Source organism: Hyperolius riggenbachi, chromosome 5 (genome assembly GCF_040937935.1).
Source record: "Hyperolius riggenbachi isolate aHypRig1 chromosome 5, aHypRig1.pri, whole genome shotgun sequence".
In the NCBI taxonomy this organism is placed as follows: domain Eukaryota; kingdom Metazoa; phylum Chordata; class Amphibia; order Anura; family Hyperoliidae; genus Hyperolius; species Hyperolius riggenbachi.
Genome location: NC_090650.1, coordinates 435,618,867 through 435,690,955, shown reverse-complemented (window position 1 = coordinate 435,690,955; position 72,089 = coordinate 435,618,867). Strand labels below are relative to the sequence as shown.

The 72,089-nt window shown below is 47.5% G+C and overlaps 3 protein-coding genes across 3 annotated transcripts in view; all 3 read right to left on the bottom strand.

Annotated features, from left to right (window-relative positions):
• Positions 1 to 6,439, bottom strand: part of LOC137519232 (E3 ubiquitin/ISG15 ligase TRIM25-like) — an 8,318-nt gene extending 1,879 nt beyond the window's left edge. Inside the window, exon 1 of the mRNA XM_068238101.1 lies at positions 5,190 to 6,439. Coding sequence (XP_068094202.1) covers positions 5,190 to 6,439 — 1,250 coding nt within the window. The remainder of the gene's footprint in view (positions 1 to 5,189) is intronic.
• A 25,760-nt stretch (positions 6,440 to 32,199) lies between these two features.
• On the bottom strand, positions 32,200 to 33,015 carry LOC137519476 (tripartite motif-containing protein 14-like). Its single transcript, XM_068238431.1, has 2 exons — positions 32,991 to 33,015; positions 32,200 to 32,771 (listed from the first exon to the last, which is right to left on the bottom strand). Exons 1-2 carry the CDS (start codon positions 33,013 to 33,015, stop codon positions 32,200 to 32,202), a joined length of 597 nt encoding a protein of 198 aa, XP_068094532.1.
• Positions 33,016 to 49,216: 16,201 nt separating this feature from the next.
• LOC137519229 (E3 ubiquitin/ISG15 ligase TRIM25-like) lies at positions 49,217 to 54,948 on the bottom strand. Its single transcript, XM_068238099.1, has one exon. It carries the CDS (start codon positions 54,943 to 54,945, stop codon positions 53,359 to 53,361), a length of 1,587 nt encoding a protein of 528 aa, XP_068094200.1. The 5' UTR covers positions 54,946 to 54,948; the 3' UTR covers positions 49,217 to 53,358.
• Between the last annotated feature and the right edge of the window lie 17,141 nt (positions 54,949 to 72,089).

Genomic DNA, 72,089 nt, shown 5'->3' with positions numbered 1-72,089 from the left:
GGACAAGAGAGCGATTAGCTCTCATAGGCAGAAGCCTAGGGCCCGTTTCCACTATCGCGAATCCGCATGCGGGCAACGCATGCGGATCCGCACAGTCAGTAGAAGTGGATGGGACTGTTTCCACTTGTGCGTTTCCCCGCACGTTTTTCTGTGCAGAAAAAATCTGCAGGGTAGGGGCCTCAGAATTCGCCTGCGTGTGGAATGCAGGCGAATCGCACACAATGTATTTAATAGGGAAATCGCATGCGTTTTCCCCATGCGTTTTTTGCCGCGATTTCGCATGCGATTTCGCATAGGTACCCATGTTAATTCACACAGGCAGTGACATAGTTAAAATCGCATACAGCCTTACCTATGCGAAATCGCATGCGAAATCGCGGCAAAAAACGCATGCGGAATCGCACCCGCATGCGATTTGCCTGCGGTGATTCGCCGGCGATTTCGTAACGCTACAGTGGAAACGGGCCCTGACAGACAATCGCAGGATTGGCTGGCTGGGGGGGGGGGGAGGGGTTTACAAATATAAACAAAAACGAGGTATAGCAAAAAAAAACAAAAAAACAAAACAAAAAAAAAAACCACTAACAAATATTTATTAAAAAAATAAACACAGGGGGGGGGGGGAGCGATCAGACCCCACCAACAGACAGCTCTGTTGGTGGGGAGAAAATGGGGGGAATCACTTGTGTGCTGTGTTGTGCGGCCCTGCAGCTTGGCCTTAAAGCTGCAGTGGCCAATTAACAATAAAAAGGCCTGGTCTTTAGGGGGGTTGAACACTGCGGTCCTCAAGTGGTTAAAATACTGAGTGTGTTTTGTAAACTGTAAATATGACAGAATGACGCCATGTTGTAGAAAAAAAAAGCTATATAACCGAGAATAAATTTTTTGACTCTTTTCTTTGCTTCTATGTTCTATTAATTATCCATACTACACATACATTTCATCATATGGGTATTTTTCGCTTCAGTGTCACTTTAAGGTGCCCATACACTGATCCTCCCATTGGATTCATACACCATGATTACCTCCCCCAAATTATCATAATTTTGAATGATATTCATCTAACATCAATCATAATTATTGATTGCTTTGGCCGGGAGGAGGGGGGGAGTGTGCATCTAAGTTTGCCTGATGGACCCCACAGGTCTCCCATAAAAAAATAGTGATTCCCGGAACCCTACAGAGTGCGGGGTCACAGAGGACAAGCGGGGTCACAGAGGACAAACGGGGTCACAGAGGACAGGCACCCTGACGGGGTCACAGAGGACAAGTGGGGTCACAGAGGACAGGCGCCCTGACGGGGTCACAGAGGACAGGTTCCCTGCAGGGGACCCCAGGGGATCACTATTAGATGGGGAGACCTGGGGGGTGTCAGCCGGCCCTACTGCGGCGGTACCATAGATTGTGCAGTGTGTGGCAGGGACAGATCCCTTTATGATCAGATCTCTATCAGGGAGGGATCCGTCTGGTGGACACGTCGGGCGGCCATCTGCCAGTGTATGGTCACCTGTAGCAGCTATAAGCGGTGATGAAGTTGTGGCTGAAGCAATAGGGACAGAGCTGAGATGTGACAACTGCTCTGGGCCAGAAGGTGACAGCAGCCTCTAGATGTGACGTGGTGACTCTGCAGCTTCTATACATATCATACAGCATTATCTTATATTATACATAAATCAATGTATAAATGACTTGCTGCAGCAACTCATAGATCCTCATCTCCTCCTCAGTGACCTCCAGCTGCCTGCTCACTCCCAGTCACACTGACACACTCCCCCTTTAGTCACATGGGCATGCAAGGAGGGAGAGTGATTGCTCTGTCAGCTAAAGCCACGCCTCCCTGCTGCCTGATAGCCTATCATGGTTGTCAGTCTCTAGTAGGGAGGTGTGGCGTTAGAGATGGGTGGGAGGAGGGGGGAAGTGAGCAGGCAGCTGTTAGTCACTGAGGAGAGGAGGAGGAGCTATAAACTGGTGTCACAAATACCTTGCCTGTTTCTTTAGCAAAAACTACAGTTTTTATATTACTTTCTTTATCCTGTTATTAAAATAAAGCGATATTACATACATATATGCAATATAAGACATAGGCAGGAGGAGTGGAGAAGTGATCAGGCAGCTTTTGGTCACTGAGAAGCTATAAACTGGTGCAGCAGCATTTTACTTTTATATTTTGTAAAATGTTTATCTACAGAACATTCTATGTAATGCATATAAAATATCTGTGGCTGAACTCGTGTGACGTCCTGTATGAGAGACGTATCTGACAATCTAATCTGCACATCTGTAGGTTGTGTCCTCCTCAGGCCTCCAATGTGTGGCAGTGATTGACTTTCTCCTACAATATATAACATCACAGTTACTGCAGATGTTCTATAGACAATGGGTCTGTAAAGACTTCCTGTGTTGCTGTTATCAGCCAATCACATTGCAGCTGTCATGTACAGGTCAGACAATGGGAGGACAAATCTGGATCCCCCCTTCAGCTTCAGGGCCTATTTACACAACACGCGGATCCCACATGCAAATTTCCGCATCCAAAATGCAGCACGTTAGTGAAGGGAGCGATTTCCATTCAATGCAAATTTTTGTACGTTATGCGGTGCGTAAAAAATCTGGATGGTAAGCTGCATTTTCCACCTGCGGGTGGGATCTGGATGCGAATCGTGTCTAATGTAAGTCAATGTGCCGCATATAATTCACATTACAAATGCTTAAAATTCGCGTTGCGAATGTGAATTTACCCACAATGCACAACACCATTTCCTTTTGCCTGTCGTCTTGTTGCTAGGCAGTTTTCAAATTGCATATGCAAATTTTTGCATGAAAACACATATGGCAATTTAAAAATGCATTAAACCGCATGTGAATCCCAACGCATGCTAGTGGAAATAGGCCCCCACCAATCATCTCTATTACAGGAGCCTCTGTCCCTCTCTCATTATAAATGTTCCCTTACCGGGAAATTCCACTTTCCTTATAAATTACCAAATATAGAAAAGTGCTGCACAAGTCTCTCTGCAATTTAATGTTACTACAAATTATTATTCACTCTGCAGCCGGCTAACAATTTCCAAATACTAATAGCAACTCTATTTACTCCTCTGTGCAACCATGGCAACTGTACTCTGTGTGCTCTGTTTGGAGTACTGTTGCCATGGTAAGATTGTCTAGAAACACCCATCTTGCTGCAGGAATAATTTGCCGCACAGAGGAGGATATGGGGACACGTGTTCCAGTGATATCTGTCTGAGGAGAGATTTCCACCCTTTTCTGGGGAATTTGCTCTCACTTCCTGTTAGGTCTGTGAGACAGGAAGTGGAGAGAAATCCTCTCTATGGTATCACCGACAGCAATATAAACTGGATAAAGGCTTCCCTTCTCTTCACTATTTAGAGCAAAAAAGACAGATGTTCAGATCTCCTGGTTGCTGTACAGTAAGGGCTGGTGCACACTGGGAGTGCTTTTTAAACGCTAGAGATATTATAAGCTCTTGCTAATGCAATGCTGTGGGGGATTTTTACAAAATCACATTGCTCCAGTGTGAACACACACACATAGGATAACATTAGCTAGGGTGACCAGATGGGGTCGGCTAAAAAGGAGGACAGAGACCGCTAGAAAGGAGAACAAATACTGTATGACCAAATAACTCCAACTCCACGGTCACCATCAGAGCAGGATCATTCACCAGGCAACCTAGGCAAGTGCCAGGGGTCTAAGGGCCTGTTTCCACTACACGCAGATTGGATGCAGAAAAAACTGACTCCAATGAATGTCTATGGGAAAATCTGCATCAGAAAAATTGTGTTTAGTGGAAACAGGCTCATAGGAATTCATTGGAGTCCGTTTTTCTGCATCCATTCTGCGTGTAGTGGAAACAGGACCTAAAGGGTGTCAAGAGGCCCACCTGCTTCTTTCTTTGACCTCTCTCCACTTCAGCTTACCAAAGGCACCACAAAGGGGTGGCAAATCTAACCAACTTGCCTAGGGCCCCATTACATCTTAATCCATCTCTGGTTAGTACCAATGCCATACGTGACAGTTTCTTTTCGTCCTGCTTTAGAACATGGACATTTTGTCTTGTGACAATCAGGAAACTTGCAACTTCTCTGTTAGACATTTCTGTTTCTTCTTCATTTGATATTTTACAAAAAGTATTGGTTAGTTGCGCTGTTGGAACTGGAATATAAACAGTGTTGCCACGCTCCCACTTCTTACGGTTATAAATATTGATAACGTGGTAACGGAAGGCGAAGTCTGCACAATCTCACTATATCTCATATGTATCTCATATCTCATGTATATCACATATGTAATAAGTAACATGCAGTCAACTGTTTCTGATTCTGTAAAAGGAAGACATTTTCATGAACTTTTGGAGTGCCTGGAGGACAGAGGAAACCATGCTAAACAAGAGGACATGTCCTCCTTATGGAGGATGTCTGGTCACCCTAACATTAGCAGGAGCTTTTAAAATCACAAAACACTTAGAAAAGCTCTTCCGGCGTGCACCAGCCCTCATAGAGCCTGTTGTAAATGCAGCAGGTATAATACATGAATAAAGGTTATATTAGCTGCCCTACATTATATTATCTCACATCTGCAAAAAAGAAGAAAAAAGTCCATGCACAGGAACATACACAGCTTATGAGTGCAGCTCACCAGTCCACAGGATAATAACTTCAAAAGGAAGAAAAAAGTACTGGTGCACATCCAGCTAAAACATTTATTTATCCATTTAAAATTTTGTTCATCAAAAATAGACACAAACCAGCAGGACAGAGAGAGGTACAGGCAGTGAATAGTCTACAGCCGTTTCGCGCCTCTAAAGCTGTGGTGCATCATCATTATCTCACACCTCCTGGTTGTTTCTCTTCCCGCATATCTTTATAGAACCTCCTCCTACCCATAATATAGCATGGAGGGGCTCAGAGGTGAAGGTAGCAGTGAAGGTGTGGAGGAGTCTGATCGGGACACACAGATCATAAAAGGACAGCCGCCCCGCCTCATAATCCAGATATATCCTGACTCTATTACTGGAGACAATATTGTCAGGTAACCGGATACCTTTACTGTCATGTAGCACATTACACTGATTATTATACCTGTACAGACACCAGGACTTGTTATTATTTCCCATCCATGACTGCTCTCCTCTCCTGTCTATACTGGGGTAACACATTCCTACATACCACCACTCTGATTTACTGACATCCACTTCCCAGTAATGTCGCCCTGAGGAGAAACTCTGCCTGCTTATCACCTGATAGTATAACTGAAATCTCTCTGCTGTTTCTGGGCGATTCTGGCTGATATCTGACCAGGATACAATTTTCATGTCATCTGATATATGTAGATTATTATCAGCTGTGTTTATATCCAGTGATATGTCTGTAGCCTCCTGCATGATGCAGCCTCCAGTTACCCCGGCTATTATATCAGATAACCCTGTGTATAATGTGTGTGAGATGAGAGCCACATCCAGATCCCGCCCATCATGTCTCTCTCTGTCCTCCTTATCCCCCTCCTCAGTGTCACACAAGTCACCTGTGTGTGATTCCTGTAAGACAGTCAGTGGGTCAGTCATGTTACACAGCTCCTCAATGTGACACATCTTCCTGGACAGCTCGGCCTTCTTTATTTCCAGCTGCTGAATGAAATCAGCCAATGCCAGAGAAAGCTGCTCCTCCTGCCTGGAGACCTCTCTCAGGACTCTCTTCTCCAGGTCGTCCAGCTGTCTCCTGAGGTCTCTAAACAGGCCAGTGACTCTCTCTGTTACACCAGATGACTTTTCATGGACTTTTCTTTTCTTCTCCTGCAGACTCTGGACTTCTCTCCCAGTCTCCTCTGTCTTAGTGATCAGTTCCTGCAGATCATTTCTTAGTTTCTGTTTCTTCTTCTCGGAGGCCTCATCCAGCGTCTCCACCTTGTGTCCCTGGTGGTCTCCGGCCAAACTGCAGGACACACAGATACAGGCAGCATCTGCAAGGCAGTAATACTCCAATATCTTCTTATGGACGGAGCATTTCCTGTTCTCCAGGGAAGTGGTGGGGTCACACAAGACATGTTCTGGTGACTTGCTGTGGACTCTCAGGTGATTGTCACACAGAGAAGCTTCACACATCAGACAGGACATAACAGCCGGTACAGGAGAGTGAATACAGTAAGTACAGAAGACTCCAGTCTCTTCCTGATCTGGCTGAGCAGAGTGGAAACTCTCCACAATGTTACACAATGTTATGTTCCTCTGCAGTGCCGGACGTTCCTGAAACTCTTCTCTGCATTCAGGACAGGAATAAACTCCAGCCCCCTCCTGTGTATCCAACACCTGATCTATACAGAGGCGGCAGAAGTTGTGTCCACATCTCAGGGTCACAGGATCTGTATAAATGGTCAGACAGATGGAACAGTCCAGCTCCTTCCTCAGATCAGCAGACGCCATTCCTGACAGCAGGAGAGAAATGAAAGTGAAAGTCTGAGAAGTGCAGAAACTAGAAGGTGACTCATATTTCCTGTACAGGGTGTGGTGGTGAGAACCTCGCAGCTGCTCTGTATGAAAAACATGCACCAAGGAACAGAAAACGTCCTAAAATTCACAGCCCCCTCTCCCCCCAACAAATCTGTATCTAGATATGCCTTTAAAGAGTAACTGTCAGCCCCAAAAATGAAATTTAAATCTCTTTGGCAATGTTTTATTTACATTTTAAGGGAACCAAAAAGGCAATGCGGAAGTTAAAAATCAATCTAATTTTTTTACTATGTAGCCTTTTGCCCAGGACGCAAAGCCGCATATCAGATACTGCTGAGCATGCAGAGCATACCCCTGTCTGCCCGACCCCCCTCTCCCCCCCAGGACCAGGTGCCGATATATTCTCACATCAAACAGCTGACCGCTCTGACACGGAGAGAGAGCGGGAGCACTTCCAGCGCCGCCACCGCAGAGCAGCCGCCGCCGAGTCACATGTGAGAGAATCACGAGCAAGAGAGAGATGCACGGCGGCGGCTGCTCTGCGGTGGCGGCGCTGGAAGTGTGTAGATGTACTCCACTCCCGCTCTCTCTCCGTGTCAGCTGTTTGGGGTGAGAATATATCGGAAAAAAAAGTCCTTTATTAACCTGCTGAGCTCGTCCAACACCGCCAGAGGCTGCCGCTCAGGCCCTGCTGGGCCGATTTCAATGAAATAAAAAGCAGCACACGCAGCGGCACTTTGCCAGCCGCGTGTGCTGCCTGATCGCCGCTGCAGCGCGGCGATCCGCCGCGTGCAGCGGCGAAAGAGGGTCCCCCCAGCCGCCCGAACCCAGCGTAGCCGGAACAAACAGTTCCGGCCAGCGCTAAGGGCTGGATCGGAGGCGGCTGACGTCAGGACGTCGGCTGACGTCCATGACGTCACTCCGCTCTTCGCCATGGCGACGAGGTAAGCGAAACACGGAAGGCCGCTCATTGCGGCCTTCCGTGTTACTTCTGGCCGCCGGAGGCGATCGGAAGAACGCCTCCGGAGCGCCCTCTAGTGGGCTTTCATGCAGCTAACTTTCAGTTGGCTGCATGGAATAGTTTTTTTTTAATTTAAAAAAAACCCTCCCGCAGCCACCCTGGCGATTTAATCAGAACGCCAGGGTGGTCAGGGCCGGGCCGAGGCATAGGCTGGAGAGGCTCCAGCCTCAGGGCGCAGTGTAGGAGGGGGCGCACAATTCATTCAGCTGTAATTCCTAATTGTGTATGAAGCAGAAAGAAATAAGAAAAGGGGATACATAGCAGTGACTGCAAGCCATATAACTAGATATTAAGGTGTTGGGGAGGTTGTGGGCCCTGTGGCCCTCTTAGTCTAATAGCAATCAGTGTGTGACAACTGGGGTGGGAGGGATGGAGGGGCGCACTTTGGTGTCTCAGCCTTGGGTGCTGGAGGACATTGTCCCTGCTCTGAGGGTGGTTAATCTTAATTAACCATAAATACTTACGTGTACCTTTAAAAAATGTTCCCACGCCAATATTCTCAGAAATGTCCCGCCCCAATATCCTCTAATGATCTTCATTGAAGATCTTTGTGCACCCAGTGCCACACACACCACTGCTTGACCACTAAAGTCAGCGGCCATTGATACATTTCCAAATCCTACAGTCAGACTGAGATCGTTAAAATCTATTTTCTCAAAAACTATAAGGTCTTTTTGAAAAATGTTTTTTCCTCTTTTACCCATTGTCCTCCCAATACCCTACAGATTTGGTGTTTCTACACATCAGGGGGCTTTGCTATCAACCGCTAAAGTTGGCAGCCAGTGACTTCAATGTAAAAAAATGCGAATAAATGTTTTTTTTTAACAAAAAAATTTGTGTTAAATATTAGCCGGTAACTGTCTTCCGGCAAACTGTTTTGGCCATCTCTAGTGGAGAACCATAACATCCGTCAGGCCAGGCCTCTTCTCCACCTCCAGGTTACCTTACTATGGATCCCTTTCCGTTTCCCTGAGGGAATATTCCTCACACTTCCCTGATTTATGGCAGATGATGCCCATTGGGCATTGCACAGTTTGTAGGAGGAGTTACATTGGGGGAGATTAGTATAGACATGGGCAGGGCCGGCCCTGAGCAAGACTTGACTTTGGTGCCCCCTCAGTATTTTGACCCCCACACTGTCTGTGACCCAGAAATTAAACAGTACCCAAAAATGAGTGACAGACAAGAACATTAGGGCGTATTCACTAAGCAGAGGTAACATTGCTGTGTGTATGAAGAGCACAGTAAATTCCCAGTGACTTACATGAATTTCACAGCACATGTGACACTAGCAACACGCACATTACTTAGATAATGCGGGCTGTGCTGATACCTAAAAGGCATAAGTAACGCTGCCTTTTGTTTACCCGTAGATGGCATAACAATAGGGGTTGCAGAGGTTGCGACCGCATCGGGGCCCTTGGGCCAGAGGGGCCCAGAAGGGCCCTCCCTCAACTACAGTATTAGCTCTTTATTGGTCCTGTGCTCATAATAATCACTTCTATAAATACTTTGAATAGTGGTAATCATTAACAAGCCACTCCCCATCCCCTTCTTGCACCTCTGACACTGTAGTTGCCATTGGCAGGTTTTGGTGCACTGTATCAATTATGTATAGAGTGCTTGGGGGGGCCCCAATGTAAAGACAAAGACAAACACTTATATAGCGCTTTTCTCCTGGCGGACTCAAAGCGCCAGAGCTGCAGCCACTAGGACACGCTCTATAGGCAGTAGCAGTGTTAGGGAGGCTTGCCTAAGGTCTCCTGCTGAATAGGTGCTGGCTTACTGAACAGGCAGAGCCGAGATTCGAACCCTGGTCTCCCATGTCAGAGGCAGAGCCCTTAACCATTACACTATCCAGCCACAATGTACTACTTGCATCGGGGGCCCACAGCTCCTTAGCTACACCACTGCAGAGATGTGCATGTGTGCAGCTTCATTGAGGGTCTGGGGGAAAATGTTTACATTCTGTAAGGGCTAGCGGACCCGCTGCCAGTATGCATGTGGCAGCGGGCTCCGCTTCCCAGGCTTTCACCTCTGGTGTGCCGCCGAGCGGGGCAGTGCGGACGGCGGAGTCCGCATGCTCGGCGGACTCCGCCGCGCAGTTACTTCCTGTGGGGTCCCCTTCACCGGCCCTCACTCTCCGCATAACGCGCGCGCGCGAGGAGGCAGGATCTTTATGCCTCTAGATGGGGAGTCAGCTGACTCCGGCTGCTCTGGTGATTGGCTGGGGCTCTGGGGCGGTGCTGGGCAGCTCTTTGGCTACATATAGGACTTGCTTGTCAGTAGCAAGTTGTCTGCTGTCGTGAATACATCCGTGTTAGCGCTCAGACCTTAGTTCAGTTCCCTGGTGTTGATGCTAAGGATTTCACACCTTAGTTTAGGATTGTATTTGATATTGTACCTGTGTTTTGTCTCTGGCTATCCCTGACTATTCTCTGTGCTAATCGCTATTGTACCTCTGCCTATCTGATTCTTGTTGTCGATCCTGCCTGCTTACCGACTCTGCTCTTGCCTTCCGTTCCTGTACTGCTGCCGCCTTCTCTGTTGCCGAACCTTTGCTTGTCTGACCTTCCTCCCTTCAGTGGAACGTCTCCCACTGGAGGGTTATCTCTGAGGCTTGCCTCTCCGAGATGCCTGCCCTAGCAGACAATTACTGCTAGTGGCTGAGATTCCTCGTTTCTGCCTTGTTGAGGATCTCACACTCGGTGTTCCCATTCAGAGGTAACCACACCTCTGAGGAATCGCCGGGTGGTGGATATTTCCACGGTCTTGTGAATTATTTACTGTATTTATTGTCTTTACTGTTTAGGTGTCCAGAGGTTAGTCACACTTGTATTATTGGTGATTCTGCAGATCATCAATAATCAGGTTACATCTGTATTCCAGGTGATACTGCAGGTCACCAATAATCAGATTCTCTCTGTTCGCTGACACCGATCCTGACAGAACAGCAGACCACATTATGGATGCATTACGCAGCCAGGTTGAGGCTTTGACCACCTCGGTAAATAACCTCATCGAGGTGGTTAATACGCAACAGACCCAGATCAATCAACTGACTGGGTCTGTGCAGGTCCTTCAAACGACTGTTACCACAATGCAATCCCCTTCGGTCACAGATCTTCGTATGTCAGTACCTGAGAAGTTTTCAGGGCAAAAGTCTGACTTCCAGAATTTCCGCAATCGAGTATTGTCCTATTTTGAGTTAAGGCCAAATTTATCAAGTTCTGAGCCTCAAAGGGTGACGTTTATAAAGACCTTATTAACCGGGGACTCACAAACCTGGGCCTACGGTCAGGGCCGGCCTTTGACCTGAGCGACCAGAGCGATCGCTCAGGGTGCCGGCCTCCAGGGGGCGCTCCTGCCGCCTGGCCGCATGCATTATCTGGCTGCTGCGGGCTCCAGATGGGTCCGTCTTGCTGTGCGTCTTGCTCCACCCCCTGATGCCGCTGGGGGCGAAGACCAGCAAACTGCTGGCGTTTCAGCTGCACATTTGCCACTGAGCCTCCCCTCCCGTTGCCGCCTCTGCACCCGCCGCCTGTCCCCGACAGACCTCAGATCGCGGCGACAGCAGAGTCGCTGGCTGCGCAGGCTATCCATTCCACACTGAAGGTATTCCAAATGCGGAAGTGACGTCATTGACCGCTGACGTCACTTCCACATTTGGAATACATTGAGCGCGGGTAGCGTGCGCGGCCTATGACTCTGCTGTCGCCGCATCTGAGGTCTGGACTGCCAGACAGGTCTGTCGGGGACAGGCTGCGGGGACCGGTCGCCGTGAGATCTGAGGTCTGTAACTTGCCCCAGCCACAACTGCCCACCCAGCCACAACGACCCACCCAAACAGCCCACCAAGCCACAACTGCCCACCCAGCCACAACTACTCACCCAAACTGCCCACCCAGCCACAACTACTCGCCACAACTGCCCACCCAGCCAACAATTGCCCACCCAGCCACAACAACTGCCCACCCAGCCACAACTACTCACCACAACTGCCCACCCAGCCACAACTACCCACCCAGCCACAACTACTCACCCAAACTGCCCACCCAGCCACAACTGCCCACCCAGCCACAACTACTCACCCAAACTGCCCACCCAGCCACAACTACTCGCCACAACTGCCCACCCAGCCAACAATTGCCCACCCAGCCACAACAACTGCCCACCAAGCCACAACTACTCACCACAACTGCCCACCCAGCCACAACTACCCACCCAGCCACAACTACTCACCCAAACTGCCCACCCAGCCACAACTGCCCACCCAGCCACAACTACTCACCCAAACTGCCCACCCAGCCACAACTACTCACCCAAACTGCCCACCCAGCCACAACTGCCCACCCAGCCACAACTACTCACCCAAACTGCCCACCCAGCCACAACTGCCCACCCAGCCACAACTACTCACCCAAACTGCCCACCCAGCCACAACTACTCGCCACAACTGCCCACCCAGCCACAACAACTGCCCACCCAGCCACAACTAATCACCACAACTGCCCACCCAGCCACAACTACCCACCCAGCCACAACTACTCACCCAAACTGCCCACCCAGCCACAACTGCCCACCCAGCCACAACTACTCACCCAAACTGCCCACCCAGCCACAACTGCCCACCCAGCCACAACTACTCACCCAAACTGCCCACCCAGCCACAACTGCCCACCCAGCCACAACTACTCACCCAAACTGCCCACCCAGCCACAACTGCCCACCCAGCCACAACTACTCACCCAAACTGCCCACCCAGCCACAACTGCCCACCCAGCAACAACTACTCACCCAAACTGCCCACCCAGCCACAACTACCCACCCAGCCAACAATTGCCCACCCAGCCGCAACAACTGCCCACCCAGCCACAACTACTCACCACAACTGCCCACCCAGCCACAACTACCCACCCAGCCACAACTACTCACCCAAACTGCCCACCCAGCCACAACTGCCCACCCAGCCACAACTACTCACCCAAACTGCCCACCCAGCCACAACTACTCGCCACAACTGCCCACCCAGCCACAACAACTGCCCACCCAGCCACAACTACTCACCACAACTGCCCACCCAGCCACAACTACCCACCCAGCCACAACTACTCACCCAAACTGCCCACCCAGCCACAACTGCCCACCCAGCCACAACTACTCACCCAAACTGCCCACCCAGCCACAACTGCCCACCCAGCCACAACTACTCACCCAAACTGCCCACCCAGCCACAACTGCCCACCCAGCCACAACTACTCACCCAAACTGCCCACCCAGCCACAACTGCCCACCCAGCCACAACTACTCACCCAAACTGCCCACCCAGCCACAACTGCCCACCCAGCAACAACTACTCACCCAAACTGCCCACCCAGCCACAACTACTCGCCACAACTGCCCACCCAGCCAACAATTGCCCACCCAGCCACAACTGCCCACCCAGCCACAACTACTCACCACAACTGCCCACCCAGCCACAACTACCCACCCAGCCACAACTACTCACCCAAACTGCCCACCCAGCCACAACTGCCCACCCAGCAACAACTACTCACCCAAACTGCCCACCCAGCCACAACAACTGCCCACCCAGCCACAACAACTGCCCACCCAGCCACAACAGCTGCCCACCCAGCCACAACTACTCACCCAAACTGCCCACCCAGCCACAACTACTCACCCAGCCACAACTGCCCACCCACAACTACCCACCCAGCCACAACTACCCACCCAAACTGCCCACCCAGCCACAACTGCCCAAACTGCCTCAGCCACAACTGCCCACCCTGCACCCAGCCACCAGCCTGCACACTGCCCTAACCAGCACCCTGCCCTTGCACCCATCCTGCACACCGCCCTAACCTGCACCCTGCCCCTGCACCCAGCCACCAGCCTGCACACTGCCCCAACCAGCACCCAGCAAATACCCTGCACCCAGCCAGCAATTGGGGGTCCGCTATGGCTACCTAACATCTAGGGGCACATTTTTCTACCTACTGATATGTATGGGCACATAGCTATCTAATGCTTTTATTTTGTGAACATGGCTGTTTAATTTATGTATTCAGGGTGGACTTGGCTACTAAATTGTTTTATCTTGAGGCATCTGTCTATGTAATGTTTTTATTGTGAGGTACCTGGCTACTTACCGTAATTATTTTATCTGGTTGACTGTTGCAACTTTATTTTTATTGGGCAGCATGTGACTACTTGATGAATTATCTGATGGCATGTGACTGCTTGATAAATTATCTGATGGCATGTGACTGCTTGATGAATTATCTGATGGCATGTGACTGCTTGATGAATTATCTGATGGCATGAGACTGCTTGATGAATTATCTGATGGCATGTGATTACTTGATGAATTATCTGATGGCATGAGACTGCTTGATGAGTTATCTGATGGCATAGGATTACTAGATGAATTATCTGATGGCATGTGACTGTGATGTGTTGGGGGGGGCGGAGAAATTTCAGTGTTTGCCATAGGCGCCGTATTACCCAGATACGCCTCTGGCTGCCTCTTGGAGTGCGAGACTCTGCCAGGCCCCGCAATATGTCAGCATGGGCGGAGGCGCCCTGAGGCTCAGGCTGCTGCAGAGAAGCACGCAGTACATGTGCCACCAGCCCTGTGACAGTGTCCTGAGTGACGACAAGTCCTTCTCTCCTGCTCCCAGAATTCCGGCAGCTACACTGGCACTGCTCTGCAGACAGTAAGAATAGAAGACCAGCAAAAAAGTAAGGCTCCCCATCCCCAACCTCCCTACGCGAAAGGGAGAATATGCCTATGCTAGATACACGGGGGGGGGGGGGGGGGGGGGATTGGCTGCCTAAATACACTAAAAGGGGATCTGCAACTGCAAGACTAGTAGCCTAAGCCTATATACACTAAGGGGGGATCTGCCTATATATACATTAAAGGGGGATCTGCCTACATATGCAAGACAAGTAGCCTATATACACTAAGGGGGGGATCTGCCTATTATATGCACGTGAAGAGGATGAATGGGGAGGGGGGGGGCGCCAATATCTGATTACGCTCAGGGCGCTGTGAAACCTAAGGCCGGCCCTGCCTACGGTCTATCGCCGGAAGATACGGCATTAACCTCAGTCCAGGAATTTTTTAAAGCAATGGCTATAATTTATGATGATCCGGACGCTTCCATCACTGCTGAGAGGAAGCTTAAAACTCTTAAACAGGGTCGGGATTCTGTTGAAGTCTATGCGGCAGAATTTCGAAAATGGGTTGTGTCGGCTAGGTGGGGGTCATATGCGTTGTTGGACCGCTTCCTTTCAGGTCTGTCAGACGCGGTCTCCGAGTTAATGTTGGGTCATCCTGAGCCTAAATCTATTGATGACGCTATCTCGTTGGCTGTCCGAGTGGACCGCCGGTTACGCTATCAGCGTCAGTCAAGAGGGAAAAGTGCACTAAGGTCACTCTCCTATGCTTCCTCGTCACTTACCTTACCCACAGATGAACCGATGCAGTTCGGACATTCCCGCTTGACACAAGCAGAGAGGGATCGCCGGAGGTCTGAGAAGCTTTGCCTGTATTGTGCAGAGAAGGGTCACTTTGCAAAAAATTGCCCCAAGAAGTCCGGAAACTCTGCCGCCTAGGAGTAGTTGGAGGTAGCACCCTAGGCGAGCAGACGTTACCTCTGAACAATAATCATTTGCTCTTACCTTGTTCTATTTCTTGGGAAGGCCGGGCCGCGTGCACTGAGGCCTTCGTGGACTCTGGCTCGGTGGCCAATTTTATTGACTACGAGTTTGTAAAAGGATTGGGAGTTCCGTTACATTCATTTAACCGTCAACTGGTAGTCACTGCAGTAGATGACTCTCCATTGCAATACAGACAACCCCTCTCTCAGACCCCGCTGTTGTCATGCACGATAGGGATTTTACACAAAGAAAAATTACAGTTTCTTGTGCTACGCATGACAACCTCCACCATTATCCTTGGTATGCCCTGGTTGCAGCTCCACTCCCCGCAGATTGACTGGGCATCAGGCCAGTTACTCAGTTGGTCACCGTATTGTCATAGTCATTGTTTGGCGAAAATAGCTATTTGTACCACCAAGGTGGAGGTTAAAGGGGTGCCAACACAATACACTGAATTTGCTGACGTGTTATGTCCTAGGTCCGCTGATAAACTCCCACCTCATCGGAGTTTCGACTGCCCCATTGACTTGAGATCTGGTTGTATGCCCCCTAGAGGTCATCTCTATAATTTGTCAGGGCCTGAGAAGCTGGCAATGCGGGAATACATTACAGAAAATCTGGCAAAGGGTTTCATCCGTCCTTCCCGGTCACCGGCCGGGGCAGGGTTTTTTTGTGCAAAAAAAAGACGGTGGTCTTAGACCTTGTATTGATTATCGTGGTCTAAACAAGATCACCATAAAGAATCGCTACCCTCTGCCCTTGATAGACGATCTTTTCGCTCAGATAACTAGTGCCAGTATTTTTTCAAAATTGGACTTACGTGGGGCATACAACCTGGTACGCATCAGGGACGGTGACGAGTGGAAGACGGCCTTCAACACGCCCGACGGGCATTACGAGTATTTAGTTATGCCCTTCGGGCTGTGTAACGCCCCGGCAGAATTCGCTGTATGCAAAACTAGAGAAGTGTCTCTTTGAAGTCACTCAGATTCCTTTTCTGGGTTACATTATTTCCACTTCAGGTCTCTATGGACCCGGTCTCCGCAGTTTTGGGGTGGCCCCAAATGGTAGGCTTGAAGGCTCTACAGAGATTTCTTGGTTTTGCCAACTACTACCGGAAGTTCATCAAAGGGTTTTCCTCAGTAGTTGCCCCCCTTACCAGTCTTACCAAGAAGGGGGCTGATCCATATCATTGGACATCGGAGGCCCAGGCAGCCTTCGATACCCTGAAAAAGTTATTTTGTTCTGCACCCATTCTGAGACACGTAGATGTTACCCTTCCCTTCATCTTGGCGGTAGATGCATCAGAGATCGGGGTTGGAGCTGTGCTGTCTCAGCGTTCAGGACTTCAGGGTAAACTGCACCCATGTGCCTTCTTTTCCTGTAGATTCTCTCCGGCGGAGAGAAACTATGACATTGGTAATCGGGAACTGTTGGCCATTAAGTTGGCCTTCGAGGAGTGGCACCATTGGCTAGAGGGGGCAGAACACACGATCACGGTCTTCACAGACCATAAGAACTTGGAGTACATTGAAGGGGCCAAGAGGCTTAGTCCTCGTCAGGCCCGCTGGTCTTTATTTTTTCCGCGTTTCAGATTTGTCATTACATACACCCCAGGTAGTAAGAACGTCAAAGCGGATGCTCTCTCCAGATGTTTCGAGCCTGAGACAGCGCAGTCTGCAATTCCCGAGAGCATTCTACCTCGCAAAGTGGTGCTTGCTGCCACTGAGACCTGGGAGGATTGGGCAGTCACATTAGCTGCCTACCAGTTAGATACTCCGGAAGGGAAACCAGAGAAGGTTTTGTTTGTACCACTTCCCTTCCAATTACAGATCATGCAGTTGTTCCATGCCCAATAAAAACGCAGGTCACCCTGGGGTCACTCGCACTCTGGACTTGCTCACGAGGTGTGTTTGGTGTCCTTCGTTGGCCTCTGATTGCAAAGAGTTTTTCAGGGAGTGTGTTGTGTGTGCCAGGAGCAAACCTTCTCGCCAGGCCTCGGTGGGTAGCCTGCAACCCCTGCCAGTGCCGAGTGAACCATGGACCCATCTGTCCATGGACTTTGTTGGCAAGCTGCCTCGGTCCGAGGGTATGACAGTCATATGGGTGATCGTAGACAGGTTCAGCAAAATGGCCCATTTCGTCCCTCTGAAAGGATTTCCTTCGGCTCAAGAGTTGGCAGATCTTTTTAAACACATTTTCCACTTGCATGGGATTCCGGATGATGTGGTTTCCGATAGAGGAGTCCAATTTGTGTCCAAATTTTGGAGGTGTAACGATCGGTGTCAGCAACCAGAGAGAGAATCTGATACTTGGCGATCCGCAGTATCCCCAAGAATACAGATATACCCGATTATTGAGGATCTGCGGAATCGTCAATAATCCGATATGTCTAACCTCTAGACACCTGAGAGAGTGTAAGTGTTTGGTGCAACAGTAACAACTCTGAGTGGAGACCACCAGAGGAGCTGGCGGCCTAAGACTCCTGAGGAATTCACCCCTGACTGTGGGTGATATTCCTGTAGCCTGTGGACCCCTGGGCGAGGGACTGAGGCTGGGTTGCAGGAAGCCCAGCAACTGATATGAAAGGTATTGCCCTGGACTGGGCTAACGTAATACAGTAATTACACAATCCTAGTCTGGGTGTGAGGTCCGTAGTCACAACACCCCGGAACTAGTCTGGAGCATAACATAAATGATAATACAATTCCCTAGTCTTGGGTGTGAGTTCTGTGATCATCAACACCCTGGAACTAGTCTGGAGTATAACATAAATGATAATACAGTTTCACTAGTCTTGGGTGTGAGGGCCTTGATCTCAACACCCTGGAACTATGCTAGAGAATACACAGAAGATACACAGTATTCCTAGTCTGGGGTGTGAGGGCCTTGATCTCAACACCCTGGAACTGGTCTAACAAATAATACAATTCAATTAGTACTTTAAGCTATCAACAGAATCTTGTTAAGTGTGAATTCCCAGGTCCACCCAGTTCAAACACACTGTAAGGATCTGACTATGGTCTGAGTGCCTTCACGTAAGTGTTAGCAATGGCAGACAACCAGCAACTGACAAGCAGCAGAATATATAGTTGCTGGACTCTGCCGCCCCGCCCGAGCCATTCAGCCAATCATGAGTCCTGCAGGAATCAGCTGATCTTCCTGATCAGCTGACACTTCCCCTGCTGGTATAAAGGTCCTGAGTTTAGGCCCGCGGGCGCGTAGCTCTCCATCTGCCTATGTGCACTAACAGACCCAGGCACACCAAGCGCACGCTGCTGCATGCAAACCGCCGCGTTGGACGCGGAAACAGCCGCTTTGCTGTCAGGACATGCGGCGGCTTTTCCGCATTCCACCATACTACCAGACGCGTGTCTATGCGTGCAAACCGCCGCGTTGGACGCGGAGTCAGCCGCCCTGCTCTTGGCACATGCGGCGGCTTTTCCGCGTTTTCTCACAGGAGGGCTTTTTGCCGTAGTTTGGGTATGAATTTGTCCTTTTCGCCTGGGTACCACCCACAGACCAACGGACAGACCGAAGGGGTTAATCAGGCACTAGAACAATTTCTCAGATGTTATGTGGCGGATGCGCAAACTGAATGGGTTAAGTTTTTGCCCTTCGCGGAATTTGCGCACAACAATCTGAAAAGCTCCTCTACGGGGTTGTCCCTTTTTTCAGGTTGTATCAGGAAGGTCTCCTAAATTTTCCCCTTTACCGGTGTGTTCCTCTCCCTTCCCAGCCCTGCAAGAGTGGCAGAAGGTTTTAAAGGAGCTTTGGGCACAGGTGAAAAAGAGTTTAGGGGTAGCCTTTCAAAATCAGAAGAAACAGGCAGACAAGAGGCGATCTGTTGAGTGGCACTTTACCCCGGGGGACATGGTGTGGGTGTCGACCAAACATTTGGCACTCAGACAACCGTCCACCAAGTTGGGTCCCAGGTTTATAGGGCCTTATCCGGTGGCCAAATGTGATGATTTGCTCAGCTGCCTGTGCAGGCAGGCAGTTTTTTGACCATTGTTTAGGTTTGCATGCTGCAGGACTCTGGAAAGAAGAGCTTCTGTCAGTTTTGCAGCTTGTGCTTGCAGAGGAATTTGCATACGTTGTCATGCAAATTGCCTGGCCACATTCATTGGAGGCATGTACTATAAGTACTATGTCTTTCCCATTCCCACAATGCTTGGCTGGTCATAAGGATTTTGTCCTATGTAACACTCCCGGAGGAGTGTCAGCCTTACTCTCTGTTTGAAGATCAGCTTAGAGTAATTCCTGGAAAACTGCACTAGGCAGGTTTCCTTAGTGCAGTTAGGATTGCTTATCTGTTTGTTTGTTCTGTTGCCATTGTCCTGTCCCAACGGTGGTCGACAGGAAATGGTTCTGATCTCTGTTCTTGGAGTATAGCTGGTGCAGCGGTTGCTACCAGCTATTTCTTCTGATCTGTCTCACTTGGATCGCGCTAGCCACTTTTCGCTAGCGCTGTGGATCCTTCTGTTCTGTCTCCTTGGATCGCGCTAGCCACTTTTCGCTAGCGCTGTGGATCCTTCTGTTCTGTCTCCTTGGATCGCGCTAGCCACTTTCCGCTAGTGCTGTGGATCCTATCTCTCGCTTGTCCCTGTTTTCGTGTGTCTGTCTTGTCTGCTACGAACGCTTGCTGGAGGCTCGGTGAGGTAACCGTTAAGCAAGCACTCGCGTCCTCTGTTTCATGTTTGTCTGTCAATGGTTAGTTAGGCGTGCTTGTCTCTATTGTGCTTAAAAAATAGCTGTGACGTTTGTTATTTTCCGTATCTCCTCATTGTATTATTTGCTGTGCCTTTGCTAACCTCGTATTCTGTTCTGATCTGCCTTGTGTCACGTCTGGCGATCGCGTTCCTGTTTCATATCTGCTGTTGTGTGTGCACTGTCGCGGGGTGGCGACTAGGTTGGCGCACACACATACAACCTGTCCCTTTGCTCGTTTCATTCGCAATCGCCTCTCTTGCGATTGCGTTCTGCGCTTCGTACAATTCCTGTCTGGCATTTGTGGAGGTACAGAGGATTGGTTCCTCTGCACTCCCCAGCGCCATCTGCCGACAGGAATTTTCCCTCTACGGGTGGATTCTCGTTTGGTACAGAATTCTGTGCAGTATCTGGTCCATTGGAAGGGGTATGGTGTGAAGGACAGATCTTGGGTACCAGAGGGTCGCATGCATGCCGAGAGATTGAGGAAGAGGTTTCATCAGTTACATCCTGAGAAACCATGTAGGAAGTGTCCGGAGTCCACTCCTCAAGGGGGGGGGGAACTGTAAGGGCTAGCGGACCCGCTGCCAGTATGCATGTGGCAGCGGGCTCCGCTTCCCAGGCTTTCACCTCTGGTGTGCCGCCGAGCGGCGCAGTGCGGACGGCGGAGTCCGCATGCTCGGCGGACTCCGCCGCGCAGTTACTTCCTGTGGGGTCCCCTTCGCCAGCCCTCACTCTACGCATGACGCGCGCGCGAGGAGGCAGGATTTTTATGCCTCTAGACGGGGAGTCAGCTGACCAGGCCGGTCAGCTGACTCCGGCTGCTCTGGTGATTGGCTGGGGCTCTGGGGCGGCGCTGGGCAGCTCTTTGGCTACATATAGGACTTGCTTGTCAGTAGCAAGTTGTCTGCTGTCGTGAATACATCCGTGTTAGTGCTCAGACCTTAGTTCAGTTCCCTGGTGTTAATGCTAAGGATTTCACACCTTAGTTTAGGATTGTATTTGATATTGTACCTATGTTTTGACTCTGGCTATCCCTGACTATTCTCTGTGCTAATCGCTATTGTACCTCTGCCTATCTGATTCTTGTTGCCGATCCTGCCTGCTTACCGACTCTGCTCTTGTCTTCCGTTCCTGTACTGCTGCCGCCTTCTCTGTTGCCGAACCTTTGCTTGTCTGACCTTCCTCCCTTCAGTGGAACGTCTCCCACTGGAGGGTTATCTCTGAGGCTTGCCTCTCCGAGACGCCTGCCCTAGCAGACGATTACTGCTAGTGGCTGAGATTCCTTGTTTCTGCCTGGTTGAGGATCTCACACTCGGGGTTCCCATTCAGAGGTAACCACACCTCTGAGGAATCGCCGGGTGGTGGATATTTCCACAGTCTTGTGAATTATTTACTGCATTTATTGTCTTTACTGTTTAGGTGTCCAGAGGTTAGTCACACTTGTATTATTGGTGATTCTGCAGATCATCAATAATCAGGTTACATCTGTATTCTTGGTGATACTGCAGATCACCAATAATCAGATTCTCTCTGTTCGCTGACACCGATCCTGACACATTCCAGCGGTTCTGGAGGTGTGGTTAGCTAACAGACAAAACACAGGGGTAATTTGCATATTCAGCAGTGATGCATTGTGGGAGACCTCAGAGCTCACTCCAACCTGAATTATCGCCAATACCTTCTGTTTTAGGAAAGCAAACTTCTGTTTTGCATAGCATTTTAGTAAGCAGGCTTTTTGGTCCATTGTAGCCCCTCACACACTCCTGGGAGTTCAGGTTCACCATGAGCTTGCTGGGCAATCTAAAATCTACAGAAACCAAAGTACAGCTTTTGGCTCCGATTTTGAACATGAAAAGTAGGAACATGCTTGCACAGCTATTCAAAAATACTTAGACATTACTTGTACATTGTAGACTTGCTTATTGATAGTTGTTCTTTAACCTTTTGGGGACCATGTCTATGAGATCCTACGCTGCACTTGTGGCTGTTCTAGCCTGATGCGGAGTAGGATCTATGCCGCCCGCCATCACCGCTCCCGGCGCCACAGCCGGTTCTAGACAGGCACATATGAGGCAGCAGTCAAAAATGGGTAGGAAGCTGGAAAAAAAATTTGCGGCGCGAAGCAGCGAGAAAATGGGCATGGCCATGGTGTCGTGTGGGCGGGGCTAACTGTAATGTATAACTATTCCAGCTAATGTAGTTACATAAAAAAATATTAAGTAAATGCACATAATGACGGACAGCGTTTCCCACAAAATGCAACCAGATTGTCGGCAGACTTCCCCACAAAATGCAACCAGATTGTCGGCAGATTTCCCCACAAAATGCAACCAGATTGTCGGCAGACTTCCCCACAAAATGCAACCAGATTGTCGGCAGTTTTCCCCACAAAATGCAACCAGATTGTCGGCAGATTTCCCCACAAAATGCAACCAGATTGTCGGCAGATTTCTGGTTGGTTGGGTGGGCTGGCTGGCGCGCTAGGGAGAGTTTTGCAGACGCTGGGAGGGGGGCCTGACTCCTTTCTTCTCTCCCTCACCTCGGACCCCCCTCCCTCCCTGCTGTCAAGCGTGGCAGCAGAAGATTTACCTTCAGGGTCCAGCAGAGCAGACGCTTGAACTCCTGCTGCCTGGTCCACGCTGTGCTATCTCCTCCTCTGCCGCTCGCACTGAATCAGGAAGTAGTGCGCAGCATTGCAGACGAGGAGACAGTGTGAACCAGGCAGCTGGAGCTCTAGCATCTGCTGGACCCAGGGGCCTGTAGTTGAATCTTATGCCACTGCCGCGCTTGACAGGAGAGGGGGGCCGAGGTGAGGGAAGGAGTGATTGGAGTTGGGACCCCCGCGGAGGGAAAAAAAATACAATAAAAAAAAAATGTGATGGGCTTGAGGGGGCATAAGATTTATTTGAGGGGGCCCAGCCCCCTCTTGAGCTGGCACTGCCCGGCGTGATCATGCGCACCCGAGAGGGGAGATTGAGCTGTCATATGATCCTGATCACTACGATCGCCGGCAGATCGTAGTGATCACTTTGACAGCTGCGGCGTTAGGGGGTAAGAAGAGGATCCACTCACCTCCCTGCCATTCCCCCAATGATCGGCACTCCCCACCGCTCTGGCCGGCCTATTTGCTCTCTCTGACATCGGTGCGGGGTCCCGCGTTGATGACGTTATCAAGCCGCAAGCCGGAACTGAGCAGCAGTAGGAGCAGAGATGCCGACCGGAGTGGAGGGGTCCACAGTGGCTCATCGCTGGAGCCTGGAATGTGAGTGAAGGCTTCTGCATACAGGGGGATCCCTGGCCACCATGGGGACAGACAGCCCAGTATGCCACAGAGGGGATCCGGCTGCCTCACCCCCCCAAATGCGCCACCCCCGCATGCAAATTTGCCTGGGCCTTAAGGGGGGGGTTAGGCGGCTGGTCTCAAATGGTTAAAGAGAAAGTCCGAGGAAAAAAAAATTACTTACCCGGGGCTTCCTGCAGCACCTGGCAGCTGCTATGTACCTCGCAGCAGCTCTGCTCCTCACCGGTGGCGCAGGGTCCCCTCCGTTACAGATGTCGACCTCGCAAGGTCGGCTTCTATTACGCCTGCTTGTGCACTGCTTGCGACTGTGCTGACGTGGTCCGGAGTGTTTTGTGGAGGCGCAGTAGTTCTGCACTTGTGCAGAACACTCCAGACCACCGATTTCATTGGCTCCTGACCCTGTCATCACTGTAAGCCAATCCCATTGCCTTACATTGATTGACAGGATCAGGAACCAATGAAAGCGGCTCCTGACCGGCGCACAGTGCTCTGCTGTCATAAAGACGGCAGAGAGAGAAACCTGCGGCGGAGATAGAACGGTGTGACCGGCGAGGTCGACGGATGATTGCGGCAACTCATAGGAAAGCGCTGTTTTACCGTGCCAGCAGTCTCTGGTCCTTAAGGGGGCAGAGACTGTTGGTACGGAAGTAGTTTATATCAATATTTTACACTTTAATAGTAAAATAGTATGACAGCAACTGTGTCACCTATACAGAGCTGGGTAAAAGATTACGCCATTTAGGTTACCATTGCTGCATATAATCTGCATGCAAGCTTAGCCTGATCAATCGGACACGTTTTTACCCCAAAAAATAGCTGTGATGTTTCTTTTCCTGGTCATATTAGGTATTCCAGGCAGAGTAGAAAAAAAGTGGCATTTTCTGCATTAAAACACAGAACAATTCAGATACACTCCGTTGTGTCACTACATAGCTTACAAATGGCCCATATTGGGGTCACATAAACCTACAGAACTAGAAACCCTGTTAATAGATAAAGGGGAGGTACTTAAAGGGACTCAGAGCTGACATCTGCCTGGATCGCTCCCACGCCACCGTCCTCCGCTGCTCACAGCTTCGGGAACCGGGTCCCGTCACTGACATCATCGCGGCCAGCTACACAGAAGAAGTGCGCCCTCTATGTAGCTCTCCAGCAGCTGCTGGGGGGGGGGGTTTAGCATTGAAAGACAGGTGGTTGGGTTAAGTACCACCAAGGAAGGAGGCTTAGGGCTAGGCACCACCAGTGGGGTCTTAGGGTTAGCCACAACCAGGGATGCTCAAATCTGATCCAGGAGACATCCAGATAGTTGCTATCCGGATATCTCCCAGTAAAGCTGTGGGGGGAGGGGGGGGAGTGGGGTGGTCAATGTTATCAGAATGACGTCTTCTTCGGTCCGTACGCGTCGCCTCCCACGATGCGCTCCAAGCGCCGCATGCACCGGTCACGTAACTACAAACACTTCCTCCTTCCGTATTGAAGGAGGAAGTGTTTGTAGTCACGTAACCGGCGCATGCGGCTCCAAGGACAGACGAAGAAGACGTCATACAGGTAAGATTGCCCCCCTATGCTTTACTGGGAGATATCTGAATAGCAAATATCCGGATGTCTCCCATATCGGATTTGAGCATCCCTGGCCACAACCAGGGAGGGTTAGGCACCACCGGGGAGGCTTAGGGTTAGGCATTGGCAGACGGAGGGTTCTGTGTGAGAATAGGATTAGGTTTAGCCACAGTAAACTGGTAATAGTAAACACATAGTGAACACTAGTAGCATTCCCCTGCGTCCTTTCTTCCAGGCGCCTTTTTTTGCATGTATTCCCTTTTATGACCACGCCCATTTCAGGGCACACCCCCTACAAGATTAAAAAAAATGTAAAAAAATACACAGAGCAGAAAAAAATATTCCTTTATTTGTAAATCAGATCCCATCACCATACATTGCAGCAGCTCCATGATTTATGTGCTGTGATAATCAGAAGAAAATAGCCAAATACAAATCGTAGTTTTATCCACAGTCAGTGGCGTAGCGGTAGTGGATGCAGAGGTTGCGACCGCATCGGGGACCTTGTACCAGAGGAGGCCACTAGGGGCGCTCCTCAGCTGCAGTATTACCTCTTCAATGGTGCTATGCTGGTAATGATCACTTCTATATGTGCTTTGAATAGTGCTAATAAATAGCAAACCGTTCCCCTCCTACAGAAGGGTTCTGTGGGGGTTACAAAAAAAAAAGCGTCACTTACCTGGGGCTTATAGCACCCCCTGCAGCTATTATGTCCCACGCCGTCACAGAAGCCGCTTCCGTTCATCGCTGCCAGTAACCTGCTAATTATTCATCTGACTAGACGAATAGTACTGCGGCTGCGCGGCCACGTGCGTCCTCACTCTGGCGCGCGTCAAAGGGAGCTAACTGGTCAGGTGCAGTACAAGAAAACTTTGTACTGCGCCTGTGCAGTAAGCTCCCAATGACGCGCACCGGAGCGAGGTCGCACGCGGCCGCGCAGCCGCAATGCTATTTGTTTAGTTAGATGAATAATTAGCGGGTTACCGGCAGCGACAAACGGAGGCAGCTTCAGTGACGGCGTGGGACATAATAGCTGCAGGGGGCCGGTAGAAGCCCCAGGTAAGTGACGCTTTTTGTTTTTTTAACCCCCACAGAACCCCTTTAAAGGGAACCTAAACTGAGAAGGATATGGATTTTTCCTTTTAAAATAATACCAGCTGCCTGACTCTCCTGCTGTTCCTGTGTCTCTAAAACTTTCAGCCACAGCCCCTCAACAAGCATGCAGATCAGGTGCTCTGACTGAAGTCAGACTGGATTAGCTGCATGCTTGTTTCAGGTGTATGATTCACTCACTACTGCAGCCAAAGAGATCAGCAGGACAGCCAGGTAACTGGTATTGCTTAAAAGGAAACATCCATATCCCTCTCAGTTAAGGTTCCATTTAAACCTCTCATGCTATGGATGTCCTTGGAAGGTTTGGTCGCACATATGCATTATGTATAAAATGCTTGGGGGGCCCAATGTAAAACTTGCACTGGGGCCCAATGCTCTTAGCTACGCCACTGTCCACAGTCTATTTATTTTACAATTATAATAGGTAAAAAACTGAGAAATTGATCCCCCCCCTTTCTTTCGCCCCTGAAAATGATAATAACGCAAAATAGTTTGTGATAAAAAATCCCACAAAGACATTGTAACCTGTATAGTATAGTCATTATATACTTTAATTCAAGGGAATCTGAAATGAAAATAAACTTATGACAATGATTTGTATGTGTAGTACAGCTAAGAAATAGAACATTAGTAGGACAGATAGGAGTCTCATATTGTTTCCAGTACAGGAAAAATTAAGAAACTTCAGCTATGTATGCAAAATAGCTTCTCTGAGCTCTCCGACCAGCTACAGTGCTGTTTTCTGAAGCACTTATCTCAACCTGTCACTCACTTTTTCTTGTTTAAAGTTTTTCTGCCAGGAAGTTCAGGGTCATTACCTCTGCTCTGTTTCATCATTTAACTACCTAAAGACTGCCCAGCGCCAATGGGCGTGGACGCGGCAGCAGCCCCAGGACCGCCTAACGCCACTTGGCGTCAAGTCCTGGGGCTCTGATTTGCATGAGATCGCACGCAAGCTGTGCGGCGAAACCGCTGTCTTTTTTGTTAGTACATCGCTGCGATCAGCAGCAGCGCTGTACTGGGGACAGCCATGTGACACGGCTGTCCCCCTGGGGGACAAGAGAGTGATTAGCTCTCATAGGCTGAAGCCTATGACAGACGATCGCAGGATTGGCTGGCTCGGGGGAGGGAGGAGTTTACAAACATAAACAAAAACGAGGTATAGCAAAAAAAAAACAACGCTAACATAAATATTTATTAAAAAAATAAATTAACACTGGGGGAGGGGCAATCAGACCCCACCAACAGAGAGCTCTGTTGGTGGGGAGAAAAGGGGGAGGGGAATCCCTTGTGTGCTGTGTTGTGCAGCCCTGCAGCTTGGCCTTAAAGCTGCAGTGGCCAATTAACAACAAAAAGGCCTGGTCTTTAGGGGGGTTGAACACTGCGGTCCTCAAGTGGTTAAACTACAGAGTGTGGTTTGTAAACTGTAAGTATGACAGAATGACGCAATGTTGTAGAAAAAAAAGCTATATAACCGAAAATAAAATTTTTGACTCTTTACTTTGCTACTATGTTCTATTAATTATCCGTACTACACATACGCTTCAGTGTCACTTTAAGGTGTCCATACACTGATCCTCCCATTGGATTCATACACCTGATTACCTCCCCCAAATTATCATAGTTTTGAATGATGTTCATCTAACATCAATCATAATTATTGATTGCTTTAGCCGGAGGGGGGGGGAGGGGAAGTGTGCATCTAAGTTTGCCTGATGGACCCCACAGGTCTCCCATAAAAAATAGTGATCACCGGGCCCCTACAGAGTGCAAGGTCCCAGAGGACAAGCAGGGTCACAGAGGACAGGCGCCCCCGGCAGGGATGAAGGCAGAGGAACACTAGAGGGAGGGGCCAGCAGACAGGTGAGTGCGCTCTGCTGTGAGCGCCCTGTAGGGGACCCCAGGGGATCACTATTAGATGGGGAGACCTGGGGGGGAGGTCAGCCGGCCCTGCTGCGGCGGTTCCATAGATTGTGCAGTGTGTGGCAGGAACAGATCCCTCTATCATCAGATCTCTATCAGGGAGGGATCCGTCTGTTGGACACGTCGGGCGGCCATCTGCCAGTGTATGGTCACCTGTAGCAGCTATAAGCGGTGATGAAGTTGTGGCTGAAGCAATAGGGACAGAGCTGAGATGTGACAACTGCTCTGGGCCAGAAGGTGACAACAGCCTCTAGATGTGACGTGGGGACTCTGCAGCTTCTATACATCATACAGCAATATCTTATATTATACATAAATCAATGTATAAATGACTTGCTGCACCAACTCATAGATCCTCATCCCCTCCTCAGTGACCTCCAGCTGCCTGCTCACTCCCAGTCACACTGAAACACTCCCCATTTAGTCACATGGGCATGCAAGGAGGGAGAGTGATTGCTCTGTCAGCTAAAGCCACGCCTCCCTGCTGCCTGATAGCCTATCATGGTTGTCAGTCTCTAGTTGGGAGGTGTGGCATTAGACACGGGTGGGAGGAGTGGGGAAGTGAGCAGGCAGCTGTTAGTCACTGAGGAGAGGAGGAGGAGCTATAAAACTGGTGTTGCAAATACCTTGCCTGTTTCTTTAGCAAAAACGACAGTTGTTTTTATATTAATTTCTTCATCCTGTTATTAAAATAAAGCGATATTACATACATATAACATATCAGACATGGGCGGGAGGCGTGGAGAAGTGATCAGGCAGCTCTTGGTCACTGAGAAGCTATAGACTGGTGCAGCAGCATTTTACTTTTATATTTTGTAAAATGTTTATCCATAGAACATTCTATGAAATGCATATAAAATATCTGTGGCTGAACTCGTCCTGTATGAGAGACGTATCTGACAATCTAATCTGCACATCTGTATGTTGTGTCCTCCTCAGGCCTCCAATGTGTGGCAGTGATTGACTCTCTCCTACAATATATAACATCACAGTTACTGCAGATGTTCTATAGACAATGGATCTGTAAAGACTTCCTGTGTTGCTGTTATCAGCCAATCACATTGCAGCTGCCATGTACAGGTCAGACAATGGGAGGACAAATCTGGATCCCCCCTTCAGCTTCAGGGCCCATTTCCACAACACGCGGATTCCACATGCAAATTTCCGCATCCAAAATGCAGCACGTTAGTGAAGGGAGCGATTTCCATTCAATGCAAATTTTTGTACGTTATGCGGTGCGTAAAAAATCTGGATGGTAAGCTGCATTTTCCACCTGCGGGTGGGATCTGGATGCGAATCGTGTCTAATGTAGGTCAATGTGCCGCATATAATTCACATTACAAATGCTTAAAATTCGCGTTGCGAATGTGAATTTACCCACAATGCACAACACCATTTCCTTTTGCCTGTCGTCTTGTTGCTAGGCAGTTTTCAAATTGCATATGTAAATTTTTGCATGAAAACACATATGGCAATTTAAAAATGCATTAAACCGCATGTGAATCCCAACGCATGCTAGTGGAAATAGGCCCCCACCAATCATCTCTATTACAGGAGCCTCTGTCCCTCTCTCATTATAAACGTTCCCTTTGGGCTGGTGCACACCAAAACCCGCTAGCAGATCCGCAAAATGCTAGCAGATTTTGAAACGCTTTTTCTTCTTTTTTTGTAGCGTTTCAGCTAGCGTTTTGCGGTTTTGTCTAGCGGTTTTGGTGTAGTAGATTTCCTGTATTGTTACAGTAAAGCTGTTACTGAACAGCTACTGTAACAAAAACCGCCTGGCAAACCGCTCTGAAGTGCCGTTTTTCAGAGCGGTTTGCGTTTTTCCTATACTTAACATTGAGGCAGAAACGCACCCGCAATCCAAAAAATGCCTCACCCAGGCATTTTTCGTTTCTGCAAAACGCCTGCCGCTCTGGTGTGCACCACCCCATTGAGATACATTGACCAAGCAGATCCGCAGCCGCAAGCGGATCTGAAAACGCCCAAAAAGCCGCTCGGTGTGCACCAGCCCTTACTGAAAATTCCACTTTTCTTATAAATTACCAAAAATATAGAGAAGTGCTGCACAAGTCTCTCTGCAATTTAACCTCCTGAGCGGTCTGGACGAGCTCAGCTCGTCCATCACCGCCGGAGGCTGCCGCTCAGGCCCTGCTGGGCCGATTTTCATGAAATAAAGTGCAGCACACGCAGCCGGCACTTTGTCAGCCGCGTGTGCTGCCTGATCATCGCCGCTCTGCGGCGATTCGCCGCGAGCAGCGGCGAAAGAGGGCCCCCCTAGCCGCCTGAGCCCAGCGTAGCCGGAACAAAAAGTTCCGGCCAGCGCTAAGGGCTGGATCGGAGGCGGCTGACGTCAGGACGTCGGCTGACGTCGATGACGTCACTCCGCTCGTCGCTATGGCGACGATATAAGCAAAACAAGGAAGGCCGCTCATTGCGGCCTTCCTTGTTTATTCTGGGCGCCGGAGGCGATCGGAAGATCGCCTCCGGAGCGCCCTCTAGTGGGCTTTCATGCAGCCAACTTTCAGTTGGCTGCATGAAATAGTTTTTTTTTTATTTAAAAAAAACCCTCCCGCAGCCACCCTGGCGATTTAATCAGAACGCCAGGGTGGTTAATGTTACTACAAATGATTATTCACTCTGCAGCCGGCTAACAATTTCCAAATACTAATAGCAACTCTATTTACTCCTCTGTGCAACCATGGCAACTGTACTCTGTGTGCTCTGTTTGGAGTACTGTTGCCATGGTAAGTTTGTCTAGAAACACCCATCTTGCTGCAGGAATAATTTGCCGCACAGAGGAGGATATGGGGACACGTGACATCTGTCTGAGGAGAGATTTCCACCCTTTTCTGGGGAATTTGCTCTCACTTCCTGTGAGGTCTGTGAGACAGGAAGTGGAGAGAAATCCTTTCTATGGTATCACCGACAGCAATATAAACTGGATAAAGGCTTCCCTTCTCTTCGCTATTTAGAGCAAAAAAGACAGATGTTCAGATCTCGTGGTTGCTGTACAGTAAGGGCTGGAGCACACTGGAAGCGCTTTTTAAACACTAGAGATTTTATAAGCTCTTGCTAATGCAATGCTGTGGGGGATTTTTACAAAATAACATTGCTCCAGTGTGAACACACACATATAGGATAACATTAGCTAGGGTGACCAGATGGGGTCGGCTAAAAAGGAGGACAGAGACCGTTAGAAAGGAGAACAAATACTGTATGACCAAATAACTCCAACTCCACGGTCACCATCAGAGCAGGATCATTCACCAGGCAACCTAGGCAAGTGCCAGGGGTCTAAGGGCCTGTTTCCACTACACGCAGAATGGATACAGAAAAAACTGTCTCCAATGAATGTCTATGGGAAAATCTGCATCAGAAAAATTGTGTTTAGTGGAATCAGGCCCATAGGCATTCATTGGAGTCAGTTTTTCTGCATCCATTCTGCGTGTAGTGGAAACAGGACCTAAAGGGTGTCAAGAGGCCCACCTGCTTCTTTCTTTGACCTCTCTCCACTTCAGCTTACCAAAGACACCACAAAGGGGTGGCAAATGTTATCAACTTGCCTAGGGCCCCATTACATCTTAATCCATCTCTGGTTAGTACCAATGCCATACGTGACAGTTTCTTTTCGTCCTGCTTTAGAACATGGACATTTTGTATTGTGACAATCAGGAAACTTGCAACTTCTCTGTTAGACATCTCTGTTTCTTCTTCATTTGACACTTTACAAAAAGTATTGGCTAGTTGCGCTGTTGGAACTGGAATATAAACAGTGTTGCCACGCTCCCACTTCTTACGGTTATAAATATTGATAACGTGGTAACGGAAGGCGAAGTCTGCACAATCTCACTATATCTCATATGTATCTCATATCTCATGTATATCACATATGTCATAAGTAACATGCAGTCAACTGTTTCTGATTCTGTAAAAGGAGGACATTTTCATGAACTTTTGGAGTGCCTGGAGGACAGAGGAAACCATGCTAAACAAGAGGACATGTCCTCCTTATGGAGGATGTCTGGTCACCCTAACATTAGCAGGAGCTTTTAAAATCACAAAACACTTAGAAAAGCTCTTCCGGCGTGCACCAGCCCTCATAGAGCCTGTTGTAAATGCAGCAGGTATAATACATGAATAAAGGTTATATTAGCTGCCCTGCATTATATTATCTCACATCTGCAAAAAAGAAGAAAAAAGTCCATGCACAGGAACATACACAGCTTATGAGTGCAGCTCACCAGTCCACAGGATAATAACTTCAAAAGGAAGAAAAAAGTACTGGTGCACATCCAGCTAAAATATTTATTTATCCATTTAAAATTTTGTTCATCAAAAATAGACACAAACCAGCAGGACAGAGAGAGGTACAGGCAGTGAATAGTCTACAGCCGTTTCGCGCCTCTAAAGCTGTGACGCATCATCATTATCTCACACCTCCTGGTTGCTTCTCTTCCCACATATCTTTATAGAACCTCCTCCTACCCATAATGCAGCATGGAGGGGCTCAGAGGTGAAGGTAGCAGTGAATGTGTGGAGGTGTCTGATCGGGACACACAGGTCATAAAAGGACAGCCGCCCGGCCTCATAATCCAGATATATCCCGACTCTATTACTGGAGACATTGACAGGTAACCGGATAACTTTACTGTCATGTCCCACATAACACTGATTATTATACCTGTACAGACACCAGGACTTGTTATTATTTCCAATCCATGACTGCTCTCCTCTCCTGGCTATACTGGGGTAACACATTCCTACATTCCACCCCTCTGATTTACGGACATCCACTTCCCAGTAATGTCGCCCTGAGGAGAAACTCTGTCTGCTGATCACCTGACAGTAATCCTGAAATCTCTCTGGTGTTTCTGGGCGATTCTGGCTGATATCTGACCTGGATACAATTTTCAGGTCCTCTGATATATGTAGATTATTATTAGCTGTGTTTATATCCAGTAATATGTCTGTAGCCTCCTGTATGATGCAGCCTCCAGCATGGCCTGTAACAACCAAGCGCAGCGCTGGAGTGGAGGGCCCCCATGATAGGAGCTAGCTTGGAAGTGTAGGGGTTAATGTAAAAGGGTGGGGGGTTGAGCTTAGCCGTGGCCGGGAGCCTGTGTATTGCGGGGATCGAAGGGGTGGAGCGGAAGAGGAAGTGACGTCGGTGGGGAGAGGCCAGACGCACAGGGGGCATTGAGGAGAGAGGACGCGTTTTTCACCTCTCTCCTGCGGAAAGTGCGCCATGGCAGACCCGATCGAGGAGCTCATCCAGCGGGTAAGGAGCGAGGCAGAGGCCCGGGGGCCACAGTGGGTTGCCATACAGATGTCCGCGATGACAACCAGCGGACCAACAGCCCGCAGCAGCTCCCGGGCGACCCGACCACCAGATAGGCTGAGCCCGGCCGCGTCACCGCGCACCAACAGGCGGGCAGGGAGCCCCATACAATCACCGCCGGCTCCCTCTTCCAAGCGGCCATCCAAAAGGGGGAAGGGCCAGTCACACAAGGGGACAGAGAGACCGGGGTCATCAGGGGAGGCCGCACACCTTGTGCCACATGGAGGGACAGCAAGTGAGACTCCTCAGCCCGCGCCAGCGCCCCTCAGCAGCACAGCGCAATCATCACAGGCTGCCAACCAGAACAGGCCTCAGGATTCACCCGGGCAGGCTGCGGTCCATGCGGACACAGCTGGGCCCAGCCAGGCGCAGGCCAGACGCAACACAAAAACAGCAAAGCCCAAAGGAAAAGGTGGCAAGGCGGCCCAAAAAACGGCTGGAGCAAAACCTCAAGACAGCAGATCGGGCAGCCGAGGGAGTAGCGGCTCGCGCAACCAGAGCGTGCGGAGCCAGACACCACCGCCCAGCAGCAGATCTTCAAGCAGGCACAGTGGCGTGGCTACCCCCAGTTCTGCCAGTCATTCGGGACGTGGCACGGAATCGCCTAACGAGGAGGCTTCATCCCAATCGGAAGACGAGGGCGACAGAGGGGATCCAGGTCGATCCAGGGTTTCGGCTGGCCGGGACGGACGTCCGGCGCAGCCAGGTGAGACAAGCCTTACTTATTCATTTCCAGTTAATCGCAATGTTGGGGGTTTGGGCGGGTCGATAATAGCTCCACAGAGTGGGTTGGTAGTGGCCCAGCCTCAGAGCGACATCTCCATGTCGCCGGCTCTGTCGTTTATGAATACATTATTGTTGGGAATTAGGGATGCGCTTCAAGGTGGGGGAGCCAGTAATTTGGCATCCCCCACGACGGCCTGGGTTGCTCCGGCGGTCATAGCCCCGTCAACAGGGGCCAGCACCATGCTTCCCGCACAATTGGGGGCATCTTTGCCCCCGGTAGCAGTACCGGCTGCAGTCTCAGTGGTGGCAGCTAATACGTCAACGGGGCCCGCCGTGGCGGGCAGTAACGAAGTGGAATCAGTGAGGTTGTCGGACTCGGCAAAGAGCGAGTTGTACCTTTGCCTCGAAGCCTCATTGGGTACGCACTTAAAGAAGGAGGTAAAAGAAAAAATTTGGAGGGGTGAATACGTAGAAATTTTTTCTTTATTGCAGCTTTCCAAGTTTAACCTTGACGGGGGAAAGCATGACGAGAATAAGAAGGAAGATGAGGAGCGCAGGCGATACAGGCTTATTCCGCGCACACACCAGAATTGGTCGCAAGCGTTCGCCATTTTGGCAAGCGTAATAGGGGAAAAACAACCCGAATGTTGTTCGGCGTTGTTTGGCTATCAGGATAGCATAGCAGAAGCGCATAGATCATACGGAGGCAATTCTTGGCTCCGTTATGATGAGGAATTTCGCCAACGAAAAGCTGTACGCCCGGAGATTCGCTGGGATCATAAGGATGTTATTCTCTGGATGAAACTTATGATCCCGGCCAGTAAAGGATCTCAGTCCTTTCAAGGGGGGGCCAGCAACTACAGTAGTTCGGGGCAGCTGGCCCACAAGCGCCCAGGTGTATGCTGGAAATTTAATGACAGCACCTGTAAATTCGGCACTTCCTGCCGTTTTAAGCACGAATGTGCCCACTGCGGTGGTGGACATTCAGGGTCTCGTTGCTATAAGCAGAATAGGAGCAGGAGTGGAGAGCCTTCCGGAAAAAGGGAAGACCCCAGTGATGCTTCAAAGGATGGAGGGGCACCTAAATAGATACCCAGATACTGAGGCGGCGAAATTTTTACGTAAGGGGTTTGCAGAGGGGTTTCAGATTCCTAGTACGGGGGCCTTCCGTCCCTCCCCGCCCTTTCGAAATTTACAATCGGCAACCGCCCATCCAGAAGTTGTGTCCGCAAAATTGGATAAGGAAGTGAGGCTTGGCCGGATGTCCGGGCCGTTCATTGTTCCTCCGTTAGAGGATTTGATAGTCTCCCCGTTAGGTATTGTGCCAAAAAAGGAGCACGGGTCCTTTCGCCTTATCCACCACTTGTCTCATCCCAGGGGTAGGTCCGTTAATGATGGTATTGACCCTGGGGATGCGGCAGTAGCCTACACGTCATTTGACGTGGCGGTGAGGTGGGTCAGGCGCCTGGGTCAGGGTGCCCTACTGGCAAAGACCGATGTAGAGTCAGCCTTCCGTTTGCTTCCAGTTCACAAAGACAGTTTCCATCTTTTGGGCTGTTTTTGGAATAATAAATATTACATAGATTGCTGTTTGCCCATGGGCTGTTCCATCTCCTGCTCCTATTTCGAAAAATTTAGTTCATTTGTAGAATGGGTGGTAAAGGAGGAGTCCGGGTGTAGTTCAGTCATACACTACCTGGACGACTTCCTTTTTATGGGCAAGGGTGACTCTTCCACATGCGAGTACCTGTTGGCGACTATGCGTCAGATTTGCGCAAGCTTTGGAATTCCTTTAGCGGAGGAAAAAACGGAAGGGCCCCAGACTGAAATTAAATTTTTAGGCATTACAATAGATTCCATAGCAATGGAATGTCGGTTGCCGCCAGACAAGATTGAGGATTTGCAAGGGGCCATTGCAGTAGCATTGTCGCAGAGAAAGATCTTGCTGCGCACGCTGCAGTCGCTGCTTGGGAAACTCAATTTTGCCTGCAGAATTATCCCGATGGGCCGAATCCTCTGTAGAAAGTTAGCCTTGGCAACCGCCGGGGTTTCTTCCCCACACCATCGGGTGCGCCTTCGTAGGGAACACAAAGATGACCTGCGCATGTGGCAGGCCTTTCTTTCCGAGTATAACGGCCGGTCGGTATGGTTGGACGAGACCATCCAGAATCACGATCTGGAACTCTTTACCGACGCATCGGGTGCTCACGGTTACGGGGCGTTCTTCGCGGGAGATTGGAGTGCAGCGGAATGGCCGGAGGATTGGAAACAGGCAGGGTTCACGCGGAATCTGTTACTCCTTGAGTTGTTCCCAATAGTGGTATCGGTTTCAATTTGGGGTCCTCGCTTGTCTAACAAGCGAATAAAATTTAACTGTGATAATTTGGGGGTGGTCATGGCTATCAACCAGGTGTCAGCATCTTCGCCACCGGTGATCCGGCTGTTGCGACATTTGGTTTTGCTATGCTTACGGCAAAATATGTTTATATATGCGGCCCATCTGCCTGGAACCGAGAATGACGTAGCAGATGCGCTTTCTCGATTTCAGTGGCAACGGTTCAGGAGTCTCGTCCCTGGAGCAGCGCAATCCGGAATTCGTTGCCCACAGGAATTATGGGAGATCCCCTTTACAAGATAGAGGACTGGATGTCGCAGGCCTTGGCTGATGGAACTTGGTCATATTACTCGTCAGTGTGGGAGCAGTGGGATAAGCTGTCGGCTCAGGAGGGCTGGTCATCGCCAGGGGCAGACAAGTTGTGTCAGCTTCTTCACTTTATGGTAGAGAATGGCACAGCGGGGGTATCACCCCCGGCTATGGCCAAGAAGATGACCGCGCTGGCGTTTTTGTTTAAAATAAGGGGGGAAGTGGACATTACCAAAGATTTCAGAGTAAAACTTGCGCTGCGGGGTTTTCGAAAAAACCCGGTGAGGAGAGACACTCGTCGTCCTATCACATTCGAACTCCTCACTACCCTTGTTTTAGTATTACCGGATATTTGCAGCTCGGAATTTGAAGCGATATGGTTTAAAGCAGCTTTTGTGCTAGCCTTCTTTGGGGCCTTTCGCATTAGCGAATTGGTTAGTCCTAACAAAGTGACAGCGACAGGGATATTGGAGAAAGAGGTTGTGGTGTAGGAAAGATCGGTAGAGATTTTTCTACGCCGGTCAAAAACCGATCAGGTAGGGAAGGGGAGGGTGATCACTTTGCAGAGTATAGCGGGGTCCCCTATTTGCCCGGTAAGAGCACTGGCTCAGTTCGCGGCGGTGCGCCCAAATCTTTGCACATCATTCCTTTGTCATTTGGATGGGGCCCCCCTGACTAAATTTCAATTTGTAGCAGTGCTGCGAAAAGGCCTGAAGAGGGTGGGGGTTTCCCCGTTAGAATTTGCATCACACTCCTTTCGCATAGGAGCTGCGACGGAAGCGGCCAGATGGGGCTTAGATGAAGGTCTGATCAAAAGGATCGGACGGTGGGAGTCTGCCAGATTTCGTTCATACGTTCGACCCCACCTAGTTTAAATGTGTTTAATTGACGGTTGGTTTTTGGTTTTGGTGTTCTTTTCTTTTATTTTCTTTTGCAGATGGCCCCCCGCTTCTCGTTTGGATCATAGGACATTCATACGTGGCACGAGGTGCCAGGAGAGCGCGAGCACGACCGGAAGGGAGACAGTTGGGCTTCCCTAGATCCCAGGCTTGTATCAGGTGGATTGGTGTGCCGGGAATGACGTGGCCCAGAGTCCTCCCGGAGTTTCGCCAGTTTGTAAGCTGGGATAAAGCGCCGGATGTATTAGTTCTCCATGCGGGGGGCAACGATTTGGCCTCTCGCACTACGAGGCAAATCATCAAGGAAATTAAAGGTGATTTCTTAACGATTAGGTCCGAATTCCCGGCCACGGTTATTGTATGGTCTGAGGTCATAGCCAGAAATAGTTGGAGGTTCGCCAGGTCGGTTGACCGCGTCAACAGGGCTAGAAAAAAACTTAATAGGGAAATCTCTCGTTTTGTTATTAACAACGGGGGGGGGTGGCAGTTCGCCACTTGGACTTGGAGTCCGACACTGGGTCATTTTTGAATAAGGATGGAGTTCACCTCAATGAGATTGGGATTGATTTATGGACCCTGGCCTTGAGTGATGGGATTCAGAGGGCCCTACAGATTTGGGCCTCACGGGCGTAAGGTTTTAACTCTTCTCTGCAAGGTGAAACTCTTCTCTGCATTCAGGACAGGAATAAACTCCAGCTCCCTCCTGTGTATCCAACACCTGATCTATACAGAGCCGGCAGAAGTTGTGTCCACATCTCAGGGTCACAGGATCTGTATAAATGGTCAGACAGATGGAACAGTCCAGCTCCTTCCTCAGATCAGCAGACGCCATTCCTGACAGCAGAGGAGAGAAATGAGAGTGAAAGTCTGAGAAGTGCAGAAACTAGAAGGTGTCTCATTTCTTGTACAGGGTGTGGTGCAAACATACACCAAGGAACAGAAAATGTCCTGAACCTTACAGCCCCCTTACAGCCCCCTCCCCAACACAGTTGCAGTTAGAAATGGTTTGAAAATGTGCAATCAATATCCTAAAGGGAAACTCTGCATTTACTGAAACACGACAATTTAGTTCAGCTCTTGCAAGGACTAACAGCAAAAGCAAATTCAGCTTGATGAACTAATGCTAAACACATACCTCCCACATTTTTTAAATAAGAAAGAGGGACACTTTAGGACACGCCCCTGTCACACCTTTAACCACGCCCCTAACACTCCTGACCATGCAGATCACAAAGAATTCAGAATCAAAACATGTCGTTTCATCATTCAAACCACACTGGTCTTTTCTATTATCATTAGTTTTTCTTAAATTGTAACATTTGAAAAATAAGAAATATATCAATTTAATTGATGGAAATAAAGTTTAACCACATAAGGACCACAGTCTCTACAACCCTTAAAGTGATCCTTAAGCCTCCTAAAAAAATGAGTTTTACTCACCTAGGGCTTCCCTCAGCCCCCTGCAGCCGATTGGTGCCCTTGCCGTGTCTCTGCGATCCTCCCGTCCCCACCGGCGGCAACTTCCGGTTTCGCCGTCAGGACCCGACAGGCTGGGAACGCGAGTGATTATTTGCTTTCCCAGCCACAATATCGCCCCCTATTGCTGCTCTGTAAATGAGATTTTTTTTTAATTTTTTTACAAACAATTGTCCATTTACAGAGGTATTTCTCCCAACCAGCATGGGTATGTGTAAAAATACACCCCAAAACACATTATACTACTTCTCCTGAGTACGGCAATACCACATGTGTGACACTTTTTTGCAGCCTAGGTGCGCTAGGGCCCAACGACCTATGAGTACCTTTAGGATTTCACAGGTCATTTTGACTACTCCTCACGGTTTAGGGCCCCTAAAATGCCAGGGCAGTATAGGAACCCCACAAGTGACCCCATTTTAGAAAGAACACACCCAAAGGTATTCTGTTAGGAGTATGGGGAGTTCATAGAAGAAGGGGTGATTGGGTGCAAACAAGGGTCTGAGGGGGTGATCAGGGGGGGTCTGAGGGGTGCTGTGGGCAATCAGGGGGCAGGGGGGGGCAGAATCAGTGTGTTTGGGTGCTTACTAGGGGGGCTTCCTCCTGCCCTGGTGGTCCCTCAATCACTGGGACCACCAGGGCAGGAGGCAGCCTGTATAATATGCTTTTTATACATACTATGCGGCAGATCGGGGGTTAACAAACCGCCGGCGCTTCCAAACGGCCGTCGGGTTGACGTCACGGGTGGGCGGAGCCTATTGCCGGCGGATGTGCGCATATCCCAGCGTGCGATCCCCGGCCAGTTAGTCCCGCAGGAGCCACTGCCGATCGGCGTATTGCGGTCCTTGCGGGGTCCACTTTGCCGCCGCCCATAGGTAGTGGGCGGTCGGCAAGTGGTTAGTGTCAGTTAAAGACATATTAACACAGATCTGTACATCGATCAGGAAAGAGGGTGTCATGCTGGTGCGTGACGAGAACAGACACAGGAATATACAATACAATAATAAGGTCTAGACCAGTCTATACTCGTGCACAAGTAAATCTCGAGGTACAAAGTCGTAAGGCTAATCGTAGTCAATAGCAGCCGGGTCAGTAACGGGTATCAGATGTCAGTCATATTACAGGGATCAGACAAGAGCAGAGTCAAGGTCAGGCCGAGTCAGTAACAGGAATCAGATGACTGAGATACAAAATCGACAGGCAATAGCGGAGTCAAAAGGCAGGCAAAAGTCGGTACACAGATAAATATACAATAGATGTGATTTCCTGGTAAATTACAATTTACAGCTATCAATGATCAACTAACAACGACTGACTAACTGGAGTACATATATATGGCGAGTACCACCATATATGATGTAGCTCAGAAGCTAGCTAGGGCCAAGAACCAGCAAACTGATTAGTATCAAGGCCAGTGAGTGAATGAATTCACTGACCTTAAGTACATCTCCAAAACCTCCGGAAACCACCCTCAATCAGTGACGTCACTTGTGACTTCTTTTACCATCCTCCCTGACCCTCCTCCTGAGCCTATAAGGCTCGCTCCTACTCGCGTGCGTGATGCGACCTTTGGGTCGCACGCATGCTGGAAGACAATGGCAAAGGAATGATCTCGGGGATGCCGCCAGAAGATATCGGCTGCGGCAACCCGCCGCTCGCCCGGACCTCGCCGGAGGATCTGCCGCCAGAAGGTAAGATTGTTACAGAGGGAAAAGGGGGGGGGGATTTGGTTCCAAAAGAGGGACAGTTGGGAGCTATGCTAAACCCGGCCATTCCAAAGTATTCCTAGTAGGTACTGCTAGAGATGCCAGCCTGCTGCAATCAGTGGATTGTGGACCCTGAAGAAGCAGTGGAGAACCACAACACACATCAGGCCGGACCTCTCCTCCACCTCCAGGTTACCTTACTATGGATCCCTTTCCCTGGACATGGGGGGTTATTCCTCATACACTTCCCTGATTTATGGCAGATGATGCCCATTGGGCATTGCACACATTGTAGGAGGAGTTACATTGGGGGAGATAAGTATAGACATGGGCAGGGCTGGCCCTGAGCAAGACTTGACTTTGGTGCCCCTCAGGATTTCCACCCCCACGCTGGGTCATTAAACAATACCGACAAATAAGTGACAGACAAGCACATTAGGGTGTATTCACTATGCAGAGGTAACATTGCTGTGTGTATGAAGAGCACAGTAAATTCACTGTGACTTACACCAGTTGCGCAGCACATGTGACACTAGCAGCACGCACATTACTTAGATAATGCGGGCTGCACTAATACACAACTGGCATAAGTAATGCTGCCTTTACCCAGAGATGTGCTGTGTGTGCAGCTTTAGTGAGAGTCTGGGGGAAAGAGTGAGGGCTGGTTGCATTCCAGCGGTTCTGGAGGTGTGGCTAGCTTGCAGGCACAACAAAAGTATAATTTGCATATTCAGCAGTGATGCATTGTGGGAGACCTCAGAGCTCACTCCAACCTGAATTATCACAAATACCTTCTGTTTTTGGAAAACAAACTTCTGTTTTGCATAGCATTTTAGTAAGAAGGTTTTTGGCCCCTTACACACTCCTGGGAGTTCTGGTTCACCATGAGCTTGCTGGGTAACCTAAATTCTACAAAAACCAAAGTACAGATTTTGGCTCCAATTTTGAACATGAAAAGTAGGAACATGCTTGCATAGCTATTAAAAAATACTTAGACATTACTTGCACATTGTAGTTTTAGAAGACTTGCTTATTGATAGTTGTTCTTTAAAGTGAAGGTCCGAGAAAAATAATAATAATAATAATAATAATTACTTACCCGGGGCTTCCTGCAGCACCTGGCAGCCGCTATGTCCCTTGCAGCAGCTCCGCTCCCCGCCGGTGGCACAGGGTCCCGTCCGTTACAGATTGCAAGGTCAGCATCTACTGCGCCTCCGCTGACGTGGTCCGGAGTGTTCTGTGGAGGCGCAGTAGTTCTGCTTCTGCGCAGAACACTTCAGACCACCGATTTCATTGGCTCCTGACCCTGTCATCACTAAAAGCTAATCCCATTGCCTTACATTGATTGGCAGGGTAAGGAACCAATGAAAAGGGCTCCTGACCGGCGCACAGCGCTCTGCTGTCATATTGACTGCAGAGAGAGAAACCTGCGGCGGAGATAGAACGGCGTGACCGGCAAGGACGACGGATGATTGCCGCGATTTATCGGAAAGCGCTGTTTTACCGTGCCAGCAGTCTCTGGTCCTTAAGGGGGCAGAGACTGCTGGTACGGAAATAGTTACTATCAGTATTTTACACTTTAATAGTAAAATAGTATGACAGCAACTGTGTCACCTATACAGAGCTGGGTAAGAGATTACGCCATTTAGGTTACCATTGCTGCATATAATTTGCATATAATTGGCAGAGTAGAAAAAAAAGTGGCATTTTCTGCATTAAAACGCAGAACAATTCAGATACACTCCGTTGTGTCACTACATAGATTACAAATGGCCCATATTGGGGTCACATAAACCTACAGAACTATGTCATCCTCATATGATGAACCAGCAAGCTCGCCTCTTCAGGTTGAACTAGACCTAATAGCCCCATTAATAAAAGATATATCCTTTTTACAATGGAAGAGCAGAGGCCTCCGCCTATTAAATGATATTTGGGATGGGGAAACTATAAAAGAATTTGCAGACATGTTTAGGGGTCATCGGGGCTGGGTATTAGATGGGAGGTACATTTCCCCGGTATTTGGACTATGGTCCCTTTAAAGGGGAACTGAAGAGAGAGGTATATGGAGGCTGTCATGTTTATTTCCTTTTAATCAATACCAGTTGCCTGGCAGCCCTGCTGGTCTATTTCTCTGCAGTAGTATCTGATTAAAACCAGAAACAAGCATGCAGCTAGTCTTGTCAGATCTGACTTATAAGTCTGAACCACTGAAACACCTGATCTGCTTCATGCTTGTTCAGGGGCTATGGCTAATAGTATTAGAGGCAGAGGATCAGCAGGGCTGCCAGGCAACTGGTATTGTCTAAAAGGAAATAAACATACCAGCCTCCATATACCTCTCTCTTCAGTTCCCCTTTAAAACCTTGTGTGGTCCTAGGAAAGGAGTCCGGATTTTGGTGGCAGCAAGCAGTTGCTGCTTGTGTTTTTTTCTTTTCAGGGCCGGACTCCTGGGATGGGAGGGAAGGAAGGAAGGGCGGGCCTTCCCATCCCACCTAGGTACACACCTGGTTGTCATTGGGGCTGAGAGCCTCACTAATGTGGTGTTGATCAGATGCTAATTTATGCATAAGAAGCAGCCTCACAGGCAGTCTGAGGAGAGGTGTTGGAGCAGTAGCATGTCTGCTACAGAATCTCCTGACAAGGAATATTGGAGATCACTTGATGGAAGCCAAACCATACGCTGGTCTGTTGTTAGTATGGCATTGGCCTGATGGAAAAAAGAAACTTTGTTTGAACATGCTGGACTTTATACTACAAAGCTGAAGTAAGCTGACTGTTTATTTTCCACTTTTTACTTCTGAACTAAAGCGGTTTATCTTCTGCTGCACAATAAACGGACTTTATTTTATATATCTGTGTACTGCGTGCTGGCTGCGACCCCCTCTAAACTTCACACATGCAAAACCAATACAATCTACCCAATAATCAAATATTTACTCACTTAAGATTAAAACATTGGACCATTACTAACAAACCCCAATTTCTCCAGCTGCCTCCAAAAATCCATTTACTACTAAACAATACAACTACTGCTAAAGGAGGTATGTCTAAATGGTACCAATATAGTATGGAAAAGAATAACAATTCCTTAACAAAATACATCAAATCTTGGGAACTTGATTTAACCACTTCAGGATTCTGCGTACGCTTAACTACGCCCCTGAATCCGGAAGTGGTTTCCATGGACGTCAGTTCACGGAGGGTGTGCCGATCGCGGCTCGCAGGGTAAATGTAAACACGAGGGGAAGATCTTCCCTGGTGTTTACATATATACGGCGGTGCTGCGTAGAGATCGGCCATCCCCGGCCTCTGATTGGCCGGGGATCGCCGGCATCTGATAGGCTAAAGCCTATCCTATCCGGCGCAGGACGGCTTTCCGTCCTGCGCCGCACACAGGGGATGGGAGAGGGGGGGAAGGAGGCAGAGGGAGGGCTAGTGCTGCGGAGGGGGGCTTTGAGGAGCCCCCCCCCCGCTAGGCACAGCAGCGCGGCGGCGATCAGACCCCCCCAGCAGGACATCCCCCCAGTGGGGAAAAAAGGGGGGAGGTCTGATCGCCCTGCACGATTTCTGATCTGTGCTGTGGGCTGAAGAGCCCCCGCAGCACAGATCAGCCAAACCACCCGGAATCCGGAAGTGGTTAAATACTAATATCTCCACCCAACAGATCCAAACAGCATTTAACCTAGCTTCTAAACTCTCTAGATGCATATCCCACTGGGAGCTCCTACAGAAAGATTTTTAAAATGGTATATTACACCCAGGAAGTTGGCAGCCTTCGACTCCACCCAATCTCATTACTGCCGGCGCAAGTGTGGTAAAGTAGGAACCCTCCTCTACACTTTGTGGGAATGTCCCATAATAAAAGTCTTCTGGTCTAAAGTGCAATCCTTGTTACACTCCCTCACAAATACAACTAGCCAAATCCCCCCCCATCCTTAGCATTGCTCAATGTAGGAATGGTCGATATAACCCCAACACACAGACCAATTGTCTTTCACATACTGGCAGCTGCTAGATCCTTAACTCTTCAAAACTGGAAATCAGAGGATATCCCATCCATTTCACAGCTTAAATGTTTGTATGTAAAACATTTCATTAGAACATAGGATCAGATCCAGATGCCTAAGTCCAAAGACTCCTCCATACTATCTCCCTCCGAGGCCAGATGGAATAGAATAAACTATTCTGACCCTATACGTCTATAACACTAGGAATAGAAACAAGTATTAAGTGAGATCCCTCATTTGCCAAACTCAGCCCGTCCTACACTCAATATCCTATTCTATAGAATACCAAATTCTGGTATAGACATGAGTACATCCCCCCTCAAATGAGAGAAGTAAAACAGCAGAATAACGTCTAAGGATATATATTATCTGTTATATGTTCATATGTTTTGTTAGTTGTAAGTTTTTGTATGATGTTATATGATACCACCAGGTGAAATGTTTCTAATGTCTTTCATCTAAGGTTAACACGTATATAAGCAGTGATCACAAAAGCAACCATTGAGGTACATAGAAGCTTAGCTCTGTTAACTGGTCTCGGAACCTTTACAGCTGCTTCCCCCCTTGTACGCTGGTACAGACTTGGAGAGGCAAGCACTGCAATAGATTCATGATATATAAATTACTGACCTTTATATGCTTATCACCTGGTATATACACTATATGGTGGTTAAAACCCCTTCTGTTATTGTTTTGTACCTTTGTGTACTTTTGTAATGATGTTTGTGTTATAATTCAAATTTCAATAAAACATGTTTAATGGAAAAAAAAACCCTACAGAACTAGAAACTCTGTTAATACTTAAAGAGGAGATACTTAAAGGGACTCAGAGCTGACAAAATTAAAAAGATTTTATACATACCTGGGACTTCCTCCAGCCCCATGCGCCTGGATTGCTCCCACGCCGCCGTCCTCCGCGGCCCACAGCTTCGGGAACTGGGTCCCATCACTGATGTCATCGTGCCCTCTACGTATCTCTCCAGCAGCTGCGGGGGGGGGGGGGGGGGTTGGCATTGGAAGACAGGTGGTTGGATTAGGTACCACCAAGGAAGGAGGCATAGGGCTAGGCATCACCGTGGGGGGGGGGGGGGGGGGGTGTCTTAGGGTTAGGCACCACCAGGGGAGGGTTAGGGTTAGGCATTGGCAGACAGAGGGTTGTGTGTAAGATTAGGATTAGGTTTAGCCACAGTAAAATAGTAATAGTAAACACATAGTGAACACTAGCAGCAATCCCCTGTGTCCTTTCTTCCAGACGCCTTTTTTTTTTTGCATGTATTCCTTTTTATGACCATGTCCATTTCAGGCCACATCCCCTTCAAGATAAAAAAAAAAATGTAAAAAAATACACAGAGCAGAAAAAAATATTCCTTTATTTGTAAATCAGATCCCGTCACCATACATTGCAGCAGCTCCATGATTCATGTGCTGTGATAATCGGGAGAAAACAGCCAAATACAACAAATGCAGTTTTATCCACAGTCAGTGGCGTAGCAATAGTGGATGCAGAGGTTGCGACCGCACCGGGGACCTTGTACCAGAGGGGGCCACTAGGGGCGCTCCTCAGCTGCAGTATTACCTCTTTAATGGTGCTATGCTGGTAATGATCACTTCTATATGTGCTTTGAATAGTGGTAATAATTAGCAAACCGTTCCCCTCCTACAGAAGGGTTCTGTTGGGGTTACAAAAAAAAAAGGCGTCACTTACCTGGGGCTTATAGCGCCCCCTGCAGCTATTATGTCCCACGCCGTCACAGAAGCCGCTTCCGTTCATCGCTGCCAGTAACCTGCTAATTATTCATCTGACTAGACGAATAGTACTGCGGCTGCACGGCCACATGCGTCCTCACTCCGGCGCGCGTCAAAGGGAGCTTACTGGTCAGGTGCAGTACAAGAAAACTTTGTACTGCGCCTGTGCAGTAAGCTCCCAATGACGCACGCCGGAGCGAGGACGCACGTGGCCGCGCAGCCGCAATGCTATTTGTCTAGTTAGATGAATAATTAGCGGCTTACCGGCAGTGACAAACGGAGGCAGCTTCAGTGACGGCGTGGGCCATAATAGCTGCAGGGGGCCGGTAGAAGCCCCAGGTAAGTGACGCTTTTTGTTTTTTTTTAACCCCCACAGAACCCCTTTAAAGGGAACCTAAACTGAGAAGGATATGGATTTTTCCTTTTAAAATAATCCCAGTTGCCTGACTCTCCTGCTGATCCTGTGTCTCTAAAGGCTCATACACACATCAGACTATAGTCTTTGGAAAATGAAAGATCACAGACCAATCTTACCCCCTTCCATGTAGTATGAGAGCCATACTCTACACAGTCTATTCTATGGAGCTGCACTCCCCATCAGACAGAAATCTTACCCCCTTCCATGTAGTATGAGAGCCATACCTACACAGTCTATTCTATGGAGCTGCACTCCACATCAGAAAAAACTCTTTGCAAGATGCTGCACACACAGATGCTGTACAGACACAAAAGATCAGTACCTGCAAAAGATCTGTTCCTACCAAAAATCCATTCCTGCAAATTGCAATGATAGTCTATGAGATCTGCAGATCATCATACACACCTTGTTTAACTGACATTCATCTGCAGATCATCATACACACATGATTTAACTGACATTCATCTGCAGATCAGATCCACCAGGATGGATTTTCAGATCTGCAGATGAATGTCAGTTAAACAAGGTGTGTATGATGATCTGCAGATCCCATAGACTATGAATGCAATTTGCAGGAATGGATTTTTGGCAGGAACAGATCTTTTGCAGATACTGATCTTTTGTGTCTGTACAGCATGTTTGTGTGCAGCATCTTGCAAAGATTTCTGTCTGATGGGGAGTTCAGCTCCATAGAATAGACTGTGCAGAGTATGGCTCTCATACTACATGGAAGGGGGTAAGATTTCTGTCTGATGTGGAGTTCAGCTCCATAGAATAGACTGTGTAGGTATGGCCCTCATACTACATGAAGGGTGGTAAGATTGGTCTGTGATCTTTCATTTTCCAAAGACTATGGTCTGATGTGTGTATGTAGCCTAATACATTTAGCCACAGCCACTCAACAAGCATGCAGATCAGGTGCTCTGACTGAAGTTAGGGCTGGTGCACACCAAAACCTGCTAGCAGATCCGCAAAATGCTAGCAGATTTTGAAACGCTTTTTCTTCTTTTTCTGCTGCGTTTCAGCTAGCGTTTTGCGGTTTTGTGTAGCGGTTTTGGTGTAGTAGATTTCAGATATTGTTACAGTAAAGCTGTTACTGAACAGCTTCTGTAACAAAAACGCTGGCAAAACTGCTCTGAACAGGCGTTTTTCAGAGCGGTTTGCGTTTTTCCTATACTTTACATTGGAGGCAGAAACGCCTCCGCAATCCAATGCCTCACCCCGGGAGGATTTGTTTCTGCAAAACGCCTCCCGCTCTGGTGTGCACCACCCCATTGAGATACATTGACCAAGCGGATCCACATCCGCAAGCGGCTGCAGAAACGCTGAAAAAGCCGCTCGGTGTGCACCAGCCCTCAGACTGGATTAGCTGCATGCTTGTTTCAGGTGTGTGATTCACTCACTACTGCAGCCAAAGAGATCAGCAGGACTGCCAGGCAACTGGTATTGCTTAAAAGGAAACATTAATATCCCTCTCAGTTAAGGTTCCCTTTAAACCTCTCATGCTATGGATGTCCTTGGCAGGTTTGGTTGCACCATATGAATTATGTATAAAATGCTTGGGGGCCCAATGTAAAACTTGCACTGGGGCCCAATGCTCTTAGCTACGCCACTGTCCACAGTCGTCTATTTATTTTACAATTATAATAGGTAAAAAACTGAGAAATTGAATTTTCCCCTTCTTTTCCCCCTGAAAATGATAATAAAGCAAAATAGTTTGTGATCAAAAATCCCACAAAGAAATTGTAACCTGTATAGTATATTCATTATATACTTTCATTAAAGGGAATCTGAAATGAAAATAAACTTATGATATAATGATATGTATGTGTAGTACAGCTAAGAAATAGAACATTAGTAGGACAGATAGGAGTCTCATATTGTTTCCAGTAAAGGAAAAATTAAGAAACTTCAGCTATCTATGCAAAATAGCGTCTCTGAGCTCTCTGACCAGCTACAGAGCTGTTTTCTGAAGCACTTATCTCAACCTGTCTCTCACTATTACTTGTGTAAAGTTTTTTGCCAGGAAGTTCAGGGTCATTACCTCTGCTCTGTTTCATCATTTAACTACCTAAAGACTGCCCCGCGCCAATGGGCAGCAGCCCCAGGACCGCCTAACGCCAATTGGTGTCAAGTCCTGGGGCTCTGATTTGCATGAGATCGCACGCAGGCTGCTCGCGCATCTCCTGCTCGGGGGGGCGGAGCTCCGCCCCCTCTGCAGTCTCAGAGCGGCGATTGCCACTCGGAAGACTGTTAGACGGTGACGCCGTCTTTTCTGTTAGTACAGCGCTGCGATCAGCAGCCAGCACAGTACTGGGGACAGTCATGTGACACGGCTGTCCCCTTGGACAGATGATCGCAGGATTGGCTGGCTGGGGCGGAGGGAGGGGTTTACAAATATAAACAAAAACGAGGCATAGCAAAAAAACAAAACAAAATAACACTAACATAAATATGTATTAAATAAAAATAAACACAGGGGGGGGGGGGGATCAGACCCCACCAACAGAGAGCTCTGTTGGTGGGGAGAACAGGGGGAGGGGGGAATCACTGGTGTGCTGTGTTGTGCGGCCCTGCAGCTTGGCCTTAAAGCTGCAGTGGCCAATTAACAATAAAAAGGCCTGGTCTTTAGGGGGGTTCAACACTGCGGCCCTCGAGTGGTTAAAATACTGAGTGTGGTTTGTAAACTGTAAATATGACAGAATGACGCAATGTTGTAGAAAAAAAAAGCTATATAATAGGAAATAAAATTTTTGACTCTTTCCTTGGCTACCAATGTTCTATTAATTATCCGGACTACACATACAATTCATCATATGAGTATTTTTCTCTTCAGTGTCACTGTAAGGTGCCCATACACTGATCCTCCCATTGGATTCATACACCTGATTACCTCCCCCAAATTATCATAATTTTGAATGATATTCATCTAACATCAATCATAATTATTGATTGCTTTGGCCAGGAAGGGGGGGGAAGTGTGCATCTAAGTTTTCCTGGCGGACCCCACAGGTCTCCCATAAAAAATAGTGATCCCGGGTTCCTACAGGGTGCGTGGTCCCAGAGGACAAGCGGGGTCACAGAGGACAGGCGCCCTGCAGGGGACCCCAGGGGATCACTATTAGATGGGGAGACCTGGGGGGGAGGTCAGCCAGCCCTGCTGCGGCGGTTCCATAGATTGCACAGTGTGTGGCAGGAACAGATCCCTCTATGATCAGATCTCTATCAGGGAGGGATCTGTCTGTTGGACACATCGGGCGGCCATCTGCCAGTGTATGGTCACCTGTAGCAGCTATAAGCGGTGATGAAGTTGTGGCTGAAGCAATAGAGACAGAGCTGAGATGTGACAACTGCTCTGGGCCAGAAGATGACAACAGCCTCTAGATGTGTTGTGGTGACTCCGCAGCTTCTATACACATCATACAGCATTATCTTATATTACACATAAATCAATGTATAAATGACTTGCTGCACCAACTCATAGATCCTCATCTCCTCCTCAGTGACCTCCAGCTGCCTGCTCACTCCCAGTCAGACTGAAAAACTCCCCCTTTAGTCACATGGGCATACAGGAGGGAGAGTGATTGCTCTGTCAGCTGAAGCCACGCCTCCCTGCTGCCTGATAGCCTATCATGGTTGTTAGTCTCTAGTAGGGAGGTGTGGCATTAGACACGGGTGGGAGGAGTGGGGAAGTGAGCAGGCAGCTGTTAGTCACTGAGGAGAGGAGGAGGAGCTATAAACTGCTGTCACAAATACCTTGCCTGTTTCTTTAGCAAAAACAACAGTTGTTTTTATATTACTTTCTTCATCCTGTTATTAAAATAAAGCTATATTACATACATATATGCAATATAAGACATGGGCGGGAGGAGTGGGGAAGTGATCAGGCAGCTCTTGGTCGCTGAGAAGCTATAAACTGGTGCAGCAGCATTTTACTTTTATATTTTGTAAAATGTTTATCTACAGAACATTCTATGAAATACATATAAAATATGAGCGGCTGAACTCGTGTGACGTCCTGTATGAGAGACGTAACTGACAGTCTAATCTGCACATCTGTATGTTGTGTCCTTCTCAGGCCTCCAGTGTGTGGCAGTGATTGACTCTCTCCTACAATATATAACATCACAGTTACTGCAGATGTTCTATAGACAATGGGTCTGTAAAGACTTCCTGTGTTGCTGTTATCAGCCAATCACATTGCAGCTGTCATGTACAGGTCAGACAATGGAAGGACAAATCTGGATCCCCCCTTCAGCTTCAGGGCCTATTTACACAACACGTGGATCCCACATGCAAATTTCCGCATCCAAAATGCAGCACGTTAGTGAAGGGAGCGATTTCCATTCAATGCAAATTTTTGTACGTTATGCGGTGCGTAAAAAATCTGGATGGTAAGCTGCATTTTCCACCTGCGGGTGGGATCTGGATGCGAATCGTGTCTAATGTAAGTCAATGTGCCGCATATAATTCACATTACAAATGCTTAAAATTCGCGTTGCGAATGTGAATTTACCCACAATGCACAACACCATTTCCTTTTGCCTGTCGTCTTGTTGCTAGGCAGTTTTCAAATTGCATATGCAAATTTTTGCATGAAAACACATATGGCAATTTAAAAATGCATTAAACCGCATGTGAATCCCAACGCATGCTAGTGGAAATAGGCCCCCACCAATCATCTCTATTACAGGAGCCTCTGTCCCTCTCTCATTATAAATGTTCCCTTACCGGGAAATTCCACTTTCCTTATAAATTACCAAATATAGAAAAGTGCTGCACAAGTCTCTCTGCAATTTAATGTTACTACAAATTATTATTCACTCTGCAGCCGGCTAACAATTTCCAAATACTAATAGCAACTCTATTTACTCCTCTGTGCAACCATGGCAACTGTACTCTGTGTGCTCTGTTTGGAGTACTGTTGCCATGGTAAGATTGTCTAGAAACACCCATCTTGCTGCAGGAATAATTTGCCGCACAGAGGAGGATATGGGGACACGTGTTCCAGTGATATCTGTCTGAGGAGAGATTTCCACCCTTTTCTGGGGAATTTGCTCTCACTTCCTGTTAGGTCTGTGAGACAGGAAGTGGAGAGAAATCCTCTCTATGGTATCACCGACAGCAATATAAACTGGATAAAGGCTTCCCTTCTCTTCACTATTTAGAGCAAAAAAGACAGATGTTCAGATCTCCTGGTTGCTGTACAGTAAGGGCTGGTGCACACTGGGAGTGCTTTTTAAACGCTAGAGATATTATAAGCTCTTGCTAATGCAATGCTGTGGGGGATTTTTACAAAATCACATTGCTCCAGTGTGAACACACACACATAGGATAACATTAGCTAGGGTGACCAGATGGGGTCGGCTAAAAAGGAGGACAGAGACCGCTAGAAAGGAGAACAAATACTGTATGACCAAATAACTCCAACTCCACGGTCACCATCAGAGCAGGATCATTCACCAGGCAACCTAGGCAAGTGCCAGGGGTCTAAGGGCCTGTTTCCACTACACGCAGATTGGATGCAGAAAAAACTGACTCCAATGAATGTCTATGGGAAAATCTGCATCAGAAAAATTGTGTTTAGTGGAAACAGGCTCATAGGAATTCATTGGAGTCCGTTTTTCTGCATCCATTCTGCGTGTAGTGGAAACAGGACCTAAAGGGTGTCAAGAGGCCCACCTGCTTCTTTCTTTGACCTCTCTCCACTTCAGCTTACCAAAGGCACCACAAAGGGGTGGCAAATCTAACCAACTTGCCTAGGGCCCCATTACATCTTAATCCATCTCTGGTTAGTACCAATGCCATACGTGACAGTTTCTTTTCGTCCTGCTTTAGAACATGGACATTTTGTCTTGTGACAATCAGGAAACTTGCAACTTCTCTGTTAGACATTTCTGTTTCTTCTTCATTTGATATTTTACAAAAAGTATTGGTTAGTTGCGCTGTTGGAACTGGAATATAAACAGTGTTGCCACGCTCCCACTTCTTACGGTTATAAATATTGATAACGTGGTAACGGAAGGCGAAGTCTGCACAATCTCACTATATCTCATATGTATCTCATATCTCATGTATATCACATATGTAATAAGTAACATGCAGTCAACTGTTTCTGATTCTGTAAAAGGAAGACATTTTCATGAACTTTTGGAGTGCCTGGAGGACAGAGGAAACCATGCTAAACAAGAGGACATGTCCTCCTTATGGAGGATGTCTGGTCACCCTAACATTAGCAGGAGCTTTTAAAATCACAAAACACTTAGAAAAGCTCTTCCGGCGTGCACCAGCCCTCATAGAGCCTGTTGTAAATGCAGCAGGTATAATACATGAATAAAGGTTATATTAGCTGCCCTACATTATATTATCTCACATCTGCAAAAAAGAAGAAAAAAGTCCATGCACAGGAACATACACAGCTTATGAGTGCAGCTCACCAGTCCACAGGATAATAACTTCAAAAGGAAGAAAAAAGTACTGGTGCACATCCAGCTAAAACATTTATTTATCCATTTAAAATTTTGTTCATCAAAAATAGACACAAACCAGCAGGACAGAGAGAGGTACAGGCAGTGAATAGTCTACAGCCGTTTCGCGCCTCTAAAGCTGTGACGCATCATCATTATCTCACACCTCCTGGTTGTTTCTCTTCCCGCATATCTTTATAGAACCTCCTCCTACCCATAATATAGCATGGAGGGGCTCAGAGGTGAAGGTAGCAGTGAAGGTGTGGAGGTGTCTGATCGGGACACACAGGTCATAAAAGGACAGCCGCCCCGCCTCATAATCCAGATATATCCCGACTCTATTACTGGAGACATTGACAGGTAACCGGATACATTTACTGTCATGTACCACATAACACCGATTATTATACCTCCACAGACACCAGGACTTGTTATTATTTCCAATCCATGACTGCTCTCCTCTCCTGGATATACTGGGGTAACACATTCCTACATACCAGTTGTCTGATTTACGGACATCCACTTCCCAGTAATGTCGCCCTGAGGAGAAACTCTGTCTGCTCATCACCTGACAGTATCCCTGAAATCTCTCTGGTGTTTGTGGGCGATTCTGGCTGATATCTGACATGGCTACAATTTTCATGTCATCTGATATATGTAGATAATTATTAGCTGTGTTTATATCCAGTATTATGTCTGTAGCCTCCTGTATGATGCAGCCTCCAGTTACCCCGGCTATTATATCAGATAACCCCGTGTATAATGTGTGTGAGATGAGAGCCACATCCAGATCCCACCCATCAGGTCTCTCTCTGTCCCCCTTATCCCCCTCCTCAGTGTCACACAAGTCACCTGTGTGTGATTCCTGTAAGACAGTCAGTGGGTCAGTCATGTTACACAGCTCCTCAATGTGACCCATCTTCCTGGACAGCTCGGCCTTCTTTATTTCCAGCTGCTGAATGAAATCAGCCAATGCCAGAGAAAGCTGCTCCTCCTGCCTGGAAACCTCTCTCAGGACTCTCTTCTCCAGGTCGTCCAGCTGTCTCCTGAGGTCTCTAAACAGGCCAGTGACTCCCTCTGTTACACCAGATGACTTTTCATGGACTTTACTTTTGTTCTCCTGCAGCCTCTGGACTTCTTTCTCAGTCTCCTCTGTCTTAGTGATCAGTTCCTGCAGATCATCTCTCAGTTTCTGTTTCTTCTTCTCTGAAGCCTCATCGAGTGTCTCCACATTGTGACCCTTGTGGTCTCCGGCCAAACTGCAGGACACACAGATACAGGCAGCATCTGCAAGGCAGTAATACTCCAATATCTTCTTATGGACGGAGCCTTTCCTGTTCTCCAGGGAAGTGGTGGGGTCACACAAGACGTGTTCTGGTGACTTGCTGTGGACTCTCAGGTGATTGTCACACAGAGAAGCTTCACACATCAGACAGGACTTCACAGCCGGTACAGGAGAGTGAATACAGTAAGTACAGAAGACTCCAGTCTCTTCCTGGTCTGGCTGAGCAGAGCGGAAACTCTCCACAATGTTACACAATGTTATGTTCCTCTGCAGTGCCGGCCGTTCCTGAAACTCTTCTCTGCATTCAGGACAGGAATAAACTCCAGCCCCCTCCTGTGTATCCAACACCTGATCTATACAGAGCCGGCAGAAGTTGTGTCCACATCTCAGGGTCACAGAATCTGTATAAATGGTCAGACAGATGGAACAGTCCAGCTCCTTCTTCAGATCAGCAGACGCCATTCCTGACAGCCGAGGAGAGAAATGAAAGTGAAAGTCTGAGAAGTGCAGAAACTAGAAGGTGACTCACATTTCCTGTACAGGGTGTGGGGGAGAGAACCTCCCAGCCTCTCTGTATTAGAGATGGGAAGTTCGGATCTTTTCAATGATCCGGATGATTCGAATCACATCATTGAAAAGATCCGGATCTTTGATCCGAATCTCGGATCATTTTACTACCGAAGCATTGGGGGTGAAATGACTAGCAGGACAGGAGAAGGGGGTGGACACACAGAGAAGGGGAGAAGATGGACAGAGGGCAGGGAGTGGACAGAGAAGGGAGAAGGGACGAGCAGAGAGCAGAAATGTTTGTTTGCACACAATACCCACATGCTGCAATCATATGCTTTACATGTATTTCACCTATATGCTCATCTGTATACTCTGAATGCAAACGTCGCACAGTGAAAGAAAGCATTCCCAGAAGTGAAGTGCAGCTGTTTAGAGCGAGTGCAGGAGGATCATATTGCACATCAATCACAGTGCCTGCAAAGTTACTGAGCTGTGCTGAGCCAAATGTTTCCAATGTGATCACTGTGCAGCACTACGGAACAGCCAGCCTATAATGAGCAGCACATTGCAGCCAGTATGTGTGCTCTACACATATCTGGCAGTGGCACCCATGTCCCCTCTCTCTCATCTACCTGTCTCCCTGCAAGGCTGCCTCCCATCCAACAGAGCGATCCATCTCAGCTCTGCTTCCAGGACCCCGCTGCCGGCTGAGAGGGGGGCGTGTCTCTCCTGGCCCCGCCCCCTTTTGCGATCCGAATCACTCATTTTGATGATTCGGATGATTCGACTCACAAAATAGATTCGGATCAAAGATTCGAATCGTTCATGATCCGGACAACACTACTCTGTATGACAAACACACTAAACTGCAGAGCAGAAAGCTTCCTAAACCTTACAGCCCCGCCCCCAATACAGTTGCAGCTAGAAATGGTTTGAAAATGTGCAATTATATCCTAAAGGGAAACTCTGCATTTACTGAAACACGATAATTCAGTTCAGCTCTCGCAAGGACTAACAGCAAAAACAAATTCAGCTTGCTGACCTAATGCTAAACACATACCTCCCAAATTTTTGAAATAAGAAAGAGGGACACTTTAGGACACGCCCCTGTCACACCTTTAACCACGCCCCTCACACTCCTGACCATGCAGATCACAAAGAATTCAGAATCAAAACATGTAGTTTCATCATTCAAACCACAATGGTCTTTTCTATTATCATTAGTTTTTCTTAATATTTAACATTTGAAAATAAGAAATACATCAATTTGATTGTTGGAAATAAAGTTTAAAGTCAGTTAAAGACATATATTAACACAGATCTGTACATCGATCAGGAAAGAGATACAAATGAGGAAGAAACGGGGGGGGGGGGGGGGGGAGGGGGTGATTTGGTTCCAAAAGAGGGACAGTTAGTAGCTATGCTAAACACGGCCATTCCAAAGTATTCCTAGTAGATACTGCTAGTGGTGCCAGCCTGCTGCAATCCGTGGATTGTGGACCCTGAAGAAGCAGTGGAGAACCACAACACACGTCAGGCCGGGGCTCTCTTCCACCTCCAGGCTGCCTTACTATGGATCACCTTTCCCTGGGGGATTATTCCTCATTCACTTCCCTGGTTTATGGCAGATGATGCCCATTGGGCATTGCACAAATTGTAGGAGGAGTTACATTGGGGGAGATCAGTATAGACATGGGCAGGGCCGGCCCTGAGCAAGACTTGACTTTAGTGTCCCCCCCCCCCCCCCCCCTCAGGATTTTGACCCCCACGCTGGGTCATTAAACAATACCGACAAATAACTTAATAAGTGACAGACAAGCACATTAGGGGGTATTCACTAGGGGATGCTCGTTCGGATTTCCACAATTTCCGCATCAGAAAGCTAGTGCGGTGAGCGGATTTAGAAATTCCAGTGGAAAATCCGCTTACTGAAATTTTAAGGCAATCAGAAGACTTCGAAAGAATAAAGCAATCAGAGAAAGCGGGTTTAGACGGAAATTTTGGCGGAGAGTCCGCATTACCGAAATTTGGTAATTTTAAGCCAATCAGCGTATGTGGTTTTTCACTTAAAGGACAATTGTAGGGAGGCTGCCATGTTTTTTTTTTCCCTTTTGTGCAATACCAGTTGCCTGGCTGTCCTGCTGATCCTCTGTCTCTAATACTTTTATCCATAGCCCCTGAACAAGCATGCAGCAGATCAGGTGTTTCTGACATTATGGTCAGATCTGACAAGATTAGCTGCATGCTTGTTTCTGGTGTGATTCAGACACTACTGCAGCCAAATAAACCAGCAGGGCTGCCAGGCAACTGGTATTGCTTAAAGTGACCCAGAGATGAGTTAAACTCTGATACTTACCCGGGGCTTCCTCCTGCACCATAAACATGTGTGAGTCCCATATGCTCAGTGACGTCAGTCCGGGTATACAGCGCATGCGCATTAGATCCAGACTGGCATCTCCTGAGCCTGTTACCTGGGCTCACTGCAGCTGAACGGCAGACCGCGGGAGGACGGCGTGGGACTTAGATGTGTTTATAGGGCGGGAGGAAGCCCTGGGTAAGTATCAGAGCTTTACTTTAGTTCATCTCTGGGTCTCTTTAAGAGGGAATAAATATGGCAGCCTCTATATACCTCTCACTACAGTTGTCCTTTAAATCTGCTTACCGATATTCAATCATTTTAAGCCAATCAGAAGACTAATGGTGCCCATACACAGAACAATTATTATTTTTTATTATTATTTATTGTATTTATAAAACGCCAACATATTACGCAGCGCTGGACATTAATTTAGGTTACAGACAATATTTAGGGGTCACATACAGCAATATGACAATACAGGAATACAAGAAAACCAGATCATGCAGCACAGTATGAGTACCAGGTAATGCCTAGTGGGTTCACGGTAATGGAGGTGCATGATCAGGTAGGACACAAAAGGAGGAGGACCATGCCCAGGGGTGGTAGGCCAGAGTGAAAAGGTGAGTTTTGAGGGCCTTCTTGAAGGTGTTGAAGGAGGGGGCTGTCCTAATGGGTGGAGATAGGGAGTTCCATAGCGTTGGAGCGGCTCTTGAGAAGTCTTGGAGGCGTGCATGGGACTGGGTGATGCGGGGGACGGTCAGGCGAAGTTCATTGGCAGAGCGGAGTGAGCGGCTTGGTGTGTATCTCTGAGTAAGATCAAAAATGTAGGTTGGACAGGTCTTGTGGACGGATTTGTAGGTCAGACACAATATCTTGAATCTGATTCTGGACTGGATAGGAAGGAAGCCAGTGGAGGGATTCACAGAGGGGAGCCGCCCTGGTGGAGCGATGGGAGGAGTGGATAATTCTGGCTGCCGCATTCATGATGGACTGCTGTGGGGCTATTCGGGTCATAGGGAGACCAGACAGAAGGGCATTGCAGTAGTCGAGGCGGGAAATTATGAGGGCATGGATGAGGAGTTTGGTGGTGGCAGAGGTCAGGAAAGGGCGAATCTTACAGATGTTACGAAGGTGGAAGTTGCAGGACTTTGTGAGGTTTTGGATGTGGGGAGTGAAGGAGAGTGTGGAGTCCAGGGTGACACCCAGACAGCGGGCTTGAGAGGTAGGGCGAATGGTAGTGTGGTTAACAGTGACCTGCACATCTGGGAGGTCCAGGGATGACCGGGGTGGGAAGTTAATAAATTCCGTTTTGTCTAGATTTAGTTTCAGGAACCTAGCGGACATCCAGGAGGAGATGGCATATAGGCAGGAGGAGACCTTGTCCATGGTAGTGGTGGATATGTCAGGGGTGTGGAGGTAGATTTTGGTGTCATCTGCATACAGATGATAGTTAAAACCCATGGAGGAGATAACCTTGCCAATGGAGGATGTGTATAGGGAGAACAGTAGGGGGCCAAGGACCAAGCCTTGGGGGACTCCCACTGAGAGGTGGTTGGGGGTGGACGAGAACTCATTGAAGGAGGTCGTGAAGGAGCGGTTGGAGAGGTAGGATGAAAGCCAGGTCAGGGCGAGATCGTGAATGCCCATGGACTGGAGGAGTAGGGGATGATCTACTGTATCAAAAGCTGCTGAAAGGTCAAGGAGGAGGAGAATGGAGTATTTACCTTCAGCTTTAGCTAAGGCAAGGTCATTGACCACTTTGGCGAGAGCCGTTTCGGTTGAGTGGGCAGGCTGAAATCCAGATTGCAGTGGGTCTAGTAGTGAGGTGGCATTGAGGTATTGGGTCAGGCGTTTGTGAACCAGACGCTCAAGGAGTTTTGAGGCAAAGGGGAGGAGAGAGATCGGGCGGTAGTTGGAGGGTAGCGAGGGGTCGAGGGAGGGTTTCTTGAGCAGGGGCAGTACCGTGGCCTGCTTGAAGTCTGAGGGGAAGGTGCCTGTGGATAGGGAGAGGTTAAACAGGGTAGTGAGGACTGGAGCCAGATCCGTGAAGTGAGGCTGAAGTAGATCAGAAGGGATAGAGTCAAGGGGGGAGGTAGTGGTATGGGAAGTCTGCAGTAGGTGGTTGACTTCCTCAGTGGTAGTAGGAGTGAAGGAGGTGAGTAGAGGATAGGGTGGAGGAGGAGTTGGTTGTGAGCGGGTGGGAGGTGAAGAATGAAGATTGGTTATTTCCTGACGGATGGAGACTATTTTGTTGGTGAAATGGGTGGCTAAATCTGTGGCAGAGAGGGAGGAAACAGAAGGTGGGGGGTGGGTTTAAGCAGGGAGTTGAAGGAGCCAAAAAGACGCCGGGGATTGGAAGCTTGTGCTCCGATGAGCTTGGTAAAGTATTCCTGCTTCGCATGAGCAAGGGCAGTGTGGAACTGCAGCAGATTAGTCTTGTACTGTAAGAAATCCTGGTTTAGTCGAGTTTTCCTCCATTTTCGTTCAGTGGCACGTGTTTCCCTCTGGAGGTTGCAAGTATGGGTAGTGCGCCAGGGCTGGGGGTTAGGGGGACGGTTGCGGTGGAATATTGGTGGAGCAGCTTTCACTAGGACAATAAAAACATTAGATTATACCGTTTATTCAACCAAAATGATCAAATCGAATGAAAGTTAAAAAACATTCTTTTTTTCAATCAAGAAAACCGAACGATTATCCCGTTTTTTCAATAAAAATCCAATCGGATATGCTGGAAAAATCTTTATATTTGATCTAATGGAATAATCGAACAAAATTATCCAATCAAAAAAAAAATGAAAAAATTGTACCATGTATGGGCACCATTAGAATGAATTAGTTAATCAGAGAATGTGGAAATTTTGGCAGAAAATCGGAATGTGGAAATTGGTGTAAAGCGGTAATCAGTATTGGCGGAAAGCGGAATTTCCACGGAATCGGAAATAGACATTTCAGACCATCCCTAATATTCACTAAGCACAGGTAACATTGCAGTGTTTATGAAGAGTACGGTAAATTCCCAGTGACTTACACCTAGAGATGAGCGTAATGACCTAATTACGATTTTGCGAAATTTCGCGTAATTAGTGTAATTACGATTATGGCCGTAAGTACATAATCGTAATGAAGAAGGATTTCGCGAAATTTCGCGTAAGCGTAATTTTCGCGTAATTTTCGCATTACAGTCGTATCATGCCGTAATTTCGCATTAAACGCTACCGTAATTTCGCGTTAAACCGTAACGCTCCGTATAATATAAAAAAGCCGCCGACTTTAAGGGTTAATAGCAAATCCCCCTTAAATGCTAAGAGCCTCAAATTTGGAGAATATATTAAGGAGATCAGGAGGAATAAGAGGAAAAAATTTTTTTTCAAAAAGACCTTATAGTTTTTGAGAAAATCGATGTTAAAGTTTTTCAAAGGAAAAATGTAAACATTTAAAAACCCGCCGACTTTAACGGTTAATAGCAAAGCCTGCTTAAAGTTTAGGAACACCAAATTCCCAGGGTATATTAAGGGGATCAGTGGGAATAAGAGGAAAAATTTTTTTTTCAAAAAGACCTTATAGTTTTTGAGAAAATCGATTTTTAAGTTTCAAGGGCGAAAATGTCTTTTAAATGCGGAAAATGTCAGTTTTTTTTGCACAGGTAACAATAGTGTATTATTTTCATAGATTCCCCCAAGTGGGAAGAGTTTTACTTACTTCGTTCTGAGTGTGGGAAATATAAAAAAAAAACGACGTGGGGTCCCCCCTCCCAGACCTCTTTAACCCCTTGTCCCCCATGCAGGCTGGGATAGCCAGAATGCGGAGCACCGGCCGCGTGGGGCTCCGCACCCTGACTATACCAGCCCGCATGGTCCATGGATTTGGGGGTCTCGGAAGGGGAGGGGCAGCCAAGCTTTCCCCTCCCCCTCCGAGCCCTTGTCCAATCCAAGGACAAGGGGCTCTTCTCCACCTCCGATGGGCGGTGGAGGTGGAGGCCGCGATTTCCTGGGTGGGGGGTTCATGGTGGAATCTGGGAGTCCCCTTTAAAAAGGGGTCCCCCAGATGCCCACCCCCCCTCCCAGGAGAAATGAGTATAGAGGTACTTGTAGTACCCCTTACCCATTTCCTTTAAGAGTTAAAAGTAAATAAACACACAAACACATAGAAAAAGTATTTTAATTGAACAAAAAACATAACCACGAAAAAAGTCCTTTAATATTCTTAATTAACCATTAATACTTACCTGTCCCTTTAAATAAATGATCCCACGCAATATCCTCGGAAATGTTCTATCAGTTACAATGTAACAAAGTTATTATGTAACAACTTTGTTACATTGTAACTACGCCGCACCCGACGCCACTCGCCGCTCAGCCGCCGCATACGCGTCCGTGCAGGACGCTAAGTCCCCGCAGCTCCCGCTGTCCACCCCGCCCACATCTGTCACCCACATGTCACCCACATGTGGGTGACATGTGGGTGACATGTGGGAGAGGCGGGGAGGGCAGCGGAGCCGGCGGGGACTTAGCGTCCTGCACGGACCCGACAGAGCTCTGAGCTATATAGCTCAGAGCTCTGAGAAGCATCTTTGTATTTGGGCTCCAAGGAGCCCCATTGGTCCTTAGCAGACCAATGGGGTTCCTTCAAATCAGAAGGAACCCCATTGGTCTGCTAAGGACCAATGGGGCTCCTTGGAGCCCAAATACAAAGATGCTTTCGAGAGCTCTGAGCTATAGCTCAGAGCTCTGTCGGGTCCTGCAGCGCAGACGCGGAGGCGGCGGCGGCGGTGAGTGACGTCGGGTGCGGCGTAGTTACAATGTAACAAAGTTGTTATATTGTAATAACTTTGTTACAGATTCCACCATGAACCCCCCACCCAGGAAATCGCGGCCTCCACCTCCACCGCCCATCGGAGGTGGAGAAGAGCCCCTTGTCCTTGGATTGGACAAGGGCTCGGAGGGGGAGGGGAAAGCTTGGCTGCCCCTCCCCTTCCGAGACCCCCCAATCCATGGACCATGCGGGCTGGTATAGTCAGGGTGCGGAGCCCCACGCGGCCGGTGCTCCGCATTCTGGCTATCCCAGCCTGCATGGGGGACAAGGGGTTAAAGAGGTCTGGGAGGGGGGACCCCACGTCGTTTTTTTTTTATATTTCCCACACTCAGAACGAAGTAAGTAAAACTCTTCCCACTTGGGGGAATCTATGAAAATGACATTTTCCGCATTTAAAAGACATTTTTGCCCTTGAAACTTAAAAATCGATTTTCTCAAAAACTATAAGGTCTTTTTGAAAAAAAAATTTTTCCTCTTATTCCCACTGATCCCCTTAATATACCCTAGGAATTTGGTGTTCCTAAACTTTAAGCAGGCTTTGCTATTAACCGTTAAAATTGGCGGGTTTTTAAATGTATACATTTTTACTTTGAAACTTTAACATCGATTTTCTCAAAAACTATAAGGTCTTTTTGAAAAAAAAAATTTTCCTCTTATTCCTCCTGATCTCCTTAATATATTCTCCAAATTTGAGGCTCTTAGCATTTAAGGGGGCTTTGCTATTAACCCTTAAAGTCGGCGGCTTTTTTATATTATACGGAGCGTTACGGTTTAACGCGAAATTACGGTAGCGTTTAATGCGAAATTACGGCATGAACGAAACGCGAAATTTCGCGTTGAAAATTACGCTTACGGTATTTTCAATTACGATTTTAATGGCAATTTCGCTATGCTAATTTCGCATCGTAATCGCAAATTTCGCATGCGTAATTATAGTAATGCGAAATTACGAAAATTTCAGCTCAACTCTACTTACACCAGTTGTGTAGCGCATGTGCCACTGGCAACATTACTTACCGTAGATAATGCGGGCTGCACTAATACACAACTGGCATAAGTAACGCTACATAAGCACAAAATCTTTACAGTTATTTAGTGAATATGCCCCACTGGGTTTTTGTTTACCCAGAGATGTGCATGTGTGCACCCCTTTATTGAGGGTCTGGGGGAAGCATACATATGAAATCGGCGCCGGGAGACTTGGGCGCAGGATACAGCCGGTATATGGCTGATCCTGCTTCTGCACAAGTCCGGGACATGTTAATTACTATTCTCCCTCCAGGCCGCCATGGATGTTGGGGAATGATATAATTTGGCTTCCAGCGATTGCTGGAGGCCGAATTATTGTGTTTTAAAAGCAACTTTGGCTCAGTCTTCTGACAGCGCCGACATTACTCACTGAGCGCCGGTATAGATGTAATTCCTATTCTAGTCTATGGTGGCGCCGGCTGCGCCCAAATCTACCTGCACTGAAAAGCACTGCTCCGCTGGAGGAAAGAGTGAGGGCTGGTTGCATACCAGCGGTTCTGGAGGTGTGGTTAGCTAACAGGCACAACAAAGGGATAATTCACATGCGCAGACTGCTCCCGGCCAGCGCAGTAAAGCCCGACTTCTGCAAACTGGAAGAGGGTCCCGGGGGGCTTTTAGCTATAATACGCAGGCAAAAAGGAGAACGGGAGGAGTGACAGGCATCAGGACAGGTATAGTATATGCCTGCATAGCTCCCAACGTCCCTTTTTTGGAGGGACAGTCCCTCTTTGGGAGCCCTGTCCCTCTGTCCCTCTTTCCTCCTAATTTGTCCCTCTTTCAGGACTTTGTCCCTCTTTCTATGTAAATATATATATTTCTCTACTAAAAAAAGTGTTTGACTTTGTTTCCATCCTTTAAATTGATATATTACTAATTTTAAAATGTTAATATGAAGGAAAATGAACCAGGATAGAAAGGACCAGTGTGGTTTGAATTATAAAACAACATATATTCTTATGAAATATTTATGGTATGCGTGACTAGGGGTGTGATGGAGGCGTGATCAGGGTGTGGCAGGGGCGTGGCTTAAGTGTCCCTCTGTTTCATCTCAAAAAGTTGGGAGGTATGTGCCTGCTCGTCCCGTTTCTCTTACTATTTTGACATCTGGTATCCTTTAAGAGGTCTGATCGTGCAGCCCACGTACTGAGCACATGTTGAGCAAGAAACCACATATACAACATGATGGAGTAGTACTCCTAGGTCACCAAAACCAATTCTCATGAGCGGCCCTCCGCAGCCTTTCAAACCCTTCACTCCCTGCAAACATGGTCAGTGTGAGCGCTGCCCCGGTAACACGCATTATGCTGCCTATACACACGTTACCATAGCATCATTCGTGCTACACATGCGCAGCATGTCATGATAAATACGCAATGTGCGGTTCCCCGCTGTTGTTAGTACCTTTAATATTGCTTTGTGAATCAACCCCCTTAACTCTTCTAACAGGAAAAAAACTGGCTCCAGAGGTCTTAAAGTGTACCTGAAGGGAAAAAAGAGCCCCTAGGGAGTACTTACCTCGGAAGGGGGAAGCCTATGGATCCTAAAGAGGCTTCACCCGTCCTCCTCAGCAGAGGGGATCCAGCGCTGGCAGCCCCCAGTGCAGATGCAGTAGCGGCTTTTCGATGGGCTCCACTGGAAATTGCTGAGCCCGATTGGGAAGCCGCTAGTAAATAATAATACACAACATCCAAAAACAGCGAATTATGCTTTTTAACCTTCTTGGCGGTATCCACAAGTCTAGCTCGGGTTAGAAAAAAAGATGCCAATAGCAATAATCTGGAACCTGACTCGGGGTAGCCATCTGGAGGTATTTGCAAAGCTTGAAGAGCAGTAGGCATTTCAACTCACCTCCCCCGGGATCCAGATGCTGGCAGTCATTCTCCTTCCAGTTCTCAGAGGCTCTGAATCCTTCTGGTGAGATTGCCATTTTTCGTCATAACAGACTCACTATAGGGTTACAGCAACACCCGGAGAATGGAGGAAGAATTGTATCGCTGGATCCAGGGGAGGTGAGTAGGTGCTCGGGCTGCTACAGATCTCTCTGTGGTATGATTTTTTCCCGGCTTTAGGGTCTGAATGCATGCAAACAAATTGCACCGCTTTTAGACCCTAAAATTTTGGAAATAAATTAAATGCAAGGCTATGAAAAACATCAGAAAAAAGTATAGAATAATTTTCGATGCCATTTTTGTTCGAAAGTCGAATATTTCCCTATTTTTGCAGAAAGAATATCGTCATTTTTGCCCATCGTTGTTCATTTCACATCTACCGTATTTCGGCTGTCTGACTGGAAATCAGGTTGAAAAGCTCCTGCTCTATTCTCTAAAATATCTAATTCTGACGGCTTTTAAGTAGAGTTCATCTCCTTTCCCTATTCTAAAGTTACAGGCCTCAGATATTTAAATGGCTGATTTGAATGGATCAGTTACTGTCGGAGAGGGAGATCTGCATGGCGGCTTCTCATGATGTACGGCTTATGCCAGACGCGATAGGAAATGACTATTTACAGCATGCAGAAAATTAGCATTTTTCCCTTTCCCCAGCGAATGAGCCTTGACTGCTTAATTTGTAAAGAAATGGGTGAAATTCTGAAGAGAGCTGACAAAAAGCCTCCCTGGAGGATTATGCTCCTTGTTAAACTTCATTTAAAATCCATCCTTGATCCTCTTACGGAATTTGTGTTGTGATTGAGAAGGAGAACACAAACGAAGAGACGTCCACGCGCTTTCCTTCCTTGGCAGAGTCTTCTGGAGGATTTGCATATTTATTAAAAGTTATGCCGCACCTGACCTGTGCAAATTCACTACTTATTTTTGCTTCCCTCATTGAGTTTTGCATGAATCTCTGAAGGGCGTTTTCTGGCAGGTATCGACGGAGATCCATCATCACTGAGGATACGGTTTGCAGGATTGAACTTTCCTACTATTGAAGTCAACTTGAGATGGAAGTATATATTTTGTTGTTGGCAATGCATTTCTTCTAATTATGAACACCACTTGAATTTCTACTTCTGTTACATGATTAAAGCACCCCTAGTGGCGTGTAGCCATATAATGGGGTCCAAAGCCAAGGCGGCCCCAGTGTCATAGCTAGCGGTGATAAGGGGGCTCATGGCATGCCTCCTGCAGTGTACAGTATTACAAGCGGAGGTAGAAAAGACAACCCATCCAGGGTCAAATGGCAAATAAAGGGTGACTTGACACCTTAAAAAGACAACACAAAGACCACGGAATCCCAAATAGCAGAATAATGTCACCAAATGTGAGTAATATGTATGAAAGGAAAAATATACTCTCACAGGTAGGTTGCAGAGAGGGCAACCAACCACTTTAAGCAGGTGGAAATTCAGAAACCTGACTCCACTCTGATGTCCACACGGTGGCTCTCTTGGGAAAAACACTGGTACTAGATGTGGCTAGACCGCGAAAGACCAAAAATGACCCCTCCAGAGGAGGGTGAGAAGCTAAAATGAAAAAAGAGAGATGGCTTACCTCAATAATGACAACTTCACATAACAATGACATTTATTATGCTTAATAAATTTATTAAGGCTACCTATACTAGATTTCTATCTATACTGGAGGCTTCTCCGGGCTGCCTTACCTGCAGGGCAAATCTACCTATAGTGAGTTGGCTACCTATACTGGGGGCTACTTCTGGCTACCTATGCTGGCAGGCTACCTCTGGCTACCTATACTGGGGATGCTACCTAATACCGGGGGTTCCTCTGATGACCAATACTGAGTCACTACCTATACTTGGAAGGGGGGGGGGGGGGGTAATTCCAGGACCCTATACTGAGGACTACCCAATATTGTGGTCCCCTCTGGTGGCCAAATACTCAGAGGAACCTAATTCTGGCTACTCATGCCCATGGGGGTTATCAAATCTATACCGGGGGATGTTACTTAATATTGAGGTCCCCTCTGGCTATCTATACTGGGGGATACCTGGGGCTACCCAATACTGGTGGGTACCTCTGGCTCCAACACTGGGGCCTACCTAATACATAGTTACATAGTTATTTGGGTTGAAAAAATACATATGTCCATCGAGTTCAACCAGAGAACAAAGTACAACACCAGCCTGCTCCCTCACATATCCCTGTTGATACAAAGGAAGGCAAAAAACCCTTACAAGGCATGGTCCAATTAGTCCCAAAAGGGAAAAAATTCCTTCCCGACTCCAGATGGCAATCAGATAAAATCCCTGGATCAACATCACTGGGCATTACCTAGAAATTGTAGCCATTGATGTCTTTCAACGCAAGGAAAGCATCTAAGCCCCCTTTAAATGCAGGTATAGAATTTGCCATAACTACTTCCTGTGGCAATGCATTCCACATCTTAATCACTCTTACTGTAAAAGAACCCTTTCCTAAATAAATGGCTAAAACGTTTTTCCTCCATGTGCAGATCATGTCCTCTAGTCTTTGGAGAAGGCCTAGGGACAAAAAGCTCATCCGCCAAGCTTTTATACTGCCCTCTGATGTATTTATATATGTTAATTAGATCCCCTCTAAGGCGTCTTTTCTCTAGACTAAATAAACCCAGTTTATCTAACCTTTCTTAGCAAGTGAGACCTTCCGCCCCACGTATCAATTTTGTTGCTTGTCTCTGCACCTGCTCTAAAACTGCAATATCTTTCCTGTAATGTGGTGTCCAGAACTGAATTCCATATTCCAGATGTGGCCTTACTAGAGAGCTAAACAGGGGCAATATTATGCTAGCATCTCGAGTTTTTATTTCTCTGTTAATGCATCCCATATTTTTTATTAGATTTAGCTGCAGCGGCTTGGCATTGAATACGAGTATTTAACTTGTTGTCGATGAGTACTCCTAAGTCCTTCTCCAAGTTTGATATCCCCAACTGTATCCCATTTATTTTGTATGGTGCTAGACCATTGGTACGACCAAAATGCATGACTTTACATTTGTCAACATTGAATTTCATCTGCCATGTATGTGCCCATATAGCCATCCTATCCAGATCCTGTTGCAATATGACACTATCTTCCTGAGAGTTGATGATTCTGCACAATTTTGTATCATCTGCAAAAATAGCAACATTGATTTCTACTGCATCTACTAAGTCAGTAATAAATAAATTGAAGAGCACTGGACCCAGTACAGACCCCTGTGGGACCCCACTGTCAGAATTCTAGCGGTTTTATTTACGCAGGAAAAGCTGTCATATGTGTATGGTTTAAGTTTTAATGTTCTATGCAAAATTTCATTGTGAACTGTAAAGTTAGAGTACTTTTTTAAAATATTGCTCACTGACATCTCAACATATTCCAAGCAGTGAATCTCATAATTGGATTATTTTAGTTACAAAAAGCCAGAACATTCTTGTTTATGTTAGTGCGTGGCCTTGACATTTGAAAGAGGCTTCTGTGTAAAGACTGGGATCAACTTAAACTCACATTACTGCAGTAATTATATATGCACATTTTCTTAATTATTACACATAGATATTATTAATCTAAATAATAATCGATACAGTCCTTCTAAAGAAAGAAATAGTTATTGTTAAACCCTAGATAATATAATTTAAATACTTTGAATTACAGTTAAAAAGCTGATTTCTGCAGTGAGTTTCAAAATACATTAGCTGTTTTCCACAAAGTTGTTTAGACTATAATTGTTCTTTGGAATGTCAATAATAAGTTCCAAGGTTTTTGTATTGTCCCGTATTTAGGACAAATGATGCCACCTGGCGGTTTTATAGTCTTATAAATAATATATATATATATTAATATTGCTTGTTATTTATGATCAGATAGTGACATCTTGCGGTTGACATATTTATTCATAAGAAAGGCAAATACATAGAACATGATTTTATATTATTAAGATTTAATATGCAATTATATCTTATATGATTAATTGTTTTAAGAAGAATTATATAATAAGCTTTATATTTAAATAAGTATATTAGAACCCCTGTATGCTTCAATAAGCCTTAAATTGCTGAAGGCTCTTACAGGTCTGTGTACAGTGTTATAGTGTCAACCTGTCCAATCTTATGTCTGGGAAAGTACAGAGACATTCCAACATAATTAGCAGAGAACACTTTATCAGAAATGCGTCATAAATGACATTGTTTAGTCTCAATGTCTGGGGCAGCCAGAAGACAAGATGGCTGGTGACGTCAGGGGCGCCTCTAGCCATCTTGGCACTCCAGGCAAGAAAACCTGTGGTGCCCCCCCCCCCCCATGGTGCCCCGACACGCTCCCCCATCCTCCCCATTGTGGTGCCTCCCTATGAAAATAATTGTGATGCGGCTGCGTTTCACTGGAAAATAATCGTAATGCAGCACCCTACCCTGCTCTGCCACAGACTCCGCGAGCCTGCGGCCGACAGGTGAACTGGTGCTGCGTCTATCAGACGGCACAAGCCAGTTTACCAACTGGGACCAACTGGGAGGACACACTATCTGGCTAGGGGGTGGCCCAGTCCCTCCCCCCCTCCTCCCGCACATCGCTCCAGGTGACAGCCTGTATGGCCTGGCAGATCAGGTGCCCCTGATTCCAGAACACTTTTTCACACACATTATCGGATATTCAGATATGTTACCGCCTGTCAGGATAGTACTGGAGTGGGTATATCATGACATTGAAGGGTTGACATAGTCAAATGGTACAATAGTTTAGTAATTCATAACCCATTCTTGAAATAAGCACAGTGTGTTGGTAGTGTAAGAGAAGTAGAATGGAGGGAGGAAGGGTGGTAGAAGGTCAGAATTGATGACATGCATGAACAGATAGATATGAGCAGAATAGAGGCGTACTGGATAGCACTATTGTACAGTATTATAGTGCTGAGTCCTAGGTTTGAACATTGGTTAGGGCAAAATCTGCATGGAGTTACTATCTTCCCCAGGAATTCATTTAAGCACTTCATACTCCCCAACATCCCTAAAACACACTAACAAGTCAACTGGTTTCCCCCAAAACAATCCTATATTGAAAATATTAGACTTTAACTATGGTAGGGATTAGACTGTGAGCTCCTCTGAGGACAGTCAGTGACATGACTATGTACTCTGTAAGGTGCTGCAGAAGATGTCAGTGCTATATAAATACATAATAATAATATGGTAGGGCATTAGACTATGACTACGGTAGGATTAGACTGTGAGATCCCCTGAGGACAGTCAGTGACATGACTATGTACTCTGTACAGTGCTGCAGAAGTTGTCACTACTATATAAACACATAATAATAATAATATGGTAGGGCATTAGACAATGACTATGGTAGAATTAGACTGTGAGATCCCCTGAGGACAGTTAGTGACATGACTATGTACTCTGCAAAGTGCTGCAGGAGATGTCAGTGCTATATAAATACATAATAATAATGTGGTAGGACATTAGACTATGACTATGGTAGGATGAGATTGTGAGCTCCTCTGAGGACAGTCAGTGACATGACTATGTACTCTGTAATGTGCTGCAGAAGATGTCAGTGCTATATAAATACAGAATAATAATATGGTAGGACATTAGACTATGACTATGGTAGGATTAGATTGTGAGCCCCTCTGAGGACAGTCAGTGACATGACTATGTACCCTGTAATGTGCTGCAGAAGATTTCAGTGCTATATAAATACATAATAATAATATGGTAGGACATTAGACTATGACTATGGTAGGATTAGATTGTGAGCTCCTCTGAGGACAGTCAGTGACATGACTATGTACTCTGTAATGTGCTGCAGAAGATGTCAGTGCTATATAAATACAGAATAATAATATGGTAGGACTTTAGACCATGATAGGATTAGAGTGTGAGCTCCTCTGAGGACAGTCAGTGACATGACTATGTACCCTGTAATGTGCTGCAGAAGATGTCAGTGCTATATAAATACATAATAATAATATGGTAGGACATTAGACTATGACTATGGTAGGATTAGATTGTGAGCCCCTCTGAGGACAGTCAGTGACATGACTATGTACTCTGTAATGTGCTGCAGAAGATGTCAGTGCTATATAAATACATAATAATAATATGGTAGGACATTAGACTATGACTATGGTAGGATTAGAGTGTGAGCTCCTCTGAGGACAGTCAGTGACATGACTATGTACTCTGTAATGTGCTGCAGAAGGTTTTAGTGCTATATAAATACATAATAATAATATGGTATGGCATTAGACTATGACTATGGGGGGATTAGAGTGTGAGCTCCTCTGAGGACAGTCAGTGACATGGCTATGTACTCTGTAAAGTGCTGCAGGAGATGTCAGTGCTATAGAAATACTTAATTATCACTTGCATATGAACAATTATCCATTATTGTACCTTTGAAATATCCTTATAAACCACTGGGAGATCTACAATTACCAGCATTTCTTTGTGAAGATGAACTATAATTCCATACATGACACATACATAATCACAGTAGGACATGCTGGTACCTGTAGTTCTCCAGTGTGCAGTCTATGACTTGGTCAAGGAATAGGCAGCCTGAGCAGCCAGCACCTTATACAGCAAGTCACTCTATTCACATCCTGATGACCTGGTCTCCCGCTGTGCTTACCCCTCCCTGAGCTGCAGCCAGAATTTAACCTTTTGTGTGCTCAATCAGTGACTAAAGCTGTTAATTTAGCTAGTAGTCCTGCTATTCACACATCAGTCTGGAAGCCATCACATTCAGATGATTGGGTCTGGTGAGGAAATACAAATGTCCCTAGTGCTGCAAAGGACAACCGTAACTGTCTGCACTCCTGACATGTCTTGCATGCCTTGTTATTACAAGCTCTTCTGCTTTGTTTACTTTTGGTCTCTGGCACAGGGAGGGGCGGGACAGTAGAAGTGCTCAGAGCAGGAGATCGCCAGATAACAATGAATAGGGGACTTGGTGCAAGTCTCTGTCTACAAAACT

Bases quoted from the DNA above. Each gene is read 5' to 3' on its own strand.
- LOC137519229 (XM_068238099.1), bottom strand. From the start codon at position 54,945: ATGGCGTCTGCTGATCTGAAGAAGGAGCTGGACTGTTCCATCTGTCTG.
- LOC137519476 (XM_068238431.1), bottom strand. From the start codon at position 33,015: ATGGCGCACTTTCCGCAGGAGAGAG. The intron at 32,772-32,990 runs GTGAAAAACGCG...TGGTTGTTACAG, and splicing joins GCACTTTCCGCAGGAGAGAG to GCCATGCTGGAGGCTGCATC.